The sequence below is a fragment of the Triticum aestivum genome, chromosome 1A, assembly GCF_018294505.1.
Source record: "Triticum aestivum cultivar Chinese Spring chromosome 1A, IWGSC CS RefSeq v2.1, whole genome shotgun sequence".
Taxonomy (NCBI): domain Eukaryota; kingdom Viridiplantae; phylum Streptophyta; class Magnoliopsida; order Poales; family Poaceae; genus Triticum; species Triticum aestivum.
This window is the reverse complement of record NC_057794.1, coordinates 387385815-387457903: the sequence shown is the minus strand read 5'-3', so window position 1 is coordinate 387457903 and position 72089 is coordinate 387385815.

Here is a 72089-nt window from a genome sequence, read left to right as displayed (position 1 = left end):
CGTGTTTTTGACTGCCATATGACAACCATGTTTTGCAGGGGAGGTCCTTGAGACGGGAGGCCGAGTCTACGGCGACTAGCCAACGAGGGGCGGCGAGGCCCCGCGGGATGAAAAGAAGTGCGGTCCGGACTGAGACACCGGTGCAAAGGTATAGCACGCCATCCTATTCCCAGGTGTTATTCCTTCAAGGCATATGAACGCTCGTGCTTTCTTCAGGACGAAGAGACCTCACCAGACTATATCTAGAGAGGTTGCCAATCGCGCCTCCACCAGCCAGGCTCCAAAGCCTAGTCCGGAAGCGGAGGCGAACACAAGGTGCGCACCGGACGCTCCTCCGACAGAGGATGCGGACAGGCTGTCTGCCACCAATTCCGAGGTGGAGAGTGCCATGAACCACAGGCGTCGCCGGACTGTTCTTCGCGACGCTTGTTTCTCCCAAGAGGCATTGGATGCCTTCAATTCGGGAGACGCGTACCTCCGTGCCGCTCAAAATGGTCTAGCCAGAGCCACAGAGCAGTATGTGAAAGACATACGAGTAAGAAAATTTTGGTAATTATATATGTATACCAGTAGCCCCTGAGACTTGAAACAGTTAGAATAACTGATTTAAGGATCATCTGTTATGCAGGTTCTTACAAAAAAGAATACCCTGCTGTCTCAGGAGCTGGAAGAGTGCAAAGCCCAACTTGAGGCCGCACTAGCCGCGACAGGGGAGCCCAAGGAGACCCCCTCTGGTAATATACGCTTTGAAAGATAAGTATTTTGCGAAGTGCGGCGTGGGTGCAAATCTGACAAATGAAATTGCAGATGGCACCGGATTAAATCCGGAAGTGCAACAACTCAGACGCCAGCTAAAGGCTGGTGAGAGCGTGCTGACAAAGGTGAGGCGGGAGAAGAACGATTTCCAAGATGCCAACACCAAGCTAGGCGTTGAACTGAAGGACGTTCGTGCCCAGCTGTTGGACTCCGTGAAGGAGAATCAGCGGCTTCGACGCGGCATATATAGTAAGTGCTTAAATGAACTTTGAAAAAAGAGTTCGGCGAGGAAGTCGACTAACAGAGTAATGTTTGTAGGTATGCTGACAGGTCATCCTGTAGAGGAAATGCCCGGTTCTACGGGTGACCTTCTTCCCGAGCTCTCACAACTGCACGAGCGAGTTCGGCAGGTGATGCAAGGACTGTAAACTAGACAGCCTGTTAGATGGAATTGAAGAGGAATACAATCAGTCAGGTTGACTATGTAATTTTAATTGACATGTGTAATGCCTTCTAGCCGGATTGTAGATCGTTTGTCATGGCCGACCTTTTCGCTTCAACCTCGGGACCTGACGGTCCGGAGTGTGTCCGAATACCCTCGCGGTTATATAAGAACCGGGGTATGCATGGAGACCAGGCGTAGGGGTCATTAGTGCTTGAACAGACAAGTGCCCAACTAGTTATGTTATATTACATGGTTAGTAAGAAACATTTTCCAGGGAGAATAGTTCCGTTAGGGGTTCCTTTCCCTGGGAGGCATGCCCTAAAGTGCATGTCCATTCTGCGAAAAGAGACGCAGGAAAAACATCTGGGGGCGTATAGATAAATAAGTGAAAGAAAAGATCATCTTTAGTTCACCGACCGAATATTCCCTTAAGAACGCTAGCTTTCGGCTTCACCCAATCAGAGGTACACATCCGGCTGACCCGGCAGTAACAATCGCAGAGGTGCTCCCTTTACCACCTAGACAAACAATCGGGAACGTAGGGGTAAGCACAGGAGCCAGGCAACCCAGCTTGGCCAAAACTTAAGTCATATCAATGCATATAATGGCGAACAAAAGGTACATGCGGAAGTGTGACACATGTGTTGGGCATGAAGCCCGTATAAATAAGTTTCTGTTTAAAGAAGCCCGCAGGTTTAATGAGCGCGGATAGCGCATCACTTTATGAGCATTTAAAGGCTATAAGAGAGAGAGAGAGAGGAGAAGGAGAGAAATGTAAGACAGGAAGTATATAAAAAATGGACAGAGGAAGGAGACGAACACAGAGTCCGGCGCTAGGCATAGAATCTTCGTAGACGGGCTGCGTTCCGTGGGTTCGGCTCGAGTCGGTTATCGATGCATCTCGCAGGCGGTACGCTCCACCAGTTAGGACTTGGTCGATTATGAAGGGACCTTCCCACTTGGGCTTGAGTTTGTCCTTTTTCTTCTCCGGCAGGCATAGAACTAATTCGCCAACGTTGTAATTTTTGGACCGTACTTCTCTGCTTTGGTATCTTCGAGCCTGCTGTTGATAGAATGCGGAACGGGCTTTTGTCATGTCACGCTCTTCCTCCAAGGCGTCCAAACTGTCCTGCTGATCGAGCTCGACTTCTATTTCTTCGTACATGCGCACTCGAGGTGAGTCATGAATTATGTCGCAGGGCAAAACTGCCTCTGCGCCGTACACCATGAAGAATGGTGTGTATCTGGTGGTGCGATTCAGCATGGTCCGCAGCCCCCAGAGTACGGAGTCGAGCTCCTCTACCCAGTGCGTATTAGATTCCTTAAGGGACCTCACTAATCTGGGTTTGATGCCGCTCATGATAAGACCATTTGCACGTTCGACCTGGCCGTTGGTTTGTGGGTGATAGACGGAAGCATAATCGAGCTTGATGTTCGTGTTTTTGCACCGGAGTTTTACCTCATCGGCCGTAAAGTTCATGCCGTTATCAGTGATGATGCTGTGGGGGACGCCGTAATGGTGTACAACCCCGGATATAAAGTCTATCACCGGTCTGGATTCGGCCGTCTTAACATGCTTGGCTTCTATCCATTTGGTGAACTTATCCACCATGACCAGTAAGTATTTTTTCTTATGGGTTCCGCCTTTAAGGGGTCCAACCATGTCAAGCCCCCAGACCGCGAAGGGCCAAGTGATGGGGATAGTTTGGAGGGCGGTGGGTGGCATATGGCTTTGGTTTGCAAAAAGCTGGCAACCGATGCATCGTTGGACTAAGTCCTGGGCGTCTGCCCGGGCCGTCGGCCAATAAAAGCCTGTACGGAAGGCCTTGCTTACAAGGGACCGAGTTGCAGCGTGATGTCCACCGAGTTCGGCATGAATTTCAGCCAGGAGGTTTCGCCCTTCCTCTTCGGAGATGCACCTTTGAAGGACTCCGGTAGTGCTTTTCTTATAAAGCTCTCCCTCGTGGACTTTATAGGCTTTATATCGCTGCACTATGCAGCGTGCCTCATTTTGGTCCTCAGGGAGTTCCTGCCTGGTAAGGTAGGCGAGGAATGGTTCTGTCCACGGGGCGATGACGGCCATTATTACGTGGGCTGAAGGTGTTATTTCATTGGCAGAGCCTCCAATTATGTCAGAGTGTTCGGTGTCGGGGGAGTGCGGTTGGGTCTGGGCTGTTATTGCCAGGTTCCCCTTCCCATACTACGGACGGCTTGAACAGCCTTTCCAAGAAGATGTTGGGGGGGACTACATCGCGTTTTGCGCCGATGCGTGCCAGGACATCTGCCGCCTGATTATTTTCCCGGGCTATATGGTGAAATTCGAGGCCTTCAAACCGAGCTGACATTTTTAGGACGGCATTGTGATAAGCTGCCATTTTTGGATCCTTGGCATCAAAGTCTCCATTTATTTGGGATATTGCGAGGTTCGAGTCCCCGCGCACCTCTAGGCGTTGAATGCCCATGGTTACTACCATCCGGAGACCATGTAAAAGGGCCTCATATTCGGCTGCGTTGTTGGAGTCTGTGTACATTATCTAGAGTACATATTGAACTGTGTCTCCTGTTGGGGACGTCAAAATGACGCCAGCCCCTAGACCGGCCAACATTTTGGAGCCGTCGAAGTGCATGACCTAGTTTGAATATGTGCCGTACTCTTTAGGGAGTTCGGCCTCCGTCCATTCTACGACGAAGTCAGCCAAAACTTGCGACTTGATAGCTCGCCGTGGCTTGTAAGTTATGTCGAACGGGAGGAGCTCAATGGCCCATTTTGCAATCCGGCCCATCGTGTCGCGGTTGTTTATAATATCGTTAAGTGGCACTTCCGAGGCTACTGTTATTGAACACTCTTGAAAGTAGTGTCGCAGCTTTCGGGATGCCATAAATACCGCGTACGCAATCTTTTGATAATGCAGGTACCGTGACTTGCACGAAGTAAGGACAGTGGACACATAATAGACCGGCTTTTGAAGGGGGAATTTGTGTCCATCCGTTTCTCGTTCGACGACGAGCACTGCGCTTACGACCTGATGGGTTGCTGCAATGTATAATAGCATTGGTTCGCCAATGTTTGGCATGGCCAGGACTGGGTTTGTTGCCAAGATGGCTTTTATTTCATCGAGTTCGGCCATGGCTGCATCCGTCCACTCGAAGTGTTCGGTGCACCGAAGGAGGCGGTAAAGGGGTAGGGCCTTTTCTCCTAAGCGGGAGATAAAGCGGCTTAGAGCCGCCACACATCCGGTTAATTTTTGTATTTGTTTGAGGTCCTTCGGGATATCCAATTGTGACAGAGCTCGGATCTTGGCTAGATTTGCTTCAATTCCTCTACCGGATACAATGAAGCCCAAGAGCTTTCCGGCTGGAACGCTGAAAACACATTTTTCCGGGTTGAGCTTGATGTCGTATGTTCGGAGGTTATCGAATGTTAGCCTCAAGTCGTCTACTAGAGATTCGACATGTCTTGTTTTGACGACCACATCATCTACGTATGCCTCCACTGTTTTGCCGATCTGGTTGGCCAGACATGTCTGAATCATGCGCTGATATGTTGCGCCGGCGTTTTTGAGCCTGAAGGGCATTGTGTTTGTGACACTCTAAAATTTTTATTTGGTTTTTATCAAAAACTTTGTGGTTTTTGAGGAGAGGCTATTTAAAATTTTTCTTTTTCAGAAAAACCTTCCACTTAAAAACTTCCTTTGCCTTGGCAAGGATTTTATTTTTTTCAAACCTTGGTGTTTGATCTTTTGAAACTTCTTCTCTGTTGGTTCTCTCAAATTTAATTTTTGAGTTTAAATTGTTTTCTTTTAAAATGAAGCTCTATAAAAATTTGGGGATTTTCATATCTTGGAACCACCCTTGACTTTGCATTGTTTCCATGTGGTAAAACCCCTCCAAAACCTCCCCTACACCTTGTGATCAACCTAAGTTCTCTCCCAACTAATCCAAACAAGTTTTGGATTTTATTCTAATTATTTTCCCTCTCAAATCAATTCTGAAAATTATTTTGAGCCCAAATGATTTTCAAAGCAAGTACCATATTGCATTTGAGTTTTGACCTCAAACCAACTCTCCTGGATAGTCCTTTGTACCCACAACCCAGAACCATCTTGATCCACTCCTTCTCTTTTCAAAATTTTCAAAATTCAGCCTCTGCAAGTTTGGACCAGATTTGCCAAATTTGATGAAATTCATATCTACACTACTCCAAAAATTCCACCAAAATTCAGGCAACCTATGTGAGCAATGAGAAGCCACTCCACCAAGTTTCAGCTCAAGGAAAAATCCCTAGATGCCATTTTCATTCTGTCAAACACCTTGCGGGCACTGTTACTGTTCAAAAATTCAGAAAAGTTCAGTTTCAGTGTCGTGTGCGTTCGTCAGTTCCTCTCACGCGTTCACAGTGCATTTGGCACGTTCCCCTCCGCCTCTTCCTACTGCCTGGAGCACCACACCCTCACTTGGCCTCTTCCTGGCGTCGGTGGCACGATGGCCCGCCCTCGCCGGAGTCTTCCGCGGTGTCGGTACCTCCCGTGGCGGCTGACAGGGGGCAAGAACGGCGGCTCAACGCCGTTCCGCGCCGCCCAGCGCTCCCTGGCTCTCCGCGTGGCCTCATGCACGCCAGCGCACCCCCGCTGCACCGTCGCCGTGGCCCGACAGCCCTGGACGCGCTCTCTGCCGCCAACGGACCCGCGCCGTCCCGTTCCAACCAAAGCCTGCCCTAAGCTTCTAATCCAAGTCCGGTTAGCATCTAAACGGACCCAGTAAACTCCCACGACGGCGCTTGACTCCCTAATCACCCCCGACCGAGCACTGCGCCACCGTAACCATCACCGGAAATCCCCGTTCACGGCCACCGCCTCGGGCTGCCTATAAAAAGGGCCCCCGAGCTCACCCTCGTGCACGCCTCATCCCCACACCTCACCAACGCCACGCCAGTCCACTAGGGGGACCCCGAGGAGGTCTTCCCCCTCAACTCCGGCCGCCCCGATCCGCCTCGGCCGCCACCTCGATTCGCTCCGGTGAGGCCGTCTCCGGCGCCCAAACCCCGTTCGTTACCCTCTCTAGCTACCAGGAGCATAACCCCCTCCTCAATTTGATCACTGCAGCTCTCTCCGACGAAGTCCGCAACCACCCGAACCGCCGTCCGCCGGAGCAAAGCTCGCCGTCGACGTGGTGCTCGCCGACCGACACCACCACCACCAACCGACGCGGAAGGGTGCCCTGAACACGGAGGTACCCTCCGATCTTTCTGCCTCGCCATGGATCGCCGCCGGCGACCACCGCGGCTCTCGGGCACCGGCGAACTCTGCCGCCCCGTTTGAATATTTAAACCTGACAGGCGGGACCCGCCTGTCAGCCTCTCTATCCTGTCAGAGCGAAGCGTTTTCTGAAAACGTCTTCTTCCGAATGCGCTTTCCCTCTGGGCTGGCGTAGTCGCTACCGAAGCGCTTTCTGTTTTTATAATCTAGCCCCTAGAAAACTTCTGTTTCATTACAGATGAGTCCCTGGACAAAAACCTTTATAACTTTTAAACAGAAAGGTATTTTTAGTTGATTCTTTTTCTGTTCTCTTTAAAATTTTGTCTAGTTTTTTTATCAGATTTATTTGGAAAATATTTGGTATACTTTCTGTGCACTCCTTGGTATTCACGATAGCACATATATTTTCTTTATACGTAGATACCGAAGGAGGTGACAGAGCCGTGAACTTCACCGAGCTAGGCTCCGACTACTCTGAACCAGGAAAGCATGTTTGAACTTTTGATATGATGAGTGTCTTGGCATGTTTTGCATTTAGTTAGTTTCATGGCATGTTGATAAGCATATCGATGAATGTCATTTTATGCGATAATGAGGTAAGTGAGTTCGATGATCCGTAAGTGGATGGATGTGAGTATGAATGGCCATGTGTTGGCATGAGGATGGGTGAGATGGCAGTGTTGTAGCATGCCAGTCTCATGCCGGACTATGTGACTTCAGTGTCAAACCGTATCGGTCCAGTTCCTTTCATTTCCTTCCCTGTACTACCACATGTTTTCCGCAAGGAATATGGTTTAGTAAGTTGCAAACCGCTTTTCTGGTACACACCAAAAGGAGAGGCCGTGATGATGGTTCCATGGCCCTGGATTAAAGCCAGTCATCCGGTCAGGGGGCATGGGTGTTTCCGGTTGGGACCGAGAGGGGGGCACCCCTTAGAGCGCGCATATATAAATTTGATCCCATGCTATTCGAGATTGTGATCTCCCCGTCTCAAAAGTTTTTCTTGGACGATGTCTAGGGTGATTCCTAGCATCGAGAGGTATGATGGGTGTGTACTGGTTAGCTGTGTTTTCTTCCGAAATACCGTAAACGGAACTAGTCCTTCGTGACTACGGAAATCCGTTGGCTGTGGGAATAATTTTGTACAAACTCTGCAGAGTCATATATCCCTCCAAATCATCTATTCCATGTCCAAATTCGTATTATCTTGTCCTAACAATGACAGTGTTGATGACAGAGACTCCGGTGTTTCGCATGAGTGCTAATTCCAGTTAAATGATATTCCTGTGGATGGACTAACCCATTTATTCTTATGAATTAAAAGTTTATTATGATTATTATTTACCTGTCCATAAAAGCCCCTTTCTGTGATGTCGCCCCGACGTCCGACTGTGGCATTTCTTTTCAAGCCCTTTCTGTGATGTCGCCCCGACGTCCGACTGTGGCATTTCTTTTCAAGCCCTTTCTGTGATGTCGCCCCGACGTCCGACTGTGGCATTTCTTTTCAAGCCCTTTCTGTGATGTCGCCCCGACGTCCGACTGTGGCATTTCTTTTCAAGCCCTTTCTGTGATGTCGCCCCGACGTCCGACTGTGGCATTTCTTTTCAAGCCCTTTCTGTGATGTCGCCCCGACGTCCGACTGTGGCATTTCTTTTCAAGCCCTTTCTGAGATGTCGCCCCGACGTCCGACTGTGGCATTTCTTTTCAAGCCCTTTCTGTGATGTCGCCCCGACGTCCGACTGTGGCATTTCTTTTCAAGCCCTTTCTGTGACGTCGCCCCGACGTCCGACTGAGGTATTTCTTTTTAAGCCCTTTATGTGGTGTAGCTAAGACGCCCGATTGTGGCATCTTTTTCTTTATATTTATTTGTTCACCTTTCGAGGCGTCGCTTCACACACCCGATCGGAAATTATTTATGTTCTGTTGGGTTTTCAGGCGGACTACCGTCGTTTCCCTTTTACTTACCTTGTTATGATAATTTTGAATGTACATTGGTGAATTTATTCATGACGCATCCATGCATGAATTTGTTATATCTTACGTCCGAACTGTCTTGCGAGTACTTTCAAAGTACTCACTGGCTTGTTGATTTGGCCAGATGCTGACGAAGGCGATTACATGGATGAAGAGTTCGATAGCGAGTCCGACACTTAGAGGAGTCCCAGTCAGTCTCGTGCGACCCTGGATTTGGTCACTGTTTTATATCCGCTTCCGCTACCAAATAAATTCATCGAGCCTCACCTCGACGCTCGATGAGATGATAGACTTAGAGTCTTGTATTTCTCTCCCCGCTGTGTTTTTCCACCACCGCCCTATCCTCGAGTCAGTAGTATGTCTCCACACCACTGTGTCATGTCCGCCATTATGTATAATTATTGGCGTGCTTGTAATAATTTGGTTGAGCAACCGCAGTTCGACCCTGTAATATATTTTATGCTACTGGCTTATTGTATCAAGAAATTGTCTACCAGTGAGGAGGATTTCTCTCATACTGGACTCAAAAGATTGGTTTCTCAATAAATATTTTTATTGGAAAACCGGTCGTGACAAGCTTGGTACCAGAGCCAGGCTGACTGTAGGAAGCCACTAGGTGCGATCGCTAATTAGTTATTAGCATGATAGAGCTAATTTATATTTTTGCAATTGTAGTCATTTTCTGTCAGTCAGCATAAATTTATGATCTAACCCTGCAGAATTTTTGCCTACTTTTGTAGATGGCCGACAACAGCTGCGAGTCTCAGACCTTCACCAACGTGCCCGATGGGTTCGTCAAGCTTCTTTCTTTCATCGTTCAGGTCGCGATGGGGCCATCCGTACGCCCAGTCTTCACACTTTGCCAGCACCGAGTCAACGACAGTCTGACCATGCACCAGGCCGCGGTGCAGTTCAAGGGAGGGCGTGGTGAGTTACGCCGCTTCCGGTTCGTGGGAAGAGCAATGCCTACGGAGAGGCATGCTATGCAGATGGCAGCCCGCGAGGCGATAGCTCGTCTCAGGGATGTCCTTCCCGTGATGAAGACTCGTCGTTACCGTTATCTTCCGTGCCATGTGCCTTACACCTGTCACTACGCATACTCCTGCCCTAGAGGAGAACGAGACGAGGCTTTTGAGATGCTCATTGAGTATCTCCGGGCCCTGGAGGCAGCCTTCGACAACCTGGTGGACGACTTCGTAGCTACCCGCATGGACTCAGTCCATGGCTGTGCCTCCAACAGGAGGGAGCTCCTACCCATCGCTCCGCCACTGACTTTGGTCTCGTCCTCAGCATCTTATACGCCTACTCGTCGCCTGCCTTCTACCGAAGGATTCAACCAAGTCATTGCACCCACTTCAGCGCGCACTGCACCACCCTTCGCGCCCACTCCTGTACGTGTTGCTCCGCCCCTGGCAACCGCTCCGTCCACTCTGCGCAACACTACACGTATGGAGCCCATTAGCGAGGAGGAAGTCGAGTCCCCAACCTCGCTACGCCTCGCCCTCGGCAGGGCAAAGGAGGTCGTCAACATCTCTGCCTGAGTACGCTTAGCTGCCGTGTATTGTACCACTTTGTAAGATATGTACATAGGTTGTGAGAAGTAGCCTGTTTGCGCATCATGTAGGATCTGGAGAAGTGCACTAGCCTAAATAACATGTCAGGATTATGTACGCATATCCTGAGTGATGTATTGTATAATTACCAACCACGTGTAAGATATGTAATGAGCAGTCCTTCTCCGTGCGCAAGTCGATTTGTTTTTCTTAAGTAAGCCGAGTTATTTAATTCTATCTGCCAGCTTTATGCATTTATGGTTTTGTTTTGCGACTCTTTCCTCTTTTCTTATGAGTTTTACAAAAAAAAAATATCCCCAGAGTGAAAAATGTCTCGTCCTTGTACACGCTCCATGCCAACTCCACCAGAGGAAAATTATGATACACAACCCAACAACGAGTTCACTCAGGGACAGTCAAGCCAACAGGGCAGTGAATCGGCACTTTCACAAATGTGCCGCCTTTATGAGCAGAGTCAGCAACAACATCGGGAGAAGATGAACCAAGTCATCAACATGGGGAATCACCATGGACAGTATCAACAGCATTCCAAGTTATCTGAACTACAGAAGACACGTCATCAAACATTTTCTCACACTGACAAGCCTCTTGAAGCCGAGGACTGGCTTCGAGATATGGAGAGGAAATTAATTATTGCAAAATGTTCAGATCTCGAGAAAGTACTATATGCTCCACACTATCTCACAGGAGCAGTCGCATCGTGGTGGGAGAATTTTCTGCACATGCATCCCAACGAAAATAACATAACCTGGGATGATTTCAAGGAAGGTTTCCGTGGTGCACATATTCCTAAGAGTATTATGAAAATCAAGAAGAGAGAATTCGATGACCTCAAACAAAGGAACATGACAGTGTCAGATTACAACAGCCAATTTACCCTATTATCCCGCTACGCCAATGAGGAACGTATGACTGAAATCAAGAAGATGGAGAAATTCCTTGATGGTCTGGCGCCCGCGCTTAAATGCCAACTGGTCGTGCACACTTTTCCTGATTTTAAAACACTGGTGGACAAAGCCATTACTCTGGAAAATGAGAGACGTAGTGTGGAAGATATCCGCAAGCGAAAAAGGGACCAGACTAATCACGCTCGCAATCACCGAAGCAAGATAGATTTTCAAAAGGGTGGGACACACAAATTCTCATCCAATGTCTCACGCCCAATCAAGAATTTTCATGCAAGGGACAAGGAATTCACCTATCGCCCCGGCGTTACTTGTTACGCTTGTGGAGAAGAAGGGCACTATGCCAAACAGTGCCCCAAGCCAAGGAGTTCAACCCCAAAGACGAACAACGGCGGCAATAATTCAGCACCCAAGCGAAACAATTTCAATCCCAACAATAACCACAGGAAGGGTCATCTGAACCACGTAACCAAAGAGGAGGCACAAAATGCTCCGGATATCGTACTCGGTACGTTTCCTGTCAACACAATACCTGCAATGGTTTTGTTGATTCTGGAGCTTCTCACTCTTTCATTTCGAAAAGTTTTGCTTTGCAAAATAAGTTTTCGATACTTCCTTTGGAGAAATCCATGATCATCAAGTCCCCTGGGATTCAGCGAGTTTCTCAGAATTACTGTCAGAATGTGGTCATTGAGTTCGAAGGATTGGAGTTTCACGCAAATCTTATTGTATTGGAAAATAAAGGACTGGATGTCATCCTAGGGATGGATTGGCTAACCACCAATAAAGGTTTCATCGACTGTTTCAACAGGATCGTGATTCTCACACACCACCAAGGGAAGACAATAAGAGTATCAGCCAAGGAAGGAAAAAGACCCCGGCAACCGAGATTAAATAAGGTGGACGTTTCTGAGCTAAACAAGGTTCCAGTAGTGTGTGAATTTCCAGATGTATTCCCTGAAGAGCTGCCAGGCATGCCACCAGACCGAGAAATAGAATTCCGCATTGAGCTAGCACCAGGAACCGCCCCCATATACAAGAAACCATACAGAATGGCACCATCCGAGTTGGTCGAGTTGAAGAAGCAAATAAAGGAATTACTGGAAAAAGGATACATTCGAGCCAGCTCCTCACCTTGGGGGTCACCAATTTTATTTGCCAAAAAGAAGGATGGAACACTGAGATTGTGTATCGACTATCGAGCACTTAACATGGTCACAGTCAAAAACAAATACCCGATGCCAAGGATAAACGATTTGTTTGATCAACTTGCTCAGGCCAAGGTATTCTCAAAAATTGACTTAAGATCAGGATACCATCAATTGAAGGTACGAGCGGAAGATATCCCCAAAACAGCCTTCACCTCCAGATATGGACTGTACGAGTTCACAGTGATGCCATTTGGATTAACTAACGCCCCAACATATTTTGTTCACCTCATGAACAAAGTATTTATGAAGTTTATGGACAAGTTCGTCGTGGTATTCATCGACGATATTCTGGTATACTCCAAGACACCAGAAGAGCACGCAGAACATCTCAGGATTGTGCTAGGAGAGCTAAGAAAACACCAATTGTATGCCAAGTTTAGCAAGTGCGAATTTTGGCTAAGACAAGTAGGTTTTCTAGGCCACGTGCTGACTCAAGACGGTATCGCAGTGGACCCAGAGAAAGTTAAGGCCGTACTTGACTGGAAATCACCAGCCAGCGTAACGGACATACGGAGTTTCTTGGGAATGGCAGGATATTACCGCAGATTTATTGAAGGATTTTCCACCATAGCCAAGCCTATGACACAGTTGCTCAAGAAAGATAAGAAGTTTGAGTGGACAGAAGCCTGCGAGAAAAGTTTCCAAGAGCTAAAGCGGAAATTAACAACAGCACCGGTATTAATTGTACCCGACATACACAAGAATTTTGAAGTATATTGTGACGCGTCCAGAAAAGGTCTCGGATGCGTGTTGATGCAGGAAGGCAAGGTTGTCGCCTACGCTTCAAGGCAACTTCGCAAGCATGAGGAAAATTATCCCACTCATGACTTAGAAATGGCAGCGGTTATTCATGCACTCAAGGAATGGAGGCATTTCTTACTTGGGAATTGATGGGAAATATATACGGATCACAAAGTCTCAAATATATTTTCACGCAGCCAGAACTAAATTTACGGCAACGACGCTGGTTGGAATTGGTAAAGGATTATGATGTTGGGATCCATTACCATCCAGGGAAAGCAAATGTAGTGGCCGATGCCCTGAGTCGGAACCCCAGCTCCGACGGAAACTATCTGCACAGCTTGAGGCCCGAATTCCATCAAGAATTTGCCAAGCTCAACTTGATAATGGTAGCAGAAGGCACCATATCAAACTTGGTAATACAACCCAACCTTGTGGAGAAAATTAAAGAAGCTCAGCCCGGTCACCCCAGCATTGAAGGAATTAAAAGAAAGTTGAATATGGGCAAGGCCTCGAAATTCGTCATAGATAATGAAGGAATATTATGGTACGGAGAAAGGCTATGCGTGCCAAACATAGAAGACCTTAAACAACAAATTTTAGCTGAAGCACACACCACTCCATATTCGATCCACCCTGGAGGAACCAAAATGTATAAGGATATTCAGGAAAGATTTTGGTGGCACGGTATGAAGAGGGACATAGCCGCCTTCATTGCATGTTGCGACTCATGTCAACGCATAAAAGCTGAACATCAGAGACCAGCCGGACTACTGCAACCAAAGAAAATACCTGAGTGGAAATGGGATGAAATAGGGATGGATTTTATTGTCGGACTACCTCGGTCACGACACGGGAATGATGCCATATGGGTCATCACTGACAGGTTGACCAAAGTGGCACACTTTATTCCAGTGAAGACAACCTACACCACTCAGAGGCTTGCCAGGATTTATCTTTCCCGCATAGTTTGTCTGCACGGTGTCCCGAAGACTATAATATCCGACAGAGGCACTCAGTTCGTCTCAAGATTTTGGGAGCATTTACAACAGGCTCTGGGAACCCAACTAGCCTTCAGTACCGCATACCATCCACAGACTGATGGACAAACTGAACGCGTAAACCAAATTTTAGAAGACATGCTGAGAGCATGTGTCCTCACATATGGAACTAGTTGGGAAGAAAGCCTGCCATACGCCGAGTTCGCGTATAACAATAGCTACCAGGCCAGCCTACAAATGGCACCATTTGAGGCTTTGTACGGACGGAGATGTCGTACCCCGTTAAATTGGTCAGAGACCAGAGACAGCCGCATCTTCGGACCATACATGCTCAGAGAAGCCGAGGAAAAGGTCAAGCTAATCAGAGACCGACTTAAGACCGCTCAAAGTCGACAGAAGAGTTATTATGATCAGAAACATCGTAGGGTCAGCTTCGAACCCGGTGAGTTCGTATACCTGAGAGTATCCCCTATGAGAGGATTGCAACGATTTAAGATTAAAGGAAAGTTAGCACCAAGATTCATTGGACCATTCTGCATAGTGGCACGAAGAGGCACTGTAGCCTACCAGCTAGACTTACCCGAAGACTTGTCCGACATTCACGACGTGTTCCACGTCTCTAAATTAAGGAAGTATGTAAGCAACCCAGAGAAACAAGTATCCCATGAAAACATTGATGTGCAGCTAGACCTCACTTATCGAGAACGTCCCATAAGAATATTAGAGGAGTCTGAAAGGAGGACCCGACAGAAGACCATCAAGTTTTTCAAAGTCCAGTGGAGCAATCACACCGACAGTGAAGCAACTTGGGAAAGCGAGGATTTTCTTCGGACTGAGCATCCACACCTATTTAAGGATCAGCTGAAATCTCGGGGACGAGATTTTTCCTAAGGGGGTAGGTGTTGTGACACTCTAAAATTTTTATTTGGTTTTTATAAAAAACTTTGTGGTTTTTGAGGAGAGGCTATTTAAATTTTTTCTTTTTCAGAAAAACCTTCCACTTAAAAACTTCCTTTGCCTTGGCAAGGATTTTATTTTTTTCAAACCTTGGTGTTTGATCTTTTGAAACTTCTTCTCTGTTGGTTCTCTCAAATTTAATTTTTGAGTTTAAATTGTTTTCTTTTAAAATGAAGCTCTATGAAAATTTGGGGATTTTCATATCTTGGAACCACCCTTGACTTTGCATTGTTTCCATGTGGTAAAACCCCTCCAAAACCTCCCCTACACCTTGTGATCAACCTAAGTTCTCTCCCAACTAATCCAAACAAGTTTTGGATTTTATTCTAATTATTTTCCCTCTCAAATCAATTCTGAAAATTATTTTGAGCCCAAATGATTTTCAAAGCAAGTACCATATTGCATTTGAGTTTTGACCTCAAACCAACTCTCCTGGATAGTCCTTTGTACCCACAACCCAGAACCATCTTGATCCACTCCTTCTCTTTTCAAAATTTTCAAAATTCAGCCTCTGCAAGTTTGGACCAGATTTGCCAAATTTGATGAAATTCATATCTACACTACTCCAAAAATTCCACCAAAATTCAGGCAACCTATGTGAGCAATGAGAAGCCACTCCACCAAGTTTCAGCTCAAGGAAAAATCCCTAGATGCCATTTTCATTCTGTCGAACACCTTGCGGGCACTGTTACTGTTCAAAAATTCAGAAAAGTTCAGTTTCAGTGTCGTGTGCGTTCGTCAGTTCCTCTCACGCGTTCACAGTGCATTTGGCACGTTCCCCTCCGCCTCTTCCTACTGTCTGGAGCACCACACGCTCACTTGGCCTCTTCCTGGCATCGGTGGCACGATGGCCCGCCCTCGCCGGAGTCTTCCGCGGCGTCGGTACCTCCCGTGGCGGCTGACAGGGGGCAAGAACGGCGGCTCAACGCCGTTCCGCGCCGCCCAGCGCTCCATGGCTCTCCGCGTGGCCTCATGCACGCCAGCGCACCCCCGCTGCACCGTCGCCGTGGCCCGACAGCCCTGGACGCGCTCTCTACCGCCAACAGACCCGCGCCGTCCCGTTCCGACCAAAGCCTGCCCTAAGCTTCTAATCCAAGTCCGGTTAGCATCTAAACGTACCCAGTAAACTCCCACGACGGCGCTCGACTCCCTAATCACCCCCGACCGAGCATTGCGCCATTGTAACCATTGCCGGAAATCCCCGTTCACGGCCACCGCCTCGGGCTGCCTATAAAAAGGGCCCCCGAGCTCACCCTCGTGCACGCCTCATCCCCACACCTCACCAACGCCATGCCAGGCCACTAGGGGGACCCCGAGGAGGTCTTCCCCCTCAACTCTGGCCGCCCCGATCCGCCTCGGCCGCCACCTCGATTCGCTCCGGTGAGGCCGTCTCCGGCGCCCAAACCCCGTTCGTTACCCTCTCTAGCTACCAGGAGCATAACCCCCTCCTCAATTTGATCACTGCAGCTCTCTCCGACGAAGTCCGCAACCACCCGAACCGCCGTCCGCCGGAGCAAAGCTCGCCGTCGACGTGGTGCTCGCCGACCGACACCACCACCACCAACCGACGCGGAAGGGTGCCCTGAACACGGAGGTACCCTCCGATCTTTCTACCTCGCCATGGATCGCCGCCGGCGACCACCGCGGCTCTCGGGCACCGGCGAACTCTGCCGCCCCGTTTGAATATTTAAACCTGACAGGCGGGACCCGCCTGTCAGCCTCTCTATCCTGTCAGAGCGAAGCATTTTCTAAAAACGTCTTCTTCCGAATGCGCTTTCCCTCTGGGCTGGCGTAGTCGCTACCGAAGCGCTTTCTGTTTTTATAATCTAGCCCCTAGAAAACTTCTGTTTCATTACAGATGAGTCCCTGGACAAAAACCTTTATAACTTTTAAACAGAAAGGTATTTTTAGTTGATTCTTTTTCTGTTCTCTTTAAAATTTTGTCTAGTTTTTTATCAGATTTATTTGGAAAATATTTGGTATACTTTCTGTGCACTCCTTGGTATTCACGATAGCGCATATATTTTCTTTATACCGTAGATACCGAAGCAGGTGACGGAGCCGTGAACTTCACCGAGCTAGGCTCCGACTACTCTGAACCAGGCAAGCATGTTTGAACTTTTGATATGATGAGTGTCTTGGCATGTTTTGCATTTAGTTAGTTTCATGGCATGTTGATAAGCATATCGATGAATGTCATTTTATGCGATAATGAGGTAAGTGAGTTCGATGATCCGTAAGTGGATGGATGTGAGTATGAATGGCCATGTGTTGGCATGAGGATGGGTGAGATGGCAGTGTTGTAGCATGCCAGTCTCATGCCGGACTATGTGACTTCAGTGTCAAACCGTATCGGTCCAGTTCCTTTCATTTCCTTCCCTGTACTACCACATGTTTTCCGCAAGGAATATGGTTTAGTAAGTTGCAAACCGCTTTTCTGGTACACACCAAAAGGAGAGGCCGTGATGATGGTTCCATGGCCCTGGATTAAAGCCAGTCATCCGGTCAGGGGGCATGGGTGTTTCCGGTTGGGACCGAGAGGGGGGCACCCCTTAGAGCGCGCGTATATAAATTTGATCCCATGCTATTCGAGATTGTGATCTTCCCGTCTCAAAAGTTTTTCTTGGACGATGTCTAGGGTGATTCCTAGCATCGAGAGGTATGATGGGTGTGTACTGGTTAGCTGTTTTTTCTTCCGAAATACCGTAAACGGAACTAGTCCTTCGTGACTACGGAAATCCGTTGGCTGTGGGAATAATTTTGTACAAACTCTGCAGAGTCATATATCCCTCCAAATCATCTATTCCATGTCCAAATTCGTATTATCTTGTCCTAACAATGACAGTGTTGATGACAGAGACTCCGGTGTTTCGCATGAGTGCTAATTCCGGTTAAATGATATTCCTGTGGATGGACTAACCCATTTATTCTTCTGAATTAAAAGTTTATTATGATTATTATTTACCTGTCCATAAAAGCCCCTTTCTGTGATGTCACCCCGACGTCCGACTGTGGCATTTCTTTTCAAGCCCTTTCTGTGATGTTGCCCCGACGTCCGACTGTGGCATTTCTTTTCAAGCCCTTTCTGTGATGTCGCCCCGACGTCCGACTGTGGCATTTCTTTTCAAGCCCTTTCTGTGATGTCGCCCCGACGTCCGACTGTGGCATTTCTTTTCAAGCCCTTTCTGTGATGTCGCCCCGATGTCCGACTGTGACATTTCTTTTCAAGCGCTTTCTGTGATGTCGCCCCGACGTCCGACTGTGGCATTTCTTTTCAAGCCCTTTCTGAGATGTCGCCCCGACGTCCGACTGTGGCATTTCTTTTCAAGCCCTTTCTGTGATGTCGCCCCGACATCCGACTGTGGCATTTCTTTTCAAGCCCTTTCCGTGACGCCGCCCCGACGTCCGACTGAGGTATTTCTTTTTAAGCCCTTTATGTGGTGTCGCTAAGACGCCCGACTGTGGCATCTTTTTCTTTATATTTATTTGTTCACCTTTCGAGGCGTCGCTTCAGACACCCGATCGGAAATTATTTATGTTCTGTTGGGTTTTCAGGCGGACTACCGCCGTTTCCCTTTTACTTACCTTGTTATGATAATTTTGAATGTACATTGGTGAATTTATTCATGACGCATCCATGCATGCATTTGTTATATCTTACGTCCGAACTGTCTTGTGAGTACTTTCAAAGTACTCACTGGCTTGTTGATTTGGCCAGATGCTGACGAAGGCGATTACATGGATGAAGAGTTCGATAGCGAGTCCGACACTTAGAGGAGTCCCAGTCAGTCTCGTGCGACCCTGGATTTGGTCACTGTTTTATATCCGCTTCCGCTACCAAATAAATTCATCGAGCCTCACGTCGACGCTCGATGAGATGATAGACTTAGAGTCTTGTATTTCTCTCCCTGCTGTGTTTTTCCACCACCGCCCTATCCTCGAGTCAGTAGTATGTCTCCACACCACTGTGTCATGTCCGCCATTATGTATAATTATTGGCGTGCTTGTAATAATTTGGTTGAGCAACCGCAGTTCGACCCTGTAATATATTTTATGCTACTGGCTTATTGTATCAAGAAATTGTCTACCAGTGAGGAGGATTTCTCTCATACTGGACTCAAAAGATTGGTTTCTCAATAAATATTTTTATTGGAAAACCGGTCGTGACAATGTTGAAGTAGAATGGGCCGTATGGTGTGATGAATGCCATTGTGGCTTGGTATGATTCTGCCATCTTTATTTGATGGTAGCCGGAGTATGCGTCGAGGAAACACAACGAATCATGTCCTGCGGTAGCATCGATAATTTGATCGATGCGGGGGATATGGAAGGGATCCTTTGGGCAAGCCTTGTTAAGGTCTTTGAAATCAACGCACAGGCGCCAGGATTTGTCCTTCTTTGGTACCATCACCAGGTTTGCTAGCCAGTCCGGATGTTTTATATCTTTGATGAATCCGGCCTCCAATAGCTTGGCTAGTTCCTCTCCCATGGCCTGTCTCTTAGGTTCGGAAAAACGCCGAAGAGCCTGTTTGACTGGCTTGAATCCTTTTAGGATATTTAAGCTGTGTTCGGCCAGCCTGCGTGGGATTCCTGGCATGTCTGAAGGGTGCCAGGCGAAAATGTCCCAGTTCTCTCATAGGAACTCTCGCAGTGCGGCATCTACATCAGGGTTTAACTGTGCCCCGATGGAAGCTGTTTTATTGGGGTCCGTTGGATGGACCTGGAATTTGACTATTTCATCCGCTGGTTTAAAGGAGGTGGACTTGGATCTTTTATTGAGTATCACATCGTCCCTATTCACCGTGGAGCGCAGTGCAGTCAGTTCCTCAGCCACTAGGGCTTCGGATAGCGCCTCGAGGGCCAGTGCAGCTGTCTTCTTTTCGGCGCGGAGTGCTATGTCTGGATCACTAACGAGAGTGATGATTCCGTTAGGCCCGGGCATCTTGAGCTTCATGTACCCGTAATGGAGTATTGCTTGGAAGACTGTAAACGCTTCCCGCCCTAGCAGAGCGTGATATCCGCTACTGAACGGGGCCACCTGGAACGTGACCTCTTCGGACCTGTAATTATCCGGCGTGCTGAACACCACATCTAGTGTGATTTTTCCTGTACAGCGCGCTTCCCGACTGGGGATTATTCCTCTAAAGGTTGTGCTACTTCGCTCAATGTGGTTCCGGTCTATTTCCATTTTTTGAAGGGTTTCCTCATAAATGAGGTTCAATCCGCTGCCGCCATCCATGAATACCTTGGTAAAATGAAAGCCGTCCACTATTGGACTGAGGACCAATGCGGCTGGTGCTCGGGCTGTTCGGAATTTAGGTTCGTCACTGGCGTTAAAAGTAATAGCCGTGTCACTCCATGGGTTTATTGTTGCTACTTGGTAGACTTCGGCAAGGCCGCGGAGTGTTCTTTTCGCATATTATTTGATGCGAAAGTCTCGAAGACTGTTAATACCGTACTGGTTTCTCTGGGGTGGTTTTCTGTGGCTTCTGGAATTAGAAGATCTTCGCCAATTTTTGCCACCTGCCGGAGTATCCAACATGCTCTAAGGCTACGAGTTGGTGTGGCGCCCTCTGCACTGTGAATTTTACAGGGTCCATCAAGCCATCCTTCCAGTACGGTTCCGTGCCCTGTAGAGGGCTTTTGCTTTTTGGTATTGAACCCGGGTGTCTGACGATGATGCACCCTTTTATTTCGGACCGCGTTTGTATTCAAGGCCAGATTGTCCCAAAATTTTGTTTCGGTTTTCCAGGCGCTTTCCATCGCGAAGTACTTTCGTACTATGGACGCCAAGTCAGGAAAGCATGTAATATCACGGCGACTTATGGCGTTGAGGATTCCCTTGTCCGTGCAATTATTGCAGAAGAATGAAATTGCGTCTTCCTCGCGGCAGTCCTTTATCCTGTTCATAACCAGGAGGAATCTGGCCCAGTAATGATGTACTGTTTCTTCGGGCTCTTGCCTAATTTGGGATAGATCGCTTATGTACGGGTGGGTGGGTGGAATCAAATCCGAAACCTCACCCAATCCGAGACCCAGGGGCCAAGGAGTTTCCAAACTCGGACGTTGGGATTCTTGGATGCGGCCCAATGAATCTAGTCCGTCGCCTGACTTTAAGTTCAGGTCTTGAGTGATATCCGCCCCTCCGTGGGTATCTGACTTAGAGGGAACGGGAATCCGGACATAGCTAGTCCTTAAGATAGATGAAGGGTCGCCGCACTGTCCCTCTACCACGGCAACATGATGGGTGACCTGGGGAGAGTTAATCTCTCTCAGATCGGGTTTAGGCCCAATCTGGTTGTAATCCATAGCGACTCCCAGGGCGGAGATGCGATCCAAGAGCTCGTTTAGGGAAGAGAGCTCTATTGGATCTAGCCGCTCGGCAAATTCCAAGCTTACGTGAAGATTGCTTTCGATGACCCGAGAGGTCATCGTCGGCACAGCAGCCGAATAGGCGGTCATAAGGAAACCGCCTAGCCGGAGAGTTTGGCCGACAACCAAACCTCCCTTAGCAACGGTGCCGTCTTTAAAGACAGGATGAGGCATCCTTCCTGATGGCAACAACACAGAGGAACTCTCAATGAAAGCACCAATGTCGGTGTCAAAACCGGCGGATCTCGGGTAGGGGGTCCCGAACTGTGCGTCTAGGTCGGATGGTAACAGGAGGCAGGGGACACGATGTTTTACCCAGGTTCGGGCCCTCTTGATGGAGGTAAAACCCTACGTCCTGCTTCATTAATATTGATGATATGGGTAGTACAAGAGTAGATCTACCACGAGATCAGAGAGGCTAAACCCTAGAAGCTAGCCTATGGTATGATTGTTGTTCGACCTATGGACAAAAACCCTTCGGTTTATATAGACACCAGAGAGGGCTAGGGTTACACAGAGTCGGTTACAATGGTAGGAGATCTACATATCCGTATCGCCAAGCTTGCCTTCCACGCCAAGGAAAGTCCCTTCCGGACATGGGACGAAGTCTTCAATCTTGTATCTTCATAGTCCAGGAGTCCGGACGAAGATATAGTCCGGCTACCCGGACACCCCCTAATCCAGGACTCCCTCACCTTGTGTGATATAAAATGTCACAACGTAACTGGGTGATTATAAAGATGCTCTACAGGTGTCTCCTATGATGTTTGTTGAGTTGGCATAGATCGAGATTAGGATTTGTCACTCCGAGTATCGAAGAGGTATCTCTGGGCCCTCTCGGTAATGCACATCACTATGAGCCTTGCAAGCAATGTGACTAATGAGTTAGTTACGGGATGATGCATTACGGAACGAGTAAAGAGACTTGCCGGTGACGAGATTGTAACACCCACAATGCGGCTATATCTCCCATGTGTCGGGGCACGACTTAGAGGCATAGCCGCATGGTGGTTTTGTCGCAAGAGGGGTAATCTTCACACAATCCCATGTACTGAATAAGAACGGGATAAAGAGTTGTAACATCCCAAATTTTCAATTTGGAATGTTATACAATAGATCATCATTGCATATCATATTTTATTGCATTTTGGTTGATCCTAGAAATTTCACGCAACTCAAGGACCCTCGGAGAGAGTTGGGGATTTCGTTATTTTCATATTTGAGTTTTCTCAAATTTTGAAAATAGGATCATTTGATTTTTATTTTATCTTCAATTATTTCTATTATCAAAATATGAGAGAGGGAATAAAATAACTTTCCCAAAATAAAGAAATATTGAGGATTTAATAATAAAATCAAATAAGAATTTATTTTGGTTTTATTTGCTATTTTATTTGAATTTAGGAAAAATGCGCGTTTTTCAAAATTGCATTTAGGCCCCAAATAAATGTTCATCCTGTGCGACTTGATTTTAGAAGCCAGGGAAAATTTATTTCGGGATTTTTGGAGTCCGTTTAGTATTCCTTTTGTTTTTTCCGAGCGTAATAATTTATTAAAAAAAGTTGAACCGACCTACCGGGCCGTGTCCGACCCGAACACCTGGCCCGATCGGCCTTTATAAGCCGGGGAGCCCAGCCCGTGCCGCCCCAAGCCCTAGCGCCCAACCCCGCCGCCCCTGACGCCGCCGCCGCCGCCTCGCCTCGTGCGTCGCGCCGCCGCACCGCCCCGCCGCCGCACCTCCCCGCCGCCGGAGCCGCATCGCCGCCCCGCCGCCCGGAGCCGCCGCCGCCGCCCACGCCGCCGCCGCCCGGAGCCGCCGCTCGCCGACCTCACCGCCCCGCTGGAGCCGCCGCCCCACCGGAGGTTGGCCGCTGCCCCGCCGCCGGCGGTTTTCCTCGAGAAAACCGTTCGGTTTTCCGTCTGTTTTTTTTGGTTTTTTAGATTTGTTTTTTAGATAGATCGGTTTTTCCGGTTTATTTATTTAGCGAGCGTTCGCTCATTCGTTCATTTTAACGAACACGTTCATCGTTTAGATCCAGATAACGAACGTTCGTCTGTTAATCTGTTTGTTGTTTTTTCTTTTTCTCGGATTAAATCCCAGATTTTTCTTATCGCGATTCCTGATCTGATTTTTGTTCTAGTATAACTTTTCGCTCGTTTATCAAAATCAGGCGATTCAAGCGCCTGGAGTTTCGTCTCGAAACCCTCTTTCCATTTAACCAACTCAAACAAGTTTTTGCCTCTGTAAAAATTGCCCTAGATCCAGAATAGTAAACGAAGCATGTTTCTTTTGCCGTTTGTCTTTCGTTGCTTCGTTCGATTTGGTTCTTTTTGCCAACCAGTGTTCTTAAGTTGAATTTTCTGGTTAGATCTCTTATTTGAGTTTTACCTGTGCATTAGTTGAGTACTTATTGTATGCTTGTTTGTTTGCAATAGGGTACCCGAAGTGTGCCGCTTGCTGCTTCAAATCGCTAGGTTTTGCGGACCATCAGCAAGGCAAGTAACACTTTGATCATACTTCCTACTACTCAGTTTTTATTGCATTAGATCAATCCTCACACATTGCATGATTAGGATTTAATTAAGTTGTGGGTTTGGGAAGTAGTTGAGGTAGCACCTATTACCTGTTTATTTTCAAACCTTTGGGAGTTACTTCTACGTTTGCTTAGGCCATGCTATGCTAGGAGACGTGGATTGGGTGAGTGAAATCCATGACAGATGTGAGTTTGTTAAATTAATGGTTTATCTAAGGTGGCAACCTAAATACACATCTGGGTGGATTGAGGCACCTGGGTATTCCAGCGATTGCCTGTTTTTCTTTTGGACCGCCACCCAGGCTCAAAGGGATCATGAGATTATTCATGCTAGAAACTTCCGTGTGCAGCCACAAGCTACTATGGGCTCTAGCATAGTTGACTAAGTTGTGCGAACTCTTACAGTGGTAGACTAGCAGATGTAGGGGAAAGTAGGTGTAACAGTCTACCCGATCGTAAGGTGCTAGCGCTTCTGAAAGACTATGTCTCGGTCATCCGTTTCTCAAACACCATGTAGTGCGAGAATCCCAACGGAGGAGATCGAGTCTTGTGGGGAAAAGTGCGCACACCTCTGCAGAGTGTATAAACTAATCATGATTAGCCGTGTCCCCGGTTATGGACATCTTGAGTATCTAGTACTTGGATTATCATGTGAATCTCATCATGTTACTCTAAATTAATATTGTTGGGGTTTTAATGATGATGCTTAATTGGGATTGAGAATGCCGTCAACCACTCTCAATGTTTAACAACTACCATGATAGTTAAATAAAAATTTATTCCTTTGCAGCAGGGAAAAATTGGCTTTACGCAAAACTGTAACCATAGAGCTTTCCACCAGCCAAATATGCATATAGTATAGTCTTATTCCTTTCATTGCTCTCTATGTGTTATATTGCTAGCATATTCCATGTGCTGACCCATTTCGGGCTACAACGTTCATGTTGCAGACTTTCCAGACGACGAGTAAGGTGCCTTTTAGGTCGTGGTTCTATACTCAGTGATGCCGTTGGAGTTGATGGACTCACTTATTTTCCAAGCCTTCCACTATTATCGTTATTAGATGGCCTTAAGCCATATTTATTGTAATAAGTTCTCTTTTGAGACACTCGATGTAATAAGTGTGTGATTGCTACTCTGATATAAATCCTTCAAGTATTGTGTGGTGTCAGCATTACTGATCCAGGGATGACACCTGAGCACAGAGATTGGACCGTTTGAGGTCTAGTCGCTACAAGAGTCGGCTTACAATCGCCACTTCACACAATACATAAATAATTCATACATCATCCAAATACACTCAAAGACCGACTACAGTCAAATCTGAATAAAAAGGAAGATAAACCCCAAATGCTAGATTCCCGATCATCCCAACTGGGCTCCACTACTGATCATCAGGAAATGAAACATACTAACGACCAAGGTCCTCGTCGAACTCCCACTTGAGTTCGGTAGCATCACCTGCACTGGCATCATCGACACCTGCAACTGTTTGGAAGTATTTGTGAGCCACGAGGACTCAGCAATATCACACCTGCGAGATCAAGACTATTTAAGCTTATTGGTAGGATAGGGTAATGAGGTGGATCTATAGCAAGCGCTAAGCAAATATGGTGGTTAACATACGCAAATAAGAGTGAGAAGAGAAGCAACGCAACAGTCGAGAAGCTAGAAGTGATCAAGAAGTGATCCTGAAACTACTTACGTTCATACATAACACAAGACCGTGTTCATTTCCCAGACTCCGCCAAAAAGAGACCATCACGGCTACACACGCGGTTGATGCACTTTAATTAAGTCAAGTGTCAAGTTCTCTACAACCAAATATTACCAAATTACCATCTGCCACATAACCGTGGGCACAACTTTCAAAAGTTTAAAACCCTGCACGGGTGTTCCAACTTAGCCCATCACAAGCTCTCACGGTCAACGAAGGATATTCCTTCTCCCGGGAAGATCTGATCAGTCTTGGAATCCCGGTTACAAGGCATTTCGACAATGGTAAAACAAGACCAGTAAGACCGCCCGGATCTGCCGACCAATCCCGATAGGAGCTGCACATATCTCGTTCTCAGGGCACACCGGATGAACACTACGTACAGCTAAAACAAGCCCTCAAGTTTCCTCGAGGTGGCGCTGCAAGTGGCTCTAGGTTGGACCAACACTCGGAGGAGCACTGGCCCGGTGGGGGGGGGGGGGTAAAATAAGATGACCCTCGGGCTCCGGAAACCCAAGGGAAAAAGGCTTAGGTTGTTAGGAAAATGTAAAGCCAAGGTTGGGCCTTCCTAGAGGAGTTTTATTCAAAGCGAACTGTCAAGGGGTTCCCATAACACCCAACCACGTAAGGAACGCAAAATCAAGGAACATAACACCGGTATGACGGAAACTAGGGCGGCAAGAGTGGAACAAAACACCAGGCATAAGGTCGAGCCTTCCACCCTTTACCAAGTATATAGATGCATTAATTAAAAATAAGAGATATTGTGATATCCCAACATAACCATGTTCCAACATTGAACAATCTTCAACTTCACCTGCAACTAACAATGCTATAAGAGGGGCTGAGAAAAAGCGGTAACTTAGCCAAACAACGGTTTGCTAGGAAGGTGGGTTAGAGGCTTGACATGGCAATATGGGAGGCACGATATAACAAGTGGTAGGTAGCGCAACATAACGGTAGAGTGAACAACTAGCAAGCAAAGATAGAAGTGATTTCGAGGGTATGGTCAACTTGCCTGAGATCCAGCAAGTAAGAAGAACGAGTCCATGACGAAGACAAATGGACGTAGTCGAACGGATCCTCACACACGCGACGTTACCGGAACTAACAAGAAGGAGCAACACCGGAAAAGAGCAAACGATATAGTAAATAACCATCACATAAACATGGCATGATGCATGTCCGGTTTAATGAGGCATGACATGGCAAAGTGCATAAGCAAAACTACAAATTAAGTGGAGCGCAATATGCAACGGAGTTGCATATTGAAGAAAACACCACATGACTTATTTAGTTCACTCCCGGTTATGTACTCAACAATATTATATGTTGGTTAGCATGGCAAGGGGTGAAGCATAATTAAACTAACTATTTAGGCAAGTTTAAATGAGGCCAGAAATAACAAACAACAATTCCAGAAAATCCCCATGTGCATATTCTAAGGTTGGTACTGTTCTGCCCTATACACAATTTTAGAGTTATTAAACATGCAAAGTAATGCCACCATGTTAAACTAGGCATTTTTACACCCCATTTACATATAAAGTTTGTTAAGTTTGGAGCTACAGTTATTTAGTTATGAATTAAATCATTTTAGAATGGCATATGAGAAAAGTTACACAAACATCATTTTAAACATTTTAAACATGGATGAAAGTGGCATATTATGAAACTAGACGAAAATCTAAGCATTTTTCATATATAAGTTGTTTTAATCCGATGCATGGTTTGTTAGTTATTATATGCATGAACATTAAGGTTTTTTTTTTTGAAAAATTGCGGTTCTCTGATTAATAGACAAATTCGCAGGCAGGAAAAAAACCTAAACGGGCCGAAACAAAGGCTGGCTCAACATGCACAGGGTAGAGGGGCTGGAGGGGATCTGCTCACTTTGGGCCAAAGGCCAGATTCGGTGTTGGGCCAGGGTGGCGCTGCGGAGCTGGGCCGTTCGAGATGGGGAGCGTGGTCAAGCGAGGCAGGACCAGGAGCGGGTCAATTCAGGGGCGACACGCTCGTCCTCCTGCTCGAAGCAGAGGATGCAGGGCCACGGTCGTGGTGCAGAGGGCCACGAAAGAGCCCACGAACGCAAGGGGGCGAGGCAACCAGCGGGAGGGCTTGATCCACAGCGGATCCGGTCGGAGACGACGGGTTTGAGAGAGGTCACCGGAGTCGTAAACATCAAGAGGGAGAGATACGTGAGAAGAGAGCAACCACGAGAGGAGGAAGGCGGAGGAGGTGCTGCTGTCATGGCTCACCGGCGGTAGGACGGCAAGGACGGCATAGGGCGGCGGGGTCTGTAACATCCCAAATTTTTCAATTTGGAATTTTATACATAGATCATCCATCCATATCATATTTTACTGCATTTCATTTCCCAATCCTCGAAATCCTAAGAAACTCAAGGACCCTCAGAGAGAGTTGGGGATTTCATTGCTTTCATATTTGCATTTTATCAAATATTGAAACGAGGATTTTGGTTTTAATAATTTTCCTCCAATCCAAAATCCTCGTTTCAATATTTGATAAAATTCAAATATGACTGCAATGAAATCCCCAACTCTCTCCGAGGGTCCTTGAGTTGCTTAGGATTTCGAGGATCGCGAAACAAAATGCAGTAAAATATGGTATGCATGGATGATCTATGTATAACATTCCAAATTGAAAATTTGGGATGTTACAGGGTCCAGCAAAACCGACGAAGAAGTTGGAACTGGTCGAGGATGACGACGTCCGGGCGCGGGAGGCGAGGATGGCCGGCGCAACTCCTCGGGGGCTCCCTGTGTAGAGAACGAGAGAGAATTGAAGGCAGATAGCTGAGAGCCAAGAGAAACGAACGAGAGGAGAGGCAGAAGAAGCATGGGCAGCGGTGCACTCATCTCCGGCACGGCGACGCTCTGAACAACGGCGGTGGCACTCGTGGCTCCAGCGTGGAGGCCTCGGGCTCCTCTCGAGCGGGCACGCAGCTGACTGCTGGCGGTGGGGTTCTGGTCGGAGGAGGAGCTTGGGTCAGTTGGGGTCTCGGGTGCGAGGACGAGGCGCACAGGGGCTCCTCTCCCTGGTGCGTGATGGTGGAAGGGCGAGCGCTGGTTGGCCCGGCGCTGAAGACAAGGTGGAGCGGTGGTTGCTGCGGGAAGAGAGGAGGAGGGGATCTGGGAGGATCCCAAGGGAGAGAGTGCGGCGGCGGGTGAGGGATTGGATGGATGGATGGGACAGGATCCCTAGTTTCTAGGGTTGCCCATTATATATATTGCAATGAGATTAGGGTAGGGCTATCCGGTCCCTCCGATCGAAATCAGATGGTTGGGAAAAAATAGGCTAGGAAGTCCAATAAATAAAATGAAGATATTTTCCAGATGTTTGGGGATGATCCGGACTCAACGGTGACGACTACCCGGGTCGAGTTCGGGTAAGTTTTGGACACGCACGCGAGGGGTTGATGCACTATGCAAAGAGGGGTCAGGTGGTTAGGAGGGGTTTCGGGGCCCTCCGATAACAATCGGACGGCTCCGGACGCGGGGAGGGTTAGGTTGGGGCTGGCGGTTGGTAGTGGACTGTGTAGATGGTCTAGGGAGGAAAGAGAGGGAAAGCCCGGCAACAGTTTTCGGAGACCGAAAACGTCCGACGTTTTGACCGACTATAAAGCCACTATAGTTATCTGTTGGGGCATCAAACGGACTCCGAATGTGATGAAATTTGGCAGACGATCTACTGACAACATAACAACACCGCATGCCAACTGTCATCCCATTCCAAGAACACTTTCCGGCCACTTATAAAATAATATTTTTGACGTGTCGCGGGCGCGTGCAAGTGTGTCTGGGCTCAGAACGGACAACGAAAAGAACTGGGGAAACCCAGACGGATGCAAATTTTGAAAACATGATGATGCAATGCACATGATGACATGGCAAGATGCAACACGCAAGCAAAAGCCATGGCAACGACGGCGAATAACTAGAAGACACCTGGCGCATCGCACTCGGGGCGTCACAACACTCCACCACTACGAGAGGATATCGTCCCGAGATCTAAGGATGGCACCGGAGAGAAACGGAAGAGGAAGAGAAGAGGTAAAACTAAGTTGCTTCTTGGACAAACGAGTGAAAACACGAGCCTTGATAGGTTGCACAAATTGAAAGAAAGAATACAACGAAGATGAACAAAGTTGAAAACACTCTGTTAGAAAAGAGGAACAAGGAACATTACTAGAACCTTGTAGGTTGAAAGACATAAGAAAAGGGGTGCAATGGATAAGAAGTACATGCAAGCACTCTGGTTGAAACGAGATGTACAAGGAACGATAAAGATCAATTATGACAACACTCCGGTTGGAAATGGAAGGCATAGTATATGAACTTGACAAGATGAGAGGATACTTGATGAAATCAACAACACACTGCCTCCGGAACTATTGACAGAATGGCGCAAGGCGTAAGAAAGATTTCAGACAGTACTCCGGTTGAGAAGGGAGGCAAAACTTGATAGAATGTGAAGAACTTGAAAAGAGGGCACGACACTCCGGTTGAAAATGGATAAGAACACGGTCCTCACAACCCAAGATGATGAGTGAAGATAGCAACATCACAATGCCTCCGGAACAAAAGAATATAAGCTAGATCATTGTAATAAAAGAGTGGAGATGAAAATGCCAACTACTGCCATAAATGATCTTGGAAGGAACCCTTACAAGAAGGTTATAATGGAGTTGTTGGAAAACCAACAACGAAAAGAATAAGCTTGTAGTGGGCTTATGGAAAACATCTCGAAATCTTGAGGTGAAATTCTGCCACTAACAGAAACAATAGATTGGATTGATATGAACAAGGAGACGAGAAACTTATTTCACCGGGAGGATAAATGAAGAACTTGAGTCATTTATGAGCACCATAAATAGCAACAATCCTTAGGGAAGGCTTTAGGTGAAATATAACCCAAGATAACTCCAATGAAGAGATTGATGGGTTGCAAAGGATCTCCTGGACAAAGAGAAAATGATGGGTTTAAAATATCTCATTCTTAAGACTTGCGAATCATGAAACACGAAAGGAAATTGTCAAGAATGACATAACACCACCTCAAAAGATAAGGTAGAAAGAATTGCACTTGAATGTAAGATGAAGAATGCTTGAGCTCCTCCAATAAGAATCTTGAAGAACTCTTCGAGAATGAAAGAAATTTTTGGTGAACCACCATATAGAGCCTCCATGAAGAACTCCGGTAATAAAAGGATGATAAAAGAAAGAGAAGTTTAAAACACAAGGTGAAGCCTTGCGATGATTTAGATGGAGCTTCGCAATGAGATAATGCGGAAAACTTGGAACTCCGGAAAGAAAAGATGAAGCACCTCGAACCGAGAAATCGATACCACGAACAAACCCCGGAAAGAAGAAACTAGATCACTTGGATGAAACAATAATAAGAATTACGTTATGCGTATCCTTCATCAATTTGGATTGATGACAAGCAACAGATTTGGCATACTACTTATTCTCGTAGAAAGGATTAAGATAGATATAGTGTAAACTTGAGAAGGTATTGATGGAACCACCAGTGGGATTTGGAAACAACGAATGAATTGATACGATAACAATGGAAAAGGAATGTCGAAAGAACCACCGCAAGAATTAAAAACGAACGAAGAAAAGATAGCAAGACACTGAGAAGAGTTAGAAAATGAACGTAGATACTTGAGAGAATTTAGATACAAGTGAACGAAGAGATCCCGAGCTGATTAGAGGATATTTGAACGATTCACCGGTAAGATTTGGAGAACGATAGCTACACGCTGAGAATGAATAATTCTGAGATGATGGGCTCCGGAGAATCAAACTGAAAAGACTCCTGAATTGCTCCGGATGGGTGAAAAGAATTCTCATAATCGAAAACAATTATGAGAGGATGGAAATATGCTATCACCACCATTCTCCGGGAGAACGGACAAGATTTAGAAGAAACTCTTCTTTGGTCTTCACAAACCCGAGAATGATGATGAGAAACACCACCATGAATTGTTGAGACACTCTGGAATAATGACGAATATAAAGGTTGAATCAACAATGAAAAGAATTTGAAAGATCTTGGAGAAAGACATATGACTGATGATAATTCATTCTTACGTCAACTTTGAAATGACTTTGAGAATAACTCCAGAAAGAATTAGAAGAGTCAGGTAAGATCCTGGAAAAAGACCTGTGGGTTAGGGCCCACTCAAAAGAAACACCGTTGAACGACTTAAAAGATAGATTGCGCCGGTTGAATTAAATGGCTTGAATAAGGTAAGACCCCGAAACAGCTTGAAAGGATTATGAATAGAAACTTGAATCTTCTGGGATATCTTCAACACTCCAGATAAACATGAATAGCAAAAGGTGGATGATTAATAAGTGCACCGGCATGAGAAATCATTTAAAATAGGGAAAAGAATATGATCAACAAAGCTTGAATTGAATCCACCGAAGAAGAAAGAGAATGAAGAATGATGAACTTGAAGCTCCCTTAGCATCTTCATGAGAATCATCGAATAAGAACATGGATGAAAAAAATGAAGAGACTTCACATGAATAAAAACGGAAAGTTGATTAAGATATCTGAGTCCTTGAAGAAAAAGAAAGGGAGGGAGGGCGGGAAAATAAAGACAACTTGGGCAAATGGAATGGATACCGTTGAGAAAACTGAGAGGTGATCTTGCGAATGGGAAAATGATGGGATCTTCTTGAAGAGAAACGCACCGGTTGGAAATAGAATTGAGATGGCAATCTCGATAAATAAGAAGGGCTAGTATTCACATAGGAATATGAGAACACCATTTAGGAAAAGGTATGGAATCAACACTTGACAATGAAGCAACTCAAATACCACAACTCAAAACAAAAACAAAGGACTGGCTAGCAAAATAAGCCAGAAACAAACATATGATAGATCCCATGTCGTTTCATGTGTCTGTTGGAAAGATATTCTAGGAGTGTCGGGGTTGGGGTCCCGGAAAACCCTTAAGGTTCAAACACTGGGGTGCGCGCGAAGTCTTTCCCTTCAACCGATCTACGCTCTAGCTCGCTAGGATCTCGCGGACAAACTCGACGAACTCACAACACAAATGGATATAGGGTTTATACTGGTTCGGGCCACCGTTGTGGTGTAATACCCTACTCCAGTGTGGTGGTGGTGGATTGCCTCTTGGGCTGATGATGAACAATACAAGGGAAGAACGGCCTCCTGAGGTTGAGGTGTTCTTGTTAGTAGGCTCTCGATCGGGTTGGATCAAGCTAAGATCTGATGCCCCTACTATGGTGGCTAGCTCTACTTATATAGGCCCTGGTCCTCTTCCAAAATATCGAGCGGGAAGGGAGCCAACAATGGCGGGCTAATTTGAAGGGGGACAACTAGTACAAGCTATCCTAACAAAAGTAGTCTTCGCCTGCACAAAGTTCTGGTGGTGACGCTGTTCTGGGCTCCACGGTGACCTCCGTCTTGCAGTCCATGGTCTTGGTCTCGTTGCACCGAAATGGCAACCTTTGCATGTGGCCTCGATACTCCGCGGCTGCACTTGCCCCCTTTGCACCAAAGAGGAAACAAGGACGCTGTGCGCGCTGGCGCCCGCCTGGTGTCGATTGTCATGGCGCACATCACGAGAGCCTTGTGAGGTTTGCCTCGCCTTGATATCTCCGCTCCTCTTGAGCCTGCCTAGCTAGGCCACTCCAGAGGAGGTCTTGCGTCGTCCGCCTCGCGAGGCTTGGCCCCTCGCGAGGGTATTGGGTGCTTTGTTGGTGAAGATGGGTTGTACGGCCTGCTGGCTCAGCTACGCCGCGGGCCGCAGGCAGCCAAGTCTGGGGACCCCCGTTCCCAGGACACCGATAGTAGCCCCCGGGCCCAAGGTGTGCGCGGGCTTGGCTTCGCGGCGAAGCCAAGGGTCAAGCTCGAAGCGCCGCGGGCCACAAAAGCCTGCGGCCTCGGTTGACGCGTGGCGGTTGATTGGACGTGGGCGTCTCCGCTTCCCCATGTTGCCTTGGCTACTGCACGACTTGACAAGTCCCTGCGACATGCAAGGGAAACCATCATTACCTGCGATCATGGGGGACGCCGGTTGGCCTTCTCTTGCTATAAATGGGGAGGGGGCGGAGCCCCCGTTGCCCATCTCTTCCTTGCTTGCTTCCTCCTTCTTGCTCCATTGCTTGCAGTACCTCCGATGGCGCCTCAAAGGAAGTTCTCTGCCGCCGAGAAGGGTAAGGCCCCTCGCGAGGGCCCTAGTTCCCCAGTGCCCAAGTGCGGTCGCGGCCGCCCGCGCAAGCACGCTGCGACCCCCGCCGTGGCCCACCGTCGAGGCGGCGCCACGGCACGCGGAGGGGGCCGTCCCAATCATGGCGATCTAGTCGACGGGGGGTGCGGGATGGTGGTGAGGCCTCCCCGCCCGCACTTCCATTTAGCGGAGGCGTCGCCGGAGTTCGTTGTTTGGTCAGAAAACCCGGCCGGCAATTGGCTCCAGCTTCCGCGCTTCTTTGTTGCTGAGCTGCCAACCCCTGGTCCGGGGGGGGGCTCTGGTTTCAGGTGGATGGTTGCTGCAGCAAGGCCTCCTGGGTCGCAGTCGAGACTTCTGCCGCGGGCAACATAGCCCTGGCCCGCGGTTGGCAGACGTTCGCCCGCGCGCGCGGCCTGGGTAGGCGGTGCACGCTCCACTTCAAGTATGACGGCAGGTCGACCCTCTTCGTGAGGGTGTTCGGGGAAAATGGCCACCGCGCCGGATGCTGCCCCGAGACGAACGACGGCGAGTAGGTGCTTGGTCTTGGCGACGGTCGTGACGAGGGTGAGGGCGAGCCTACCCTTAGCGGCGACCACATCTCCTCCAGCTACGGCGGCTCTCCCTCCTGCGATAGCTCCAGCAGCAATGGTTACGATCATCCGCCACGCTACCGCACCCGCTTCGAAGGAGGCAGCGGGTCATCTCGTCGCCGCACCTCCATGAAGCGCGAGGAGGGGTCCGGCTAGGCTTGGGCGTCGTTAAGGGCCTGCCCCAGCAGATTGTTGAAACACTGCTTTGTTTGGTTTTTTCCTTTCTTTCCCTGCACCAGAAAATGAAACCAGTATGGGCCCAGAGGGGCATGTATCGAACTATGGTTCTTGGTTAATGCAACATGCGAGTTATTCCCATGCCATGCTGTTATTTTGCGAAGAGATAACCTAACCTGGCGTGTTTGGGATGCCCCTTCCTTCATGAGATATCTGCATTTGCTCAGGAACTTTAAGAATTTGTTAGGGGGTGCGCTAGAAGATTTTGCCGTTCACCCGAACCTTGACTTGGAGCTTTGCATCGCGGTACCCGAGGGGCATGGATTTAGGAGAGTTGCACCAGCTTCCAGGCTTGAATGAGGGTGACCCACAAGAAGGCAGGGAGAAGGAAAAGCTCGCGAGGGCACCTGCCTAGCCCCCTCGCGAGGTAAGAGAGAGAGAGAGAGAGAGATCACGGGTAAACCAGAGCCGAAAAACGCGGTAAAAGGTGAAGGAACCAAATCAGCAAGGAACGCTAAAGGCAAACTCGATTAAGGAAAAGCAAGCCAACTACGGAAAGCAAATGAAAAGCCGCGTCCGGCACCTAATCTAGTCTTCGAGTCTTCTCACCGGCGCGGAGCTAACTGCTGTCCACTAGGCGTGGGAGGGAGCCCCAGGGCCTGAGGCCGGCGCTCCTGAGACTCAGGGGCATGTACATCCCCAACTCATTATTACGTGAGAGTGTCACGGGTGGCGATTCTTCACAGGCACCGGGCCTTGCTTCACAGGCACCGGGCCTTGCTTCTCAGGCTCTAGGCCTTGCTTCTCAGGCTCTGGGCCTTGCTTCATGGGTAGAACTTCTGGAGGTGCTGGATGTTCCAGGCATTTTGGATGGGTGTCCCCTCTTGCGTCTCCAAGCGCACGGTGCTAGGCCTGGCGATGTGAACGACCCTGAACAAGCCCTCCCGCATGGGTGAGAGTTTGTGCAGGCCTTCCCTATAGAGGACCCGCCTCAGGACCAGGTCGTCCATCTCGAGTGTCCTGGAGCGAATGTTGTGGCAGTGGTAGCGCCGCATCGCTTGCTGGTACCTTGCCACCCTTAATGCAGCTTCGCGACGTTGTTCCTCCCCCAGCACGAGATCCATCCCCCGCATGGCGTCCTGCTGTGTTTCGTCGAACGCCAGGACCCGTGCAGAGCGATGCCTGACCTCGTGAGGGAGGACTGCTTCAGCTTCGTAGACGAGGAAGAACGGAGTCTCGCCCGTTGGCTTGGTAGCGGTGGTGCGGATGGACCACAGCACGGACTAGAGCTCGTCGTGCCAGCCCCTGCCGCAGGCCCCCAGCTTCTTCTTGAAGGTCCTGGTCTTGAGGCCCCTCAGGACCTCAGCGTTGGCGCGCTCGGCCTGACCATTGCTCCTAGGGTGGGCTACCGAAGCATAGCAGATCTTCGTTCCAAGGTTAGCACAGTAGGTTTTAAAGAGGTTACTAGTGAACCGCGAGCCGTTATCTGTGATGATGCGGTTGGGGACCCCGAAGCGGCTCACGAGGCCCTTGATGAACTTGACGGCAGAGCCGGCTGGGATGGTTCGGACGGCTTCCACCTGTGCCCACTTAGTGAACTTATCATTGGCGACGTAGAGATAGCGGTAGCCCCCTGGCGCTCGTGGGAACAGGCCTAGGATGTCCAGCCCCCAGACCGCGAACGACCACGTGAGCGGGATGGTTTGGAGGCCCTGAGCAGGCTGATGGATTTGCTTGGCGTGGAATTGGCAAGCTTCGCAGGACTTCACCAGCTCGGCTGCATCATTAAGTGTTGTAGGCCAATAGAATCCACTGCGGAAGGCCTTGCCGACAAGGGTACATGATGATGAGTGATGCCCATAGTCCCCGCCGTGTATGTCAGTCAGCAGCTCCCTCCCTTGATCACTGGAGATGCAGCGCAGCCTGACGTCGTTCGGTCGTTTCCTATACAACTTGTCGTCTTGAATGCAGTATGCCGTGGCCTATCGAGACACGCGCTCCGCGTCCTCTTCTTTCTCCGGCAGTGTCCCGTGCATTAGGTACTCCCTGAACTCCTTGGTCCAGCACTCCTCCTGGGGCTCGAGCGCCAAGAGCAGCCGAACTCCTGAGGTTGGGCCGCAATCTGGGGCTCCCGAGGCCGGGGGCTGAGGGAGCTCTTCCCGAGGCTGAGTCGTGCTTGAAAGAGGCGGCGTAGCTGATGGCTTGAAGAGCCGCTCTTCGAAGACACCGGGCTCCTGCGGTTGCCGCTTGGATGCTCTCTTGGCGATGTCGTCGGCTTCCTTGTTGGTGCCCCGGGGCATGTGCTGTAGCTCCAAGCCTGCGAACTGCCTTTCCATTTTGCGCACCTCAGCAAGGTAAGCCTCCATGTGCTTGTCTTTTGGCTCGTACACTTTGTTGGAGAAGTTGACGAGGAGCTGCGAGTCGCCCTTGACGGTAAGGTGTCTCACCCCCATAGCCGCCACAACCTTCAGGCCGGCTATGATGCCCTCATATTCTGTGATATTGTTAGAGACCTTCTCGCCGTGCTGAAAGCAGAGTTGCACGATGTAGCAAAGCTTGTACTGAGTGGGCAAGATGAGCACTACTCCAGCCCCCGCGCCCTGGTGCGCAAAGGCGCCATCAAAATACATGACCCAGCCGTCTGGTGCCTCACTTCCTGGGGAAGTGGATCGGTCTTCTCCTTCCTCAAGAGCCGGGGCATCTGTCCATTCTGCCACAAAATCAGCAAGCGCGGCTCCCTTGATGACCCTGGTGGTGCTAAACTCTAGCTGAAATGCTTGCAGCTCGATGTTCCATTCAGCGACCCTTCCGGCTGAGTTTGGGCTCCTGAGTATCCTCTCCAACGGGTAAGACGAGACGACCTTGATGGGGTGCCCCTGGAAGTAGTGCTGTAGCTTGCGTGAGGCCACCAAAAGTGCGAGCAGGAGCTTCTGCGGCATGGGGTAGCACTCCCTCGTGTCCCGCAATACAGTGCTGACGAAGTACACTGGGTGCTCGACGAGGGCCGGTACACCGTTGAGTCTCGGGTCCTGTGTAGATTGCGGCATATCCTGCGGTGATGGGTCTCCTGAGACCTGACCGCCCCCGATAGCCTTCGCGATGTTGCTCTGCTGAGCTAGGTCTTCCACCGCTGATGGCTTCACTGCACCTCCCCGGCCCGATGCTGTATCAGCTCTACCCTTATCTTGACGCTCTTCCCGAACCGCCACCAATGCCGCGCTGGCAGAGTATGGGGTGGAGGCAAGGTAGAGCAAGAGAGGCTTGAGAGGCCATAGTGCCACCATCACCGGGGGGGGGGGGCTGGTGAGGTATTTCTTGAGGTCTCGGAAGGCCTGGTCGGCCTCCGGGGTCCACTCGAAGGGGCCTTTCTTCTTCATGAGCTCAAAGAAGGGCAAGGCGCGCTCGCCTAGCTTAGAGATGAAACGCCCTGACGCGGTCACTCGTCCTGCCAGTTTTTGCATCTCCTTGAGGGTCTATGGTGGGCCCATGTCTTCGATGCCCTTGATCTTTTCCGGGTTTGCCTCGATCCCTCTGTGGGATACGAGAAACCCTAGCAATTTTCCGAATGGGATGCCAAACACACACTTTTCCGGGTTAAGCCTCAAGTTCACTTGGCGCAAGCTCTTGAAGGTCTCCTCCAAGTCTTGAATCAACGTCCTCGCCTCACGAGATTTAACCAATATGCCATCAACATTGGCCTCTGTATTCCTGCCGAGCTGCCGCCCCAAGGCGATGTGCATCAGCCGCTGAAAGGTTGCGCCCATGTTGTGAAGGCCGAAAGGCATGCAGGTGTAGCAGTACACCCCACATGGTGTCAAGAAGGCCGTCTTCTTCACATTCTCCACCGCCATCTTGATATGATGGTATCCATAGAACACATCCAAGAAACACAGCAGGTCGCACTCGGTGGTGGAGTCGACGATTTGATTGATGCACGGAAGGGGGAACGGGTCTTGGGGGCAGGATTTGTTTAGGTTGGTGAAGTCGACGCACATCCGTTCCTTTCCGCCTTTCTTCGGCACTACAATAGGGTTCGCCAGCCATTCGGGGTATCGAACTTCCCGGATTGTACCTGACGCCTCCAGCTTGCATGTCTCTTGGATGATGAAGGTCTGCTTCTCAGTGGACTGTCGTCTTGCTCGCTGCTTCACGGGGCGTACGTTGGGGCACACCTTTAGATGATGTTGGATTACCTCTCTCGGGACCCTTACTAGTTGATCAGGCTCCCACGCGAATATCTCCTTGTTCGCGCGCAAGAACCTCACCAAAGCTTCTTCTTGCCCCGGGTTAAGGCCGGTTCCTATGGTGAAGGAAGCTCCTGAAGACTCATCCTTGTTGACCGGCACCTGCTTGGTCTCTGCCTTGTCTTGGGTGAACAACTGCTTTTTCTTGGTGGGCGCGGCCTCCTTGGCCTCCGGCGCACCGGTGCCGGCTGGCTGCACTACTACCGTAGTCTTGAAGGCGAGCCTGAGCGCCATTACGGCCTCCTTAGCGTCCCCTTGGATGGTGAGGACGCCCTTGCTCCCTGGCATCTTCATGAGGTTGTAGGCCGGGTGAGTTGCAGCCATGAACTAAGCGAGGGCCGGGTACCCGAGGATGGCATTGTACGGGAGACCGATGCGGGCGGTGTCGAAGTCCACCAGCTCGGTGCGATAGTTATCCCGCATGCCAAAGGTGACAGGGAGGCGGATCTGCCCCAAGGGGTGAGCAGCTCCATCGCCCACCCCTTTGAAGGGCTTGCTGAGGCCGAGCCGTTCGAGCGGCACATGAAGAAGGCTGAAAGCTTCCACGGAGAGTAGGTTGAGACCAGCGCCACCGTCGATGAGGGTCTTGGTGACGGCCACGTTGCAGATGGTGGGCGTGCAGAGCATCGGAAGCATCCTTGAGCCGGCGGTGGAGCCGGGGTGGTCTTCCGAGTCTAAGGTGAGGTCGGCTTCCGGCGCGGCCCAACCCGGCGGAGCCCCCGGGCGCTTGCAGGCGGCCCCAATATGGCGGAAGAAAGGCTTGACGTGGCAATCTGAAGGAGGTGCTTGGGAGCCCCCCAGCAGTGCCATGACTGCGTGGTGTGTCGGTGCCGCGTAGCGCGCAGTGAAGAGGTCGCGGAGTTCCCCAGAGGACGTCGCCGTGGATCCCGGGAGGCTGAGCAGCCAGGCGCGCGGCTCGCTGGCGAGGGCCAGGGGGAACAAGTTTGCCATGATCTTGTCGTCACCTCCGGCTACGAGGACAGCCTCCTCGTACGCTAGCAGGAAGAGTGCCGAGTCTGCCGCGTCGTCGTAATGTGGCGGCATCTCCAGCCTGAACTTGACCAGCCACTGCACCCGCCGAAGAGCGGGGGCTAGGGATCGGTACCCAGACTACCTGCTGCCGGCGTCGGCCAAGGAGGTCAGTGGCGAGGTACCTGTCATGGGAGTGCGGTGCGGCGATATAGGGCGTTGGTTGATGGAGAAAAGCTCCGGCGCCCCCCTACATGGCGCGCTAAATGTCGGGGTTGGGGTCCCGGCAAACCCTTAAGGTTCGAACACTGGGGTGCGCGCGAAGTCTTTCCCGTCAACCAATCTATGCTCTAGCTCTCTAGGATCTCGCGGACGAACTCGACGAACTCACAACACAAATGGACACATGGTTTATACTGGTTCAGGCCACCATTGTGGTGTAATACCCTACTCCAGTGTGGTGGTGGTGGATTGCCTCTTGGGCTGATGATGAACAATATAAGGGAAGAACGGCCTCCTGAGGTTGAGGTGTTCTTGTTAGTAGGCTCTCGATTGGGTTGGATCAAGCTAAGATCCGATGCCCCTACTATGGTGGCTAGCTCTACTTATATAGGCCCTGGTCCTCTTCCCAAATATCGAGCGGGAAGGGAGCCAACAATGGCGGGCTAATTTGAAGGGGGACAACTAGTACACGCTATCCTAACAAAAGTAGTCTTCGCCTGCACAAAGTTCTGGTGGTGACGCTGTTCTGGGCTCCACGGTGACCTCCGTCTTGCAGTCCATGGTCTTGGTCTTGTTGCACCGAAATGGCAACCTTTGCATGTGGCCTCGGTACTCCGCGGCTGCGCTTGCCCCCTTTGCACCAAAGAGGAAACAAGGACGTTCTGCACACTGGCGCCCGCCTGGTGTCGATCGTCACGGCTCACGTCATGAGAGCCTCGTGAGGTTCGGCTCGCCTTGATATCTCCGCTCCTCGTGAGCCTACCTAGCTAGGCCACTCCAGAGGAGGTCTTGCGTCGTCCGCCTCATGAGGCTTGGCCCCTCGCGAGGGTCTTGGGTGCTTTGTTGGTGAAGATGGGCCGTACGGGCTGCTGGCTCAGCCACGCCGCGGGCCGCAGGCAGGCAAGTCTGGGGACCCCCGTTCCTAGGACGCCGACAAGGAGCTACTTGAAATCCCACTTATAAACTCCCGAAACTTTCTGGTTATGCAATCAGGTGTTGGGGATACAGGGGAAGCATAATATCTCACCCAAACTAACAATCCCTACATCCAGCTATATCCATCCTTCAACACATAACCAAGAAACCTTCCGAAATCATGTACCTCAACCTTCGAAAAGCATCCGTTATACGAGTTATGGCAATACTCCCGAACTCCCGCCCCAGTACTGGGTGGCGTCGAGGTTATCTCACCAACAATTGCATAAAAGAGATTTTCGATGTCGGCGAAACTCAGGTATTCCAGAACTGCAATGATAAAATTGTGACGACAACACCTCGGAGCTCAACTCCCCGAGACACTGCCACAACCCCTAAATGTCAGGAGGCACCAAGAACAATGTTCTCATCACAAGACTATCGGAACGATTCCAAGATACCCGCCTGATCCTAAAAAAATTCGTGAAATTTGAGGAGAGGGAAGTCAAAACTTCTACGTCAGGAGGCCTCACCAGAGCGACGAAGGGACTGAGGAGTAAAAATAATCCTACCCTCCGATATATATAATCCTAAGACTCAAAACATTTTGTTCTAGACTCAACAACGTCAGTGATTCGATCAAGCAGGGGGCTCCTAAGTCGGGGATGGCTCTGATACCAACTTGTAACACCCATAATGCAGCTATATCACCCACGTGTTGGGGCACGACTTAGAGGCATTGCCGCATGGTGGTTTTGTCGCAAGAGGGGTAATCTTCACACAATCCCATGTACTGAATAAGAAAGGGATAAAGAGTTGTCTTACAATCGCTACTTCACACAATACATAAATAATTCATACATCATCCAAATACACTCAAAGACCGACTATGGTCAAATCCGAATAAAAAGGAAGATAAACCCCAAATGCTAGATTCCCGATCGTCCCAACTGGGCTCCACTACTGATCATCAGGAAACGAAACATAGTAACGACCAAGGTCCTTGTCGAACTCCCACTTGAGTTCGGTAACATCACCTGCACTGTCATCATCGGCACCCAACTGTTTGGAAGTATCTGTGAGCCACGAGGACTCAACAATCTCACACCCGCGAGATCAAGACTATTTAAGGTTATGGGTAGGATAGGGTAATGAGGTGGAGCTGCAGCAAGCGCTAAGCAAATATGGTGGTTAACATATGCAGACAAGAGCGAGAAGAGAAGCAACGCAACGGTTAAGAAGCTAGAAGTGATCAAGAAGTGATCCTGAAACTACTTACGTTCATACATAACACAAGACTGTGTTCACTTCCTGAACTCCGCCGAAAAGAGACCATCGATATCACGGCTACACACGTGGTTGATGCATTTTAATTAAGTCAAGTGTCAAGTTCTCTACAACCAGACATTAACAAATTCCCATCTACCACATAACCGCGGGAACGGCTTTCGAAAGTTTAAAACCCTGCAGGGGTGTTCCAACTTAGCCCATCACAAGCTCTCACGGTCAACGAAGGATATTCCTTCTCCCGGGAAGACCCGATCAGTCTCGGAATCCCGGTTACAAGACATTTCGACAAAGGTAAAACAAGACCAGCAAGACCGCCCGGATGTGCTGACAAATCCCGATAGGAGCTGCACATATCTCATTTTCAGGGCACACCGGATGAACACTACGTACAGTTAAAACCAGCCCTCAAGTTTCCCTGGGGTGACGCTGCAAGTGGCTCTAGGTTGGACCAATACTCGGAGGAGCACTGGCCTGGGGGGGGGATAAAATAAGATGACCCTCGGGCTCCGGAAACCCAAGCGAAAAAGGCTTAGGTTGTTAGGCAAATGTAAAACCAAGGTTGGGCCTTGCTGGAGGAGTTTTATTCAAAGCGAACTGTCAAGGGGTTCCCATAACACCCAACCGTGTAAGGAATGCAAAATCAAGGAACATAACACCGGTATGACGGAAACTAGGGCAGCAAGAGTGGAACAAAACACAAGGCATAAGGCCGAGCCTTCCACCCTTTACCAAGTATATAGATGCATTAATTAAAAATAAGAGATATTGTGATATCCCAACATAACCATGTTCCAACATGGAACAATCTTCAACTTCACCCGCAACTAACAACGCTATAAGAGGGGCTGAGCAAAAGCGGTAACTTAGCCAAACAACGGTTTGCTAGGAAGGTGGGTTAGAGGCTTGACATGGCAATATGAGAGGCATGATATAACAAGTGGTAGGTAGCACGACATAGCGGTAGAGTGAACAACTAGCAAGCAAAGATAGAAGTGATTTCGAGGGTATGGTCGTTGTCGGTGTCAAAACCGGCGGATCTCGGGTAGGGGGTCCCGAACTGTGCATCTAGGCCGGATGGTAACAGGAGACAAGGGACACGAAGTTTTACCCAGGTTCGGGCCCTCTCGATGGAGGTAAAACCCTACGTCCTGCTTGATTAATATTGATGATATGGGTAGTACAAGAGTAGATCTACCACGAGATCAGAGAGGCTAAACCCTAGAAGCTAGCCTATGGTATGATTGTTGTTGTCTATGTTGTCCTACGGACTAAAACCCTCCGGTTTATATAGACACCAGAGAGGGTTAGGGTTACACAAAGTCGGTTACAATGGTAGGAGATCTGAATATCTGTATCGCCAAGCTTGCCTTCCACGCCAAGGAAAGTTCCTTCCGGACACGAGACAAAGTCTTCAATCTTGTATCTTCATGGTTTAGGAGTCCGGCTGAAGGTATAGTCCGGCTATCCGAACACCCCCTAATCCAGGACTCCCTTAGTAGCCCCCGAACCAGGCTTCAATGACGATGAGTCTGGCGCCCAGATTGTCTTCGGCATTGCAAGGCGGGTTCTCCCCCAAATTCCGTGCACCTGTTGAATAAAGTCCGGTTTTCTGTATATGTTGCGCTCCTTGGCTTCTACGCCCAATAATGGCCACTTCCCACGTGTCAAATGAATATGAAAAGCCTGAGTGCTTTTACATTCACACCCCTAGCCGCGTAAATGAGCTGCCCTATTTAAGGGGACGAGGATTTAGATCCAAACCACATCTTCCCCCTTTCGCGAGTGTTCATCAGAGCGCATCCGACAAAGGTCCATTCCACCATGGCCAGTCATCACAACTCCTCCCCTCGCCCTTCCAGCCCTCAACCCGGGTACTAGGCGAGCTAGTGAAGCTCCAGATGAAGGGATTCCTCCCCCCGTCCTACGTGATCCCGGTTCGAGCCGGTCTCGCCACCTATAACGGTGGGAAGCAAGCGAAAAGTGCCCCCAATCCCTCCAAAGGAGAGCGGGTGTGCCTCATCCCTTATTTAATAAGGGGGCTTGGGTTTCCAATCCATCCATTTCTCCCGGGGCTGCTGGAGTTCTACGGCCTCCAGCTACACAATCTCTCACCTGCCTCCGTATTGCATATCGCGGGCTTCGTAGCCCTCTGCGAGCTGTTTTTGGGCATCGAGGCTCATTTCGGGCTATGGAAAAGGTTATTCTGCCTTGTGCCCCGTTCTAAGGAGGGGTAAATGTATCAAGTGGGCGGAGCCGAAGTGTGGCGCATCGCCGAGACCGGATATCTGTCCGGAACCCCAAAGAAGGCGTCCGAAGACTGGCCCTCGGAATGGTTCTATATAGAAGACGTCCCGCTGCCGGATCCTGTCCGGATCGGCCTCCCTGAATTCGACGGTGCTCCCTTAAAGAAGCGCCTAAGCCGGCGTCCGCGGAGCCCTCAAAGGGAAAGTGACAGGGACATCATTTACCTGATGGGCCGAATAAAATTGTTAGCCCATTCCGGACTAACCATGATCGGGGTTATGGCCGAGTGCATCATGCAGGGGGTGCAGCCGCTTCAGTACAGAAGCCACCCCATGTGGGACTTCAATGGGGAGGACGGCGCCACCCGCTATGGCCGTAAGGGGCCGGATTCAGCTGCCGCTCTACTAAAGATTTTGTCCACTTTGTATAAGGGAGAAGAGGAGGAATTTCTCCACGTCAACCCACAAGGTGGATTCTCTATGCACAATCCCCCAAGCTGGGTAAGTGGTCGCATTTACTTGCTCATCCGTTTTGTATTCCCATTGTTAAATATTCAGTCTGACGACTTCAACGCAGGAACTGCGTCGGGCAGTTAAGGAAATAAGTAGCCCTCCTCCACAACCCGAGGACCCAGGACGGTCCCTCGACCCGGCCTCTCAAGAGGATCCGGACATATGTGTGGAGCTAATTGATGGAGTGTTCCATCAATTGAGCATGGACAACGCCTTGGTGGACATTACGGCTGATTACCCAGGGCTAATTCCGGCCTCCCAGGTAACTGAGATTGAAGTCCCGGTATCCCGAATAGGTGTCCGTCCTCTTGTGTTTTCAGTTTCCTGATTACAACCGAACTTTGCAGGGGAGGTTTTTGAGGCGGAAGGCCGAACCTGCGGTGACAAGACAATGAGGGGCCGCAGGGCCCCGTGGGCAGAAAAGAAGTGTAGTCCGGACCGAGGCATCAGCGGAAAGGTATGGCACGCCCCCTATCCCAGGTGTTATACCTTCGAGGCACATTTGACACTCGTGTTCTCTTCAGGACAAAGAGACCTCACCGGACTATATCCGGAGAGGCTGCCAATCACGCCTCCACCACCCAGGCTCCAAAGCCTGGTCCGGAGGCGGAGGCGAATGCAAGGCGCGTGCCAGACGCTCCTCCGACGGAGGATGCGGACGGGTTGTCTGCCACCAATCTGAGGTGGAGAGTGCCATGAACCACAGGCGCCGCCGGATAATTCTTCGTGATGCTTGCTTCTCCCAAGGGGCGTTAGATGCCTTCAATTCGGGAGATGCGTACCTCCGTGCCGCTCAAAATGGTCTAGCCAGAGCCACGGAGCAATATGTAAAAGACATACGGGTAAGAAAATTTTGGTAATTATATATAGACCAGTAGCCCACGAGACTTGAAACAGTTAGAATAACTGATTTAAGGATAATTTTTTATGCAGGTTCTTACAGAAAAGAATTCCCTACTGTCAAAGGAGCTGTAAGAGTGCAAAGCCCAACTTGAGGCCGCACTGGCCGCAGCAGGGGAGCCCAAGGAGACCCCCTCTAGTAATATATACATTAAAAGATAAGTATTTTGCGAAGCACGGCATGGGTGCGAATCTGACAAATGAAATTGTAGATGGCGCCGGATTGAATCCGGAAAGGCAACACCTCCTACGCCAGCTAAAGGCTGGTGAGAAGGTGCTGACAGCGGTGAGGCGGGAGAAGAACGATCTCCAGGATGCCAACACCAAGCTGGGCGTCAAGCTGAAAGATGTTCATGCCCAGCTGTTAGACTCCGTGAAGGAGAATCAGCGGCTTCGGCGCGACATATTTAGTAAGTGCTTGAACGAACCTTTAAAAGAAAGTTCGGCGGGGAAGTCAACTAACAGAGCAATGTCTGTAGGTGTGCTAACAGGTCGTCCTGCAGAGGAGATGCCTGGTTCTACGGGTGATCTTCTTCCCGAGCTCTCGCAACTGCTCGGTCGAGTTCGGCAGGCGATGCAAGGCGTCACCCAGGCCCTATGGCCATCCATCTCCATGCCCGAAGGTCTTGGAGAGCTTGCGGAGAAGCTAAAGGGAGCACGACCGCGCTTCCGATTGTGGAAGATATCGGCCTGCCGTCAAGGTGCTAGGGAGGCCTGGGCCATGGTGAAGACGCGGTACTCAAAGGCTGACCCCAACAACATGGCCGAGGTCGGTCCTATAGGGCCCGATGGGAAGGAGATCCCTGTAAGCTTAGTATACGGCCAAGTAGAGTTGGCCGCAAAGTATTCCCAGCAGGACTGTAAATTAGACAGCCTGTTAGATGGTATTGAAGAGGAATACAATCAGTCAAAATGACTATGTAATTTAATTGGCATTTATAATGCCTTCTAGCCGGATTGTAGATCATTTGTCATGGCTGACCTTTTCGCTTCAGCCTCGGGACCTGATGGTCCGGAATGTGTCAGAATTCCCATACAGTTATATAAGAACCGAGGAATGCATGGAGACCAGGCATAGGGGTCATTAGTGCGTGAACAGACAAGTGCCCGACTAGTTATGTTATATTACATGGTTAGTAAGAAACATCTTCCAGGGAGAATAGTTCCGTTAGGGGTTCCTTTCCCTGGGAGGCATGCCCTAAAGTGCATGTCCATGTTGCGAAAAGAAACGTAGGAAAAACATCTGGAGGCATATAGATAAATAAAAAAAGATCATCTTTAGTTCACCGACCGAATATTCCCTTAAGAACGCTAGCTTTCGGCTTCACCCAGTATGAGGTACATGTCCGGCTGACCCGGCAGTAACAATCGCAGAGGTGCTCCCTTTACCACCTAGCCGAACAATTGGGAACGTAGGGGTAAGCACAGGAGCCAGGCAACCCAGCTTGGCCAAAACTTAAGTCATATCGATGCATATAATGGTGAATAAAAGGTACATGTTGAAGCGTAATACATGTGTTGGGCATGAAGCCCGTATAAATAAGCTTCTATTTAAAGAAGCCCCCAGGTTTAATGAGCGCGGATAGCACGTCACTTTATGAGCCTTTAAAGGCTATAAGAGAGAGAGAGAGAGAGAGAGAGAGAGAGAGAAGGAGAGAAATGGAAGACAGAAAGTATATAAAAAATGGACAGAGTAAGGAGACGAACCCAGGATCCGACGCTAGGCATAGAATCTTCGGAGACGGGCTGCGTTCCATGGGTTCGGCTCGAGTCAGTTATCCGATGTATTTCGCAGGCGGTACGCTCCACCAGTCAGGACTTGGTCAATTATGAAGGGACCTTCCCACTTGGGCTTGAGTTTGTCCTTTTTCTTGTCCGGCAGTCGTAGAACTAATTCGCTAACATTGTAATTTTTGGCCCGTACTTCTCTGCTTTGGTATCTTCGAGCCTGCTGTTGATAGAAGGTGGAACGGGCTTTTGCCACGTCACGCTCCTCCTCTAATGCGTCCAAACTGTCCTGCCGATCGAGCTCGGCTTCTCTTTCTTCGTACATGCGCACTCGAGGTGAGTCGTGAATTATGTCGCAAGGCAAAACTGCCTTTGCGCCGTACACCATAAAGAATGGTGTGTATCCAGTGGTGCGATTCGGCGTGGTCCGCAGCCCCCAGAGTAAGGAGTCGAGCTCCTCTACCCAGTGCGTGTTAGATTCCTTGAGGGACCGCACTAATTTGGGTTTAATGCCGCTGATGATAAGACCATTTGCACGTTCGACCTGGCCGTTGGTTTGTGGGTGATAGATGGAAGCATAATCGAGCTTGATGCCCATGTTTTTGCACCAGAGCTTTACCTCGTCGGCCGTAAAGTTCGTGCCATTATCAGTGATGATGCTATGGGGGACGCCATAACGGTGTACAACCCCGGATATAAAGTCTATCACAGGTCCGGATTCGGCCGTCTTGACAGGCTTGGCTTCTATCCATTTGGTGAACTTATCCACCATGACCAGTGAGTATTTGTGCTTGTGGGTTCCGCCTTTAATTGGTCCAACCATATCAAGCCCCCAGACCGCAAAGGGCCAAGTGATGGGGATGGTTTGGAGGGCGGTGGGTGGCATATGGCTTTGGTTTGCAAAGAGCTGGCAACCGGTGCATCGTTGGACTAAGTCCTGGGCGTCTGCCCGGGCCGTCGGCTAGTAAAAGCCTGTACGGAAAGCCTTGCTCACAAGGGACCGAGCTGCAGCGTGATGACCGCCAAGTCTGGCATGAATTTCCGCCAGGAGGTTCCGTCCTTCCACTTCGGAGATGCACCTTTGAAGGACTCCGGTAGTGCTTTTCTTATAAAGCTCTCCCTTGTGGACTTTGTAGGCTTTGGATCGCCGCACTAGGCAGCGTGCCTTGTTTTGGTCCTCGGGGAGTTCCTGCCTAATAAGGTAGGCGAGGAATGGTTCTGTCCACGGGGCGATGACGACCATTATTACGTGGGCTGAAGGTGTTATTTCATTGGCAGAGCCGCCGATTGTGTCAGAATGTTCGGTGTTGGGCAGTGCGGTTGGGTGCGGGCTGTTGTTGTGCGGCTCCCCTTCCCATACTACGGATGACTTGAATAGCCTTTCAAAGAAGATGTTGGGGGGGGGGACTACATCGCATTTTGCGCCGATGCGTGCCAGGACATCTGCCGCCTGATTATTTTCCCGGGCTATGTGGTGAAACTCAAGCCCTTCGAATCAAGCTGACATTTTTAGGACGGCGTTGTTGTAAGCCGCCATCTTTGGATCCTTGGCGTCGAAGTCTCCATTTATTTGGGATATTGTGAGGTTCGAGTCCCCGCGCACCTCTAGGCGTTGAATGCCCATGGATACTGCCATCCGGAGACCATGTAAAAGTGCCTCATATTCGGCTGCATTGTTGGAGTCTGTGTACATAATCTGGAGTACATATTGAACTGTGTCTCCTGTGGGGTACGTCAAAACGACGCCAGCCCCTAGTCCAGCCAACATCTTGGAGCCATCGAAATGCATGATCCAATTTGAATATGTATCGTACTCTTTAGGGAGTTCGGCCTCCGTCCATTCTGCGACGAAGTCGGCCAAGACATGTGACTTGATGGCTCGCCGTGGCTTATAAGTTATGTCAAACGGGAGGAGCTCAATGGCCCATTTTGCAATCCGGCCCGTTGCGTCACGATTATTTATAATATCGTTAAGTGGTACTTCCGAGGCTACTGTGATTGAACACTCTTGAAAGTAGTGTCTTAGCTTCTGGGATGCCATGAATACCGCGTACGCAATCTTTTGATAATGCGGGTACCGTGATTTGCAGGGAGTGAGGACAGTGGACACATAATAGACCGGCTTTTGAAGGGGGAATTTGTGTTCGTCCATTTCTCATTCGACGACGAGTACTGCGCTTACATCCTGATGTGTTGCTGCGATGTACAATAGCATTGGTTTGCCAGTGTTTGGCGCGGCCAGGACTGGGTTTGTTGCCAATATGGCTTTTATTTCGTCGAGTCCGGGCGTGGCTGCATCCGTCCATTTGAAGTGTTCGGTGCGCCGAAGGAGGCGTAAAGGGGTAGGGCCTTTTCTCCCAAGCGGGAGATAAAGCGGCTTAGAGCCACCACACATCCGGTTAACTTTTGTATTTGTTTGAGGTCCTTTGGGATATCCAGTTGCGACAGAGCTCGGATCTTGGCTGGATTCGCTTCAATTCCTCTACCGGATACAATGAAGCCCAAGAGCTTTCCGGCTGGAATGCCGAAAACGCATTTTTCCGAGTTGAGCTTGATGTCATATGTTCAGAGGTTATCGAATGTGAGCCTCAAGTCGTCTACTAGAGATTCGACATGTCTTGTTTTGATGACCACATCATCTACATATGCCTCCACTATTTTGCCGTTCTGGTTTGCCAGACATGTCTGAATCATGCGCTGATATGTTGCACCGGTGTTTTTGAGCCCGAAGGGCATTGTGTTGAAGCAGAATGGGCCGTATGGTGTGATGAATGCCGTTGCGGCTTGGTCTGGTTCTGCCATCTTGATTTGATGGTAGCCGGAATATGCGTCCAGGAAACACAACGAATCGTGTCCTGCGGTAGCGTCGATAATTTGGTCGATGTGGGGGAGGGGGAAGGGATCCTTTGGTCAAGCCTTGTTAAGGTCTTTAAAATCAACGCACAGGCGCCAGGATTTGTCCTTCTTTGGTACCATCACCAGGTTTGCTAGCCAGTCCGGATGTTTTATATCTCTGATGAATCCGGCCTCCAATAGCTTTGCTAGCTCCTCTCCCATGGCCTGTCTCTTAGGTTCGGAAAAACACCGAAGAGCCTGTTTGACAGGTTTGAATCCTGTTTGGATATTTAAGCTATGCTCGGACAACCTACGTGGGATTCCTGGCATGTCTGAAGGGTGCCAGGCGAAAATGTCCCAGTTCTCTCATAGGAACTCTCGCAGTGCAGCGTCTACGTCAGGGTTTAACTGTGCCCCGATGGAAGCTGTTTTATTGGGGTTCGTTGGATGGACTTGGAATTTGACTATTTCGTCTGCCGATTTAAAGGAGGTGGACTTGGATCTTTTTACGAGTACCACATCGTCCCTATTCACCGTAGAGCGCAGCGCCGTCAGTTCCTCAGCCGCTAGGGCTTCGGATAGTGCCTCGAGGGCCAGTGCAACTGTCTTGTTTTTGGCGCGGAGTGCTATGTCCAGATCACTAGCGAGAGTGATGATCCCGTGGGGCCCGGGCATCTTGAGCTTCATGTACCCGTAATGGGGTATTGCTTGGAAGATTGTAAATGCTTCCCGCCCTAGCAGAGCGTGATAACCGCTGCTGAACGGAGCCACATGGAACTTGATTTCTTCAGACCTGTAATTATCCTGTGTGCCGAACACCACATCTAGTGTGATTTTTCCTATACAGCGCGCTTCCCTGCTGGGGATTATTCCTCTAAAGGTTGTGCTGCTTTGCTCGATGCGGTTCCAGTCTATTTCCATTTTTTGAAGAGTTTCCTCATAAATGAGGTTCAATCCGCTGCCGCCGTCCATGAGTACCTTGGTAAGACGAAAGCCGTCCACTATTGGACTGAGGACCAATTCGGCTGGTGCTCGGGCTGTTCGTAATTTAGGTTCGTCACTGGCGTTGAAGGTAACGGTCATGTCACTCTATGGGTTTATTGCTACTTGGTAGACTTCGGCAAGGCTGCGGAGTGTCCTTTTTCGCATATTATTTGATGCGAAAGTCTCGAAGACTGTTAATACCGTATTGGTGTCTCTGGGGTGGCTTTCTTTGGCCTCCGGAATTAGGAGATTCTCGCCAATTTTGGCCACCTGCTGGAGTATCCAACATGCTCTAAGGCTGTGAGTTGGTGTGGCGTCCTCTGTACTGTGAATTTTATAGGGTCCATTAAGCCATCCTTCCAATATGGTTCCATGCCCTGTAGAGGGTTTTTGCTTTTTGGTGTTTGACCCGGGTGTCTGGCGATGATGCACCCTTTTATTTTGGACTGGGTTTGTAGTTAGGGCCGGATTGTCCCAAAATTTTATTTCGGTTTTCCGGGCGCTTTCCATGGCACAGTACTTTCGTACTATGGACGCCAAGTAAGCGAAGCGTGTAATATCACGGCGACTTATGGCGTTGAGGATTCCCTTGTCCACGCAATTATTGCAGATGAATGAAATCGCGTCTTCCTCGCGGCAGTCCTTTATCCTGTTCATAACTAGGAGGAACCTGGCCCAGTAATGATGTACTGTATCTTCGGGCTCTTGCCTAATTTGGGATAGATCGCTAATGTTCGGGTGGGTGGGTGGAATTAAATCCGAAGCCTCACCCCATCTGAGCCTCAGAGGCCGAGGAATTTCCGAACTAAAAAATTTGGGTTCCTGGACGTTGTCCAATGAATCCAGTCTGTCGCCTGACTCTAAGTTTAGGTCTTGAGTGATATCCTCCCCTCCACGGGTATCCGCCTTGGAGGGGTCAGGAATCCGGACGTAACGAGTCCTCAAGATAGATGAAGGGTCGCCGCACTGTCCCTCTACCACGGCAACGTGATGGGTGACTTGGGGAGAGTTAATCTCTCTTAGATCGGGTTTAGGCCCAATCTGGTCGTAATCCGTAGTGACTCCCAGGGCGGCGAAGCGATCCAAGAACTCGTTTATGGAAGAGAGCTCCATTGGATCTAACTGCTCAGCGAGTTCCGAGCTGACATGAAGATTGTTTTCGATGGCCCGAGAGGTCATCGTCGGCGCAGAAGCCGAACGGGCAGTCATAAGAAAACCACCTAGCCGGAGGGTTTGGCCGACAGCCAAAGCTCCCTTAGCAACGGTGCCGTCTTTAAAGACGGGGCGAGGCATCCTTCCTGATGGCGACGACACAGAGGAAATCTCAATGAAAGCACCAATGTCGGTGTCAAAACCGGCGGATCTCGGGTAGGGGGTCCCGAACTGTGCGTCTAGGCCGGATGGTAACAGGAGACAAGGGACACGAAGTTTTACCCAGGTTCGGGCCCTCTCGATGGAGGTAAAACCCTACGTCCTGCTTGATTAATATTGATGATATGGGTAGTACAAGAGTAGATCTACCACGAGATCATGGAAGCTAAACCCTAGAAGCTAGCCTATGGTATGATTGTTGTTGTCTATGTTGTCCTACGGACTAAAACCCTCCGGTTTATATAGACACCGGAGAGGGTTAGGGTTACACAAAGTCGGTTACAATGGTAGGAGATCTGAATATCCGTATCGCCAAGCTTGCCTTCCACGCCAAGGAAAGTCCCTTCCGGACACGAGACGAAGTCTTCAATCTTGTATCTTCATAGTCTAGGAGTCCGGCTGAAGGTATAGTCCGGCTATCCGAACACCCCCTAATCCAGGACTCCCTCAGTCGTCTTGCCTGAGATCCCGCAAGGAAGAAGAATGAGTCCATGATGAAGACAAACAAACATAGTCGAACGGATCCTCACACACGCGACGTTACCGGAACTAACAAGAAGGAGCAACACCGAAAAAGAGCAAACTACATAGTAAACAACCATCACATAAACATGGAATGATGCACAACCAAGTATGATGCATGTCCGGTTTAATGAGGCATGCCATGGCAAAGTGCAAGCAAAACTACAAATTAAGATGAGCGCAATATGCAACGGAGTTGCATATTGAAGAAAACACCACATGACTTATTTAGTTCACTCCCAGTTATGTACTCAAAAATATTAAATGTTGGTTAGCATGGCAAGGGGTGAAGCATAATTAAACTAACTATTTAGGCAAGTTTAAATGAGGCCGGAAACAACAAACAACAATTCCGGAAAATCCCCATGTGCATATTCTAAGGTTGGTACTGTTCTGCCCTATACATAATTTTAGAGTTATTAAACATGCAAAGTAATGCCACCATGTTAAACTAGGCATTTTTACACCCCATTTACATATAAAGTTTGTTAAGCTTGGAGCTACGGTTATTTAGTTATGAATTAAATCATTTTAGCATGGCATATGAGCAAAATTACACAAACAACATTTTAAACATTTTAAACATGGATGAAAGTGGCATATTATGAAACTAGACGAAAATCTAAGCATTTTTCATATATAAGTTGTTTTAATCCGATGCATGGTTTGTTAGTTATTATATGCATGAACATTAAGGGGTATTCTGAAAAACTGCAGTTCTCCGATTAATAGACAAATTCGCAGGCAGGAAAAAAACCTAAATGAGTCGAAACAGAGGCTGGCCCAACATGCGCAGGGTAGAGGGGCTTGAGGGGATCTACTCACTTTGGGCCAAAGGCCGGATTCGGTGCTGGGCCGTTCGAGATGGGGAGGCGCGGTCAAGCGAAGCAGGACCAGGAGCGGGTCAACGCAGGGGCGGCACGCTCGTCCTCCTGCTCAAAGCAGATGATGCAGGGCGACGGTCGTGGTGCAGAGGGCCACGAAAGATCCCACGAACGTGGGGGGGGGGGGGGGGCGAGGCAACCGGCGGGAGGGCTTGATCCACAGCGGATCCGATCAGACACGATGGACTCGAGACGGAGGTCGCCAGAGTCATGAACATCAAGGAGAGATACATGAGAAGAGAGTGATACGTCTCCGTCGTATCTACTTTTCCAAACACTTTTGCCATTGTTTTGGACTCTAACTTGCATGATTTGAATGGAACTAACCCAGACTGACGCTATTTTCAGCAGAATTGCCATGGTGTTATTTTTGTGCAGAAATAAAATTCTCGGAATGACCTGGAAATCAACGGAGAATTATTTTGGAATATATAAAAAATACTGGAAGAAAGATCCACGTCAGGGGGCCTACACCCTCTCCACGAGGGTGGGGGCGCGCCCCCCTGCCTCGTGGGCCCCCTGATACTCCACCGACCTCAACCTTGACTCCATATATTCACTTTCGGGGAGAGAAAAATCAGAGAGAAGGATTCATTACGTTTTACGATACGGAACCGCCACCAAGCCCTAATCTCTCTCGGGAGGGCTGATCTGTAGTCCGTTTGGGGCTCCGGAGAGGGGAATCCGTCGCCATCGTCATCATCAACCTTCCTCCATCACCAATTTCATGATGCTCACCACCGTGCGTGAGTAATTCCATCATAGGCTTGCTGGACGGTGATGGGTTGTTTGTGATTTATCATGTAATTGAGTTAGTTTTGTTAGGGTTTGATCCCTAGTATCCACTATGTTATGAGATTGATGTTGCTATGACTTTGCTATGCTTAATGCTTGTCACTAGGGCCCGAGTGCCATGATTTCAGATCTGAACCTATTATGTTTTCATCAATATATGAGAGTTCTTGATCCTATCTTGCAAGTCTATAGTCACCTATTATGTGTTATGATCCGTTAACCCCAAAGTGACAATAATCGGGATACTTACCGGTGATGACCGTAGTTTGAGGAGTTCATGTATTCACTATGTGTTAATGCTTTGGTCCGGTACTCTATTAAAAGGAGGCCTTAATATCCCTTTGTTTCCAATAGGACCCCGCTGCCACGGGAGGGTAGGACAAAAGATGTCATGCAAGTTCTTTTCCATAAGCACGTATGACTATATTCGGAATACATGCCTACATTACATTGATGAACTGGAGCTAGTTCTGTGTCACCCTAGGTTATGACTGTTACATGAACGATCGCATCAGGCATAATTCTCCATCACCGATCCAATGCCTATGAGCTTTTCCTATATTATTCTTCACTTATTTACTTTTCCGCTGCTACTGTTACAATCACTATAAAACCCAAAAATATTACTTTTGCTACCGTTACCACTACTATCATATTACTTTGCTACTAAATACCTTGTTGTAGATATTAAGTTTCTAGGTGTGGATGAATTAACAACTCAGCTGCTAATACTTGAGAATATTCTTTGGCTCCCATTGTGTCGAATCAATAAATTTGGGCTGAATACTCTACCCTCGAAAATTGTTGTGATCCTCTATACTTGTGGGTTATCAAGAACATTTTCTGGCGTCGTTGCCGGGGAACATAGCTCTATTCTTTGAGTCACTTGGGATTTATATCTGCTTATCATTATGAAGAACTTGAAAGATCAAAGAACCAAGATTTTTCCCTCAACTACAAGGGGAGGTAAGGAACTGCCATCTAGCTCTGCACTTGATTCACCTTCTGTTTTGAGTAAACTTGCGACACCTAAACCTGCTTCTGCTATTAATTATATATGTCGCATGTTATTGATGATGCCACTTCTGCTATGCATATGATACTTATGATGAAACTACTTCTATGCTTGATAATAATGTGCCACTTGGTGAATTTCTTGATGAACAACTTGCTAGGGCTAGAGGGAATGAAATTATTGAAACTGATAATATTGATGAAAGTGATGATGAAGATTTTCCCCCTAGATATGAATTGCCTGTTGTTCCTAAGGGTTATGTTATGGATGAAGAAACTGCTAGATAGTTTCTTGCTTGCAATGATAGAAGTGATCTTAAGAAACTATTAGCTAAGCTGAAAGAAAAATCTTTGAATGCTAGAATGAAATATGGTCCTGTTTATGCTACTTCACCTATCTTTATTACTGATAAGGATTATAATTTCTTTGTTGATCCTGAGTTAATTACTTCGGTTGAATCTAATCGTTTCTATGGCTATTAATCTGGAACTATTGTGGCACATCTTACTAAATTAAATGATATAGCTACCCTGTTCACTAATGATGAGAAAACTCGCTACTATACTATTATATCCTTAAATTATTTCCGTTCTCATTAAAGGGTGATGCTAAGATATGGTTTAATTCTCTTGATCCTGATTGTGTGCGTAGTCCCCAGGATATGATTTACTAATTCTCTGCTAAATATTTCCCCGCTCATAAGAAACAAGTTGCTTTAAGGGAAATATATAATTTCGTGCTAATTGAAGAAGAGAGTCTCCCACAAGTTTGGGGGAGGCTTCTCCAATTACTTAATGCTTTGCCTAATCATCCTCTCAAGAAAAATGAAATACTTGATATCTTTTATAATGGACTAACCGATGCTTCCAGAGATTACCTGGATAGTTGTGCTAGTTGTGTTTTCAGGGAAAGAACAGTTGATCAAGCTGAAATTCTATTGAATAATATGTTGACTAATGAAAATAATTGGACACTTCCTGAACCAACTCCTAAACCAACTCCAAAGAAAAGGGTATTCTATTTCTTAGTCCCGAAGATATGCAAGAGGCAAAGAAATCTATGAAAGAAAAAGGTATAAAAGCTGAAGATGTTAAGAATTTACCTCCCATTGAAGAAATACATGGTCTCGATAACCCGACACAGGTAGTAAAGGTAAATTCTCTCTATAGATTTGATGAAGGTGATATTCCTCATAATAAGTCTGCTAGCCAATGCTAAGATGAGTTCGATAATTTTATTGTTAAACAAGAAAATTTCAATGCTTATGTTGGTAGACAATTAAAACATAATGCTTACATGATTGAACACCTGAGTGATTATATGGATAGTGTTAAACGTGAACTTAAACTTATTAGTAAACATGCTTCTATGGTTACCACTCAAGTAGAACAAGTACTTAAAGCTCAGAATGATTTGCTCAATGAATTGAATAGTAAAAATAATGACTTTGTTGCTAGAGTTGCAACTAGAGGAGGTAAAGTGACTCGGGAACCTTTGTATCCTAAGGGTCATCCTAAGAGAATTGAGCAAGATTCTCAGAGAATTAACGTTGATGCACCTAATCCTTCTAAAAGGAAGAGAAAGAAAAATGATAGGACTTTGCATGTTTCTAGTGAACCTATTATGACACACCTGAGAATCCCAATGATATCTATTTCTGATGTTGAAACACAATCTGGTAATGAACATGAACCTAGTGATAATGTTAATGATGATGTTCATGTGGATGCTCAACCTAGCAATAATAATGATGTAGAAATTGAACCTGTTGTTGACTTGATAACCCACAATCAAAGAATCAACATTATGATAAGAGAGACTTTGTTGCTAGGAAGCACGGTAAAGAAAGAGAACCATGGGTTCAGAAACCCATGCCTTTTCCTCCTAAACCATCCAAGAAAAAGGATGATGAGAATTTTGAGCGCTTTGCTAAAATGATTAGACCTACCTTTTTGCGTATGCGTTTGACTGATATGCTTAAAATGAACCCTTATGATAAATACTTGGAAGATATTGTTACTAATAAAATAAAGATACCGGAAGCTGAAATTTCCACCATGCTTGCTAATTATACTTTTATTGGTGGAATACCAAAGGAACTTGGAGACCTAGGAGTACCAACTATACCATGCTCCATTAAAAGAAACTATGTTAAAACTACTTTATGTGATCTTGGAGCCGGTGTTAGTGTTATGCCTCCCTCTTTATATCGTAGACTTGATTTGAATAAGTTGACACCTACTAAAATATCTTTGCAAATGGCTGACAAATCAACTGCTATACTTGTCGGTATTTGTGAGGATGTGCCTGTTGTGGTTGCAAACCTTACTATTTTAACGGATTTTGTTATTCTTGATATTCCCGAGGACGATAGTATGTCTATTATTCTTGGAAGCCCCTTTTTGAATACTACAGGGGCTGTTATTGATTGCACCAAAGGCAATGCCACCTTTCATGTTAATGGTAATGAGCATACAGTACACTTTCCAAGGAAACAACCTCAAGTACACAGTATCAATTCTATTGGAAAATTTTCAACAATTACTATTGGAGGTTTTGAATTTGCTCTTCCTACTGTCAAGAAGAAATATGATATTCTAATTGTTGGAGACATGCATATCCCCGTTGAGGTAACCTAGTGTTATCCGAAAATTCTCCGGTTTCATGCAATTCGGAATGAGTTTGTTAACAAGACTTGATCAACCTTGTTAGTGGATTCATTTTGATGAGCATGAGATGGATGAATTTAGAAAACACAACTCTCTATACCCTCTTTTTATTTTTTGTTATTTATATTAAATAAAGCAAAAATAGTAATTTCTGTGTGTTTTCTGAATTATCCATGCAATAAAAAATACCACGAAAATAAAAGTTCTCCAAATGCCCTGAAATTTAAATATGATTTTTTCTAGAATATTTGAGAATATCTGGCACTGAGAACACACCTGGGGGATCCTTCTCAGTACCACCCCAACTATTACTTTGGATATCCGCCAGGCCAGCCGTGGCCATAGACCAACTTAGGCCAAAAGCCTAAGCTTGGGAGATTACTTGTCTCTCACCGACATTACATTCCTATTCACACACTCATGCTAGGTGTCGGTGCTCATACTTTTTCATTGTAATATCCATGCTAGTTTATTTTCCTTTTTATGCTTTCTTCTTGTGTGTTTGATAAAGTTTAGAAAAAACCAAAAAATTAGTTGTAGCTTTAAGTTAGTTTACTTTCCATGCCTGTAGTAGTAATAATTAAAAGAAAACCCAAGAAGATTTCTTGTTCTTCTTTTGCTTGTTGGGAGCTTTCTCATGTAAATAGTTTTATTTCTTTTCTTGTTCTTTGGGGGCCGAGAGGAGAAGACCATAATGAAAATGTTGAGTGGCTCTCATATGCATTATTGTTGATCTAACAAAGAGCCCATATTACCTTGTCTTCTCTCTTGAACTGAATGCTTGTAGATTCCAACTTAGTCCAATGCGCGTGCACTATTATTATTATCCACACTATTCGGTCATGCAAGTGAAAGGCAATAATGATGATATATGATGAACTTATTGAGATGAGAAAAGCTGGTATGAACTCGACCTCTCTTGTTTTTGTAAATATGATTAGTTCATCGTTCCTGATTCAGCCTATTATGAAAGAAACAGATTTGCAATGACAATTAGAGATTCTAGTTGCTTATGCCATGCTTAATTAGCTAGGAGCTTATAATGGTTTACCTTGCGTGCCAACATGCTATAAAAACGGTTGTGATGTGGTATGATAGGGTGGTATCCTCTTTTGAACGATTCGAGTGGCTTGACTTGGCACATGTTCACGCATGTAGTTGAAACAAAATCAACACAGCCTCTACGATATTTATGTTCATGGTGCATTATATCCTACTCATGCTTGCATTCGGTGTTGATTAATTTTAATGCATGTTCATGACTGTTGTCGCTCTCTAGCTGGTCACTTCCTAGTCTTTTTCTAGCCTTCACTTGTACTAAGAGGGAATACTGCTTGTGCATCCAACTCCATAAACCCCAAAGTTGTTCCATATGAGTCCACCATAACTACCTATATACGGTATCTACCTGCCGTTCCAAGTAAATTTGTATGTGCCAAACTCTAAACCTTCAAATAAACATTCCGTTTTGTATGCTCGAATAGCTCATGTATCAACTAGGGCTGTCTGTATCTTCCATGCTAGGCGGGTTATTCTCAAGAGGAGTGGACTCCGCTCCTCACTCATGAGAAAATGGTTGGTCACCGGGATGCCCAGTCCCATGCTTTATGCAAATCAAATCAAAAATAACTGCAAACAAAACTCCTTGGGACTCTTGTTAGTTGGAGGCACTCGTTGTTTCAAGCAAGCCATGGATTGATGCTTGTTGGTGGAGGGGGAGTATAAACTTTACCATTCTGTTTGGGAACCGCCTATAATGTGTGTAGCATGGAAGATATAGAGATCTCTCGGTTGTTATGTTGATAATGAAAGTATACCGCTCAAAATATTATTCATATCTATTGCAAAACCGAGCTCTGGAACCTCTACAAATCCCTGCTTCCCTCTGCGAAGGGCCTATCTATTTACTTTTTTGTTGAGCCATCATCCTCTTATTAAAAAGCACCAGTTGGAGAGCACCGCTGTCATTCGCATCCATTACTGTTAGTTTACATTGAGTATGACTTGACTGGATCTCTTTTACCATGAATTACAATGTCTAGTCAGTCCTTGATCTTTAGAGGTGATCTGCATTTATGTTTTGCGGTCTCAGAAAGGGCTAGCGAGATACCATCTTGTCATATCATATCATGATTATTTTGAGAAAGTGTTGTCATCCGAGATTTATTATTATTGCTTGCTAGTTGATTATGCCATTGATATGAGTAAACATGAGACCTAAATGTTACTGCAAATGTGGTTAGTTCATAATCTTTGCTGAAAACTTGAATGTTTGCTTTACATATTTACAACAAGAGCAAACAGAGTTTGTAAAAGTTTTTCTTTATCACTTTCAGTTTATCAATTGAATTGCTTGAGGACAAGAAAATGTTTAAGCTTGGGCGAGTTGATACGTCTCCATCGCATCTACTATTCCAAACACTTTCTCCCTTGTTTTGGACTCTAACTTGCATGATTTGAATGGAACTAACCCGGACTGACGCTGTTTTCAGCAGAATTTCCATGGTGTTATTTTTGTGCAGAAATAAAAGTTCTCGGAATGACCTGAAAATCAACGAAGAATTATTTTGGAATATATAAAAAATACTGGCAGAAAGGTCCACGTCAGGGGGCCCACACCCTGTCCACGAGGGTGGGGGCGCGCCCTACCCCCCTGGGCGCACCCCCTACCTCGTGGGCCCCCTGACGCTCCATCGACCTCAACCTTGACTCCATATATTCACTTTCGGGGAGAAAAAAATCAGAGAGAAGGATTCATCGTGTTTTACGATACGGAGCCGCCGCTAAGCCCTAATCTCTCTCAGGAGGGCTGATCTGGAGTCCGTTTGGGGCTCCGGAGAGGGGAACCCGTCGCCATCGTCATCATCAACCTTCCTCCATCACCAACTTCATGATGCTCACCACCGTGCGTGAGTAATTCCATCGTAGGCTTGCTGGACGGTGATGGGTTGGATGAGATTTATCATGTAATCGAGTTAGTTTTGTTAGGGTTTGATCCCTAGTATCCACTATGTTCTAAGATTGATGTTGCTATGACTTTGCTATGCTTAATGCTTGTCACTAGGGCCCAAGTGCCATGATTTTAGATCTGAACCTATTATGTTTTCATGAATATATGAGAGTTCTTGATCGTATCTTGCAAGTCTATAGTCACCTACTATGTGTTATGATCCAGCAACCCCGAAGTGACAATAATTGGGACCACTTCCGGTGATGACCGTAGTTTGAGGAGTTCATGTATTCACTATGTGTTAATGCTTTGCTCCGGTACTCTATTAAAAGGAGGCCTTAATATCCCTTAATTTCCAATAGGACCCCACTGCCACGGGAGGGTAGGACAAAAGATGCCATGCAAGTTCTTTTCCATAAGCACGCATGACTATATTCGGAATACATGCCTACATTACATTGATGAACTCGAGCTAGTTCTATGTCACCCTAGGTTATGACGGTTACATGATCGATCGCATTCGGCATAATTCTCCATCACCGATCCAATGCCTACGAGCTTTTCCTATATTGTTCTTCGCTTATTTACTTTTCCGCTGCTACTGTTACAATCACTATAAAACCACAAAATATTACTTTTGCTACCATTACCACTACTATCATATTACTTTGCTACTAAATACCTTGCTGCAGATATTAAGTTTCCAGGTGTGGTTGAATTGACAACTCAGCTGCTAATACTTGAGAATATTCTTTGGCTCCACTTGTGCCGAATCAATAAATTTGGGTTGAATACTCTACCCTCGAAAACTGTTGCGATCCACTATACTTGTGAGTTATCAGAGAGCAACTGCGAGAGGAGGAAGATGGAGGAGATGCTGTTGTCGTGGCTCACCGGCAGGAGGATGGCAAGGACGATGTAGGGCGGCGGGGTCAAACAAAACCGGCGAAGAAATCGGAACTGGTCGAGGACGACGACGTCCGGGCGCGGGAGGCGAGGATGGCCGGCGCAACTCCTCGGGGGCTCCCTGTGCAGAGAACGAGAGAGACTTGAAGTCAAGGAGCTAGAGAGCCAAGAGAAATGAATGAGAGGAGAGGGAGAAGAAGCATGGGCAGCGGGGCACTCATCTCTAGCACGGCGGCGCTCCAAACGGCGGCGGTGGCGCTCGTGGCTCCAGCGTGGATGTAACGCCCTCGATGTGGCTATATCTCCCACGTGTCGAAGCATGACTTAGAGGCATAACCGCATTGAAAGCAATGTCGCAAATGAGGTAATCTTCACACAACCCATGTAATACATAAGGGAAAAATATACATAGTTGGCAATCGCCACTTCACACAATACATGAATAAAGCATTACATCATCCAAATACATTCAAGGTCCGACTACGGAACCAAAATAAAAGAAGACTACCCCAAAAGCTACACAGATCCCCGATCATCCCAACTGGGCGCCACTGCTGATCAACTAGAATGAAACAACACAAAGGACAAGATCTTCATCGAGCTCCTCCTTGAGCTTGGTTGCGTCACCTGCTCGGTAACATCGGCACCTGCAAACTGGTTTTGGAAGTATCCGTGAGTCACGGGGACTCAGCAATCTCACACCCTCGCGATCAAGACTATTTAAGCTTATAAGTAGGGAAAAAAGGTATGAGGTGGAGCTGCAGCAAGCGACTAGCATATTTGGTGGCTAACATACGCAAATGAGAGTGAGAAGAGAAGGCAAAAGCACAGTCAAACAACTATGATCAAGAAGTGATCCTAGAACAACCTACGTCAAGCATAACTCCAACACCGTGTTCACTCCCCGGACTCCGCCGAAAAGAGACCATCATGCTTACACACGCGGTTGATGTATTTTAGTTAAGATCAACTTCAGGTTTTCTACAACCGGACATTAACAAATTCCCATCTGCCCATAACCACGGGCACGGCTTTCGAAAGTTCAAATCCCTGCAGGGGTGTCCCAACTTAGCCCATCACAAGCTCTCACAGTCAACGAAGGATATTCCTTCTCCCAAGACAATCCGATTAGACTTGGCATCCCAGTTACAAGACATCCTCGACAATGGTAAAACAAGTTCAGCAAGACCACCCCCTGTGCCGACAAATCCCGATAGGAGTTGCACATATCTCGTTCTCAGGGCACACCAGATAAGCTAAGCGTACTGGAGCCAACATAACCCAAGTTGCCAAGGGACGGCCCCGCATGGTGCTCTGGGTTGGACCAACACTTAGACAAGCACTGGCCCGGGGGTTTAAAAATAAAGATGACCCTTGGGCTTGCCTAACCCAAGGGAAAAAGAGGCTAGGTGGCGAATGGTAAAACCAAGGTTGGGCCTTGCTGGAGGAGTTTTATTCAAAGCGAACTGTCAAGGGGTTCCCATTATAACCCAACCGTGTAAGGAACGCAAAATCCGGGAACATAACACCGACATGACAGAAACTAGGGCGGCAAAAGTGGAACAAAACACCAGGCATAAGGCCGAGCCTTCCACCCTTTACCAAGTATATAGATGCATTAATTAAATAAGAGATATTGTGTTATCCCAACAATAATCCATGTTCCAACATGGAACAAACTCCAATCTTCACCTCCAACTAACAATGCTATAAGAGGGGCTGAGCAAAGCGGTAACATAGCCAAACAACGGTTTTCTAGGACAAGGTGGGTTAGAGGCTTGGCTTAACAATATGGGAGGCATGATAAGCAAGTGGTAGGTATCGCAGCATAGGCATAGCAAAAGAGCGAGCAACTGGCAAGCAAAGATAGAAGTGATTTCGAGGGTATGGTCATCTTGCCTGAAATCCCACAAGGAAGAAGAACGAGTCCATGAAGAAGACAAATGGACGTAGTCGAACGGGTCCTCACAAACGCGACGTTATCGGAACCAACCCGAAGAAGCAACACCGGAAAGAAGCACACAACATAGTAAACAACCAACACATGAACATGGCATGATATGCGGGATGCGGTATGTGATGCATATGCATGATTTGGAAAGGAATGATTGAACCTGGCCTCAACTTGGAAGTCCAAGAGTGCCACTGGAAATGGGAGGTGATTTCGGTCGAAATCGATATAAAGATCACCGGAATCGAATGCACGGTTTGGAAATGGCAAGCAAAACAAATATGGCACCGATCTGCGATAAACAGCAAGTAGCCATCTAAATGCATCAAGATAAATATGCTACAACACTCAAACATAACAACAAAATACATGGCAGGGATCCACTCATGATGCTTGACAAAAGATTAACACTGAGCTACGGATAATTCACTCATTAACAGGTCCAAACAAGCATGGCAAAAGTGCAAAAGATAACAGGTTTCAGACTTAGTGAAATAACAACAAATCAGGAATTTATCATTAGGAAGCAATCTTTAAAGCATGAAAACTATATGCTACAGGAACATATCATGGCAAAGCAAGGCATGGCATGAAGATACTCTAAACATATAACAAAAGTCCTTTAGTGACCATGAGAAAAAAGGGATCAGAAAATACAATTGCAAGCATGTGAACATAGCAAAAACATAAACAGATTCAGACTTAGTGAAAAACTGGAGCATGGCAAAACAGATAAGGAGTAGGCATGTTTACGAGCTTGATGCACTCACTACGAGTCATTTCATGACAAACTAAGCATACACCCAACAAATAGACATGGCATAGAAGCTAGACATGGCAAGAACAACAACATAGCATGCACGTATCAACAACAACAAGCTCGGCAAAATTGCTAAACATGTTAACAATCTGCCAGGAACATTTTGTAGCAAAAGTAGAGCTTGATTGACTCAAGCTAGGGTGCTCCATAATTGCAAACAAAGACCTGGATGGAAAGAGCACCACAATATCTACAAAACATCCTTACTGATCATCGTCAAAAGATGCATGGATCACTAGGAAGCAACATGAACATATGGCATAAAAATAATGACAGGGCAAAGACTTAGTGAAATTCTAAGTCCCTGAAATCAGCATCATTAAGTAAGCTACTTTGCATGCTTGTGCTAGTCACCAAGAAGATCAAAAAAAACAAAGCATACACCCCTGTAAAGATGGCATGGCATTCTTCAAAACACATGTAGAGCTCAGGATCATAGCACGCACACATTAATCATAACAAAAATGACAAAAGTGCATTTGCTGAAACAGATCTGAAATAATCCTCACATAGCCCTCTTCCAACAGCATTTCGGGCATCAAGATGAGCTCAAATGAAAATGATGAAATGAGATAAATGATGCACTCGTCGAGACGAACATTTTGATATGCTACACGCACGAATCAAAGCCACGATGAGGAAGTTATGATGCGTCAAAGATGCATAAAAAATTACTGAAATCCTCGGGACTTAGCAGAAATTTCACCACCTCGAAGCAAAAGTCAACGGCAGCGCGGGGAACGAAGATGGCCGGAGACGGGCGCACCGGGTGGATCCAGCCCAGATCTCGCCGGATCCGGCCGGATCCCAGCGCGGGGAGGCGCGAGGAGGCGGAGGAGGTCCGGCGGGACGCCGGAGACGACGGAGGGCGGCGGAGCACGGGCGGCACCGGCGTGGTGAAGGTCACCGGCGAGGTTGCGTGGTGGAGGCGCCGACCAGCGGCGAGCACAGCGGTGGCGGGGCGGCGCACGGTGGAGGTGGCGGCCGGCGGCGAGGAGGCACATGGCGGCGGCGACGCGCGAGCAGTGGCGCGCGGGGGCGGCTCGGGCGCCCGCGCGGGTCTCGGCGGGCCGCGATGACGGGGAGGAGGCAGGAGGCCAGGTGGCGCGCGACGAGTGGACGAGGGCGGCGGCGGGGCGACGTGGCATCTCCTGATTCGTCGGAGTGAGGTGGAGGCTGGACGCGTCCGGCGGGCGCGGACATGTCCGGCGGCGTGGAGGAGCGGGGCTAGGGTTTCGTCCGCGAAAATGGACGGGGAGGGCATATTTATAGGTAGAGGGAGCTAGGAGAGTCAAAATGAGGTGTGTTCTTCGGCCACGCGATCGTGATCGAACGACTGAGATGATGGAGGGGGTTTAGGTGGGTTTTGGGCCACTTTGGAGGGGTGTTGGGTTGCAACACACACGAGGCCTTTTCGGCTCCTCGGTTAACCGTTGGAGTATCAAACGAAGTCCAAATGGTACGAAACTTGACAGGCGGTCTACCGGTAGTTAACCAAGGCCGCATGACAAGTCTCGGTCCAATCCGAAAACGTTTAACACCCGCACACGAAAAGAAGTAGAAAGGGACACCGGGTGACATAGGAGCGCCAGATTGCAAAACGGACAACAGGGAAAATGCTCGGATGCATGAGACGAACACGTATGCAAGTCCAATGCACATGATGACATGATATGAGATGCATGACATGCAAGCAATGACATGGCAACAACAACGAATAACTGGAAGACACCTGGCACATCGGTCTTGGGGCATTACAACACTCCACCACTACGAGAGGATCTCGTCGCAAGATCTAGAATGGCACCGGAGGGAAAACGGAAGAGAAAAGAGAAGAGGTAAAACTAAGTTGCTTCTTTGACAAACAAGTGAAACCAAAGAACCTTAAAAAGGTTAAGCCATTTCGAGAAGCGAATACAACGGAGATGAATGAAGTTGAAAGCACCCCGTTAAGGAAGAGGAAAAGAAAGAACCAATTCGGGTAGCACTTCGGTTGAAAAGAGATGAAATACTTGATAAAATGAAAGAGCTTGAGTAAAGGGACACGACACTCCGGTTAAATGGGATAAGCAAGGAAAAGAATATGAACTTGGCAGAATGAGATGATGGGTCGAAGAGAGCAACATCACAATTCCTCCGGAAGGAAGAAATAGAAGATAGGTAATTGAAAAAGAAGGAATTGAGAAGAAAATGACAACTTCTGCCACAAATGAGCTTGAAAAGGCATCCTCAGGAGAAAAGTCGAACGGAGTTGTTGGAACACCAACAACAAAAAGAATAAGCTTGATATGGTCTTATAGAAGGCATCCCAACATTATGAGGTGACAACTTGCCACTCACGGAAAAGATTGGATTGATATCAACAAGGAGACGAGAAACTTATTTCACCGGGAGGATAAAATAAGAACTTGGATCATTTATAAGCACCATAAATAGCAACAATCCTTAGGGAAGGCTTTAGGTGAAAAATAACCCAACATAACTCCAATGACGCGATTGATAGATTTAATATATGTCATTTCGATAACTTGTGAATCATGGAGCACGAAGGGAAATTATCAAGAAATACATAACACCACCTCAAAAGATATGCATGAAAGAATAGCACTCCGGATTGCAAGATGAAGAATGCATGAGCTCCTCTGAAAATAATCTCAATGAACACTTCGAGAAGGAATTAAATCCTTTATGAACCATCATGTAGCACCTCCATGAAGAAGTTCGGTAAGAAAAGAATAATGAAGGAAAGAGAAGCTGAAAACACAAGGTGAAGCCTTGCGATGATTAGATGAAGCTTTACGACGGGATAAAGTGGAAGCTTGGAATTCCGGAATAAAAGATAAAGCATCTCAACCGAGAATTTGATGAGCCTCTGGAATAAGGAATTAATCACTTGGGTGAATCAAGAATAAGAATTATGTTATGCTCATCCTTCACCACTTTAAATTGATGACAAGCAAACAAATTTGGCATACCACTTATTCTCGTAGCAAGGATGAAGATAGATATAGCGCAATTTAGGAAGGTCTTCAACGAACTACCGGTAGGATTGGGGAGAACAAAAGAATTGATAAGGTAACGAAGGAAGAGAAATCTTGAACGAACCACCGTAAGAATTGAAAATGAACGAATAAAAGATGAAGATACATCCGGAAGGATTTGCAGATAAACGAAGATGCTTGAGAGATTTTAGATACATGAGAACGACAAGTTGACGAGCTGATTAGAGAACACTTGAACGATGCACCGGTAAGATTTGGAGAAACAAAAGCTGAAAGCAGAGAATGATTAATATTTGAAACGATGGCCTTTGGAGAATTAAATTGAAAAGAATCTTTAATTGCTCTGGATAGGTGAAAAGAATTCTCACGAACGAAAACAATTATGAGAGGATGGCATCAAACTAGAACCACACCTCTCTGAGAGACAGGAGCAAGATTGCAGAGAAAACTCTTCTTCGGTCTTCCAATCTGAGAATGACGACGAGAAACACCACCATGAATTATTTAGACGCTCCAGAAGAATCAAAAGCGAATAGATTGAGCCAACCATGAAAAGAATTTGAAAGATCTTGGAGAAAGACATTTGACTGATGATAAATCATTCTTACGTCAAACTTTAGAAAAGAATTTGAGATAGCTCCGGGAAAAAATAAGAAGAGTTAGGTAAGATCCTGGAAAAAGACCTGTGGGTTAGGGCCCACTGAAAAGATACACCGTTGGATGATTTTGAAGAGAGATTGCAGCGGTTGATTTAAATGGCTAGAATTAGATAACAACCTCGAAATAGGTTGAACGGATCTTGAATGGCAAGACGAGCCTTTTGAGATATCTTGAGCACTCTGGAACAAATGAATAGCGAGAATGGATGATTAAGAGGTGCACTGGCATGAAAAGGCATAGAAATGAGGAAAGGATATGGTCAATACCAAAAACTTGAATTCGACCCACCGGAGAAGAAAAGAAATGAATAATGATGAACTAGAAGCTCCGTTAGAATCTTCATGAGAAACACCGGGTAAGGACATAGATGGAAAAGAATGGAGAGACTTCACATCCATAAGATGGATACTTGATTAAGAAATATGAGTCCTCGAAGAAAAAGGGTGGGTGGGCGGGAAAAACAAAGGCAATTTGGGCGGATGAAACAAATAACATTGAGAAGACGTTGAGTAGATCTTATGGATGGGGAAAAATGATATGATCATCTTGAAGAGAAACACACCGGTTGAAAAGGATTGACATGACAATCTCGATTAGCAAGAATGATTGGTATTAACATCGGAGTATGAGAACACCACTTAGGAAAGGTATGGGTGAAGGAAATATGCCCTAGAGGCAATAATAAAGTTATTATTTATTTCCTTATATCATGATAAAAGTTTATTATTCATGCTAGAGTTGTATTAACTGGAAACATAATACATGTGTGAATACATAGACAAACAGAGTGTCACTAGTATGCCTCTACTTGACTAGCTCGTTAATCAAAGATGGTTATGTTTCCTAACCATGGACAAAGAGTTGTTATTTGATTAACGGGATCACATCATTAGTTGAATGATCTGATTGACATGACCCATTCCATTAGCTTAGCACCCGATCGTTTAGTATGTTGCTATTGCTTTCTTCATGACTTATACATGTTCCTATGACTATGAGATTATGCAACTCCCGTTTGCCAGAGGAACACTTTGTGTGCTACCAAACGTCACAACGTAACTGGGTGATTATAAAGGAGCTCTACAGGTGTCTCCAAAGGTACATGTTGGGTTGGCGTATTTCGAGATTAGGATTTGTCACTCTGATTGTCAGAGAGGTATCTCTGGGCCCTCTCGGTAATGCACATCACTTAAGCCTTGCAAGCATTGCGACTAATGAGTTAGTTGTGGGATGATGTATTACAGAACGAGTAAAGAGACTTGCCGGTAACGAGATTGAACTAGGTATAGGATACCGATGATCGAATCTCGGGCAAGTAACATATCGATGACAAAGGGAACAACGTATGTTGTTATGCGGTCTGACCGATAAAGATCTTCGTAGAATATGTAGGAGCCAATATGGGTATCCAGGTCCCGCTATTGGTTATTGACCGGAGACGTGTCTCGGTCATGTCTACATTGTTCTCGAACCCGTAGGGTCCGCACGCTTAAGGTTACAATGACAATTATATTATGAGTTTATGCATTTTGATGTACCGAAGTTTGTTCGGAGTCCCAGATGTGATCACGGACATGACGAGGAGTCTCGAAATGGTCGAGACATAAAGATTGATATATTGGAAGCCTATGTTTGGATATTAGAAGTGTTCCGGGTGAAATCGGGATTTTACTGGAGTACCGGGAGGTTACCGGAACCCCCCGGGAGCTATATGGGCCTTAATGGGCCCTAGTGGAAGAAGAGGAGAGGCAGCCAGGGCTGGGCCGCGCGCCCCTCCCCCTAGTACGAATAGGACAAGGAGAGAGGGGGCCGGCGCCCCCTCCTTCTCTCTCTCTCTTTTCCCACCTCGCGACTCCTATTCCAACTAGGATTGGGGGAGAAGTCCTACTCCCGGAGGGAGTAGGACTCCTCCTGGCGCGCCCTATGATGGCCGGCCGGCCTTCCCCCTTTCGTCCTTTATATACGGAGGCAGGGGCACCCCAGAGAGACACAAGTTGATCCACGTGATCTTACTCTTAGCCGTGTGCGGCGGCCCCAGCCACCATAGTCCTCGATAATATTGTAGCGGTGCTTAGGCGAAGCCCTGCAGCAGTAGTACATCAAGATCGTCACCATGCTGTCGTGCTGACGGAACTCTTCCCCGTCACTTTGCTGGATCGGAGTCCAGGGATCATCATCGAGCTGAACGTGTGCTAAAACTCGGAGGTGCCGTAGTTTCGGTGCTTGATCGGTCGGGCCGTGGAGACGTACGACTACATCAACCAAACGCTTCCGTTGTCGATCTACAAGGTACGTAGATCACACTCTCCCCTCATTGCTATGCATCACCATGATCTTGCGTGTGTGTAGGAATTTTTTTGAAATTACTACGTTCCCCAACAGTGGCATCCGAGCCTAGGTTTTATATGTTGATGTTATATGCACGAGTAGAACACAAGTGAGTTGTGGGTGATATAAGTCATACTGCTTACCAGCATGTCATACTTTGGTTCGGCGGTATTGTTGGACGAAGCGGCCCGGACCGACATTACGCATACGCTTACGCGAGACCGGTTCTCCCGACGTGCTTTGCACATAGGTGGCTTGCGGGTGACAGTTTCTCCAACTTTAGTTGAACCAAGTGTGGCTACGCCCGGTCCTTGCGAAGGTTAAAACAGCACCAACTTGACAAACTATCATTGTGGTTTTGATGCGTAGGTAAGATTGGTTCTTGCTTAAGCCCGTAGCAGCCACGTAAAACTTGCAACAACAAAGTAGAGGACGTCTAACTTGTTTTTGCAGGGCATGTTGTGATGTGATATGGTCAAGACATGATGCTAAATTTTATTGTATGAGATGATCATGTTTTGTAACTGAGTTATCGGCAACTGGCAGGAGCCATATGGTTGTCGCTTTATTTTATGCAATGCAATCGCGCTGTAATGCTTTACTTTATCACTAAGCGGTAGCGATAGTCGTGGAAGCATAAGATTGGCGAGACGAAAATGATGCTACGATGGAGATCAAGGTGTCGCGCCGGTGATGATGGTGATCATGACGGTGCTTCGGAGATGGAGATCACAAGCACAAGATGATGATGGCCATATCATATCACTTATATTGATTGCATGTGATGTTTATGTTTATGCATCTTATCTTGCTTTGATTGACGGTAGCATTATAAGATGATCTCTCACTAAATTATCAAGAAGTGTTCTCCCTGAGTATGCACCATTGCGAAAGTTCTTCGTGCTGAGACACCATGTGATGATCGGGT